This window comes from Poecile atricapillus, chromosome 29, assembly GCF_030490865.1.
Source record: "Poecile atricapillus isolate bPoeAtr1 chromosome 29, bPoeAtr1.hap1, whole genome shotgun sequence".
In the NCBI taxonomy this organism is placed as follows: domain Eukaryota; kingdom Metazoa; phylum Chordata; class Aves; order Passeriformes; family Paridae; genus Poecile; species Poecile atricapillus.
The window spans coordinates 2,254,652-2,313,773 of NC_081277.1; the positions used below are offsets into that span (position 1 = coordinate 2,254,652).

Sequence of the window (59,122 nt, forward strand, 5' to 3'; positions counted from 1 at the left end):
ACGGGCCCGGCGGGGACAGGGACACCGGCACAGCGGGGACAGGGACACCGACACGGGCCCGGCGGGGACAGGGACAGGGACACCGGCACGGCGGTGACAGCGGCACGGGCCCGGCGGGGACAGGAACAGGGACACCGACACGGCGGGGACAGGGACACCGACACGGGCCCGGCGGGGACAGGGACAGGAACACCGACACGGGCCCGGCGGGGACAGGGACAGGGACACCGGCACGGGCCCGGCGGGGACAGGGACAGGAACACCGGCACGGGCCCGGCGGGGACAGGGACACCGACACCGGCACGGCGGGGACAGGGACAGGGACACCGACACAGCGGGGACAGGGACACCGGCACGGGCCCGGCGGGGACAGGGACAGGGACACCGGCACAGCGGGGACAGGGACACCGGCACGGGCCCGGCGGTGACACCGGCACGGGCCCGGCGGTGACAGGGACAGGGACACCGGCACGGGCCCGGCGGGGACAGGGACACCGACACGGCGGTGACAGGGACAGGGACACCGGCACGGGCCCGGCGGGGACAGGGACACCGACACGGCGGGGACACCGGCACGGGCCCGGCGGTGACAGGGACAGGGACACCGACACGGGCCCGGCAGTGACAGGGACAGGGACACCGGCACAGCGGGGACAGAGACACCGGCACGGGCCCGGCGGGGACAGGGACACCGACACGGGCCCGGCGGGGACAGGAACAGGGACACCGGCACCAGCACAGCGGGGACAGGGACACCGGCACGGCGGGGACAGGGACAGGGACACCGGCACGGGCCCGACGGGGACAGGGACACGGGCACGGGCCCGACGGGGACAGGGACACCGGCACGGCGGGGACAGGGACACCGGCACGGGCCCGACGGGGACAGGGACACCGGCACGGCGGGGACAGGGACACGGGCACGGGCCCGGCGGGGACAGGGACACCGGCACGGCGGGGACAGGGACACGGGCACGGGCCCGGCGGGGACAGGGACACCGGCACGGCGGGGACAGGGACACCGGCACGGGCCCGGCGGGGACGGTGACACCGACACGGGCCTGGCGGGGACAGGGACAGGGACACCGGCATGGGCCTGGCGGGGACAGGGACACCGACACGGGCCCGGCGGGGACAGGGACACCGACACGGGCCCGGCGGGGACAGGGACACCGGCACGGGCACGGCGGGGACAGGGACACCGGCACGGGCACGGGCCCGGCGGGGACAGGGACACCGACACGGGCCCGGCGGGGACAGGGACACCGGCACGGGCCCGGCGGGGACAGGGACACCGGCACGGCCCCAGCGCTGGCACTGACATGGCCCCGGCCACGCTGCGCTGCCAAAAACTTTATTTGGGGACAAGCCACGGAGTCCCTGTGGCCCTTCCCCGAACAGCAAGGAGGGGCTGCAGCCCCCCAGTTTTCCATAGGTTTGCTCCTGGCTGGGTTGTCTCCCTTAGGGGTGTCCCCACCTGTCCCTGTGGTCTGGGGTCTCCTGTCCCCCCACCCTGGGCACCCCCAAGCTCTGGGGCACAGGCTCTTTGTACCGATCCTGGGAAAAGAGGGATGGATGCTCGCTACGGGAAGCATCACCCTTGTCCCTGTGCATCAAAAATGGGATTTGAGTGATTTTACCCTCCCCTGAGGGGGCCTCTGGGCTCCTAAGGCACAAAATGAGGGGGAGGAGTGGGGGTCTCACCCTCTGGGCTCTGGGGATGCCAAGGGAGGTGGGAACCTGGGAAAATCCAGCACACTACATCCCACTCCCCATCTTCATCTGAGCGGGATCGCTCCCTTTTCTGCTCCTCCACACCCCAAAATTTAAGGCAAAACTCATTCATAGAGCGACAAAGACAATCCAGACCCGGGCAGGAGTGCAGAGCCGTGGGGCGATGGAAACAGCTCCAGCCCTACAAATCCATCCCTGGGATGGGAGCTGGGGTGAAGGGGGGGATCCCCATCCCCTCCCCATCCCCTCCCTGGCCTCAGTCGTCAGCCACGATGGAGAGCGCCCGGAGCTCGCTGAGCTTGGCGTCGTTCTCCCTCTCCCGCTGCTCATCGCTCAGCCCGGGCCGGTCGATCTGCGCCGTCAGGTCCCCAAAAATCTTGTGCATCTCCGTGTAGTAGACAACCTGTTGGATAAAGGGGGATGGGGGGAGGAAGGGGAATGGGGGTCTCCTCCCCAGCCCACCCCCCTGCGGGTGCCCTCAGCCCCTCGCCGCAGCGTTGGTGTCTAAAATAGCTCTCTCCCACGTGGCGATGCCACCCCCTCGGATTATTACAACTCAACACATTTTAATAACACGCTGCCCTTCTCCGCTCGCTTCCCATCTGGGAGCCGCTCGTGCGGGGCTGCCACCGGCACCCGCCACCCTCCCGCAGCCGCCTTGTCCCCTCGTTTGTCACCGGTGCCACCGGCACGGGCCGCGCCGCTCGGGGCTCGCTGGGCTCGGCCCGGGGCTCGGTGGGCTCGGTGAGGGGGCACGCCTGGCAGCGCCGTGCCCCGTGCGAAGCACGGCGAGGAGGGAGAGGAGGAGGGGTGTGTTAATAACGTGCTAATTAGCACCGCCAATTATCTCCGGCAGCGAGCAGCGCTTGCCGGCGCGGGAGCCCGTGGGTCAGCGCAGGCAGATGGCAGCGGCGTGGCTGCTCGGGCTCCAGCGGGGAGAGGGGGGGGCTCCCAGCCCTGCCGGGGAGACCCCCAGGGCTGTGGGACCCCCTCCCCACCCCCCGGTATGGCGGGACCCCCAGTGGTGCCTGTGGGACCCCCGGGTACCGCAGGACTTTCAGCCCTGCCTGCCAAACCCCGGTGCTGCCTGTGGGACCCCTGGGACCCCCAGCCCTGCCTGGGGCGCTCCTGGTGCTGCGGGACCCCCGGTGCTGCCTGGGAGACCCCTGAAACCGCAGAACCTCCGGGTATCTCACAACCCCTTGCACTGTAGGACCCCCGGGTGCCAACAGGACCCCCAGAGCTGCCTGCGGGACCCCTGGCACTGCAGGACCCCTGGTGCTGTGCCAGGTGTGGGATCCTGTCCTGGACATCCCCCCGCGTCCACCAGGGCAGGATTGGGGAGCGCTGCCCCCCGGGGTGGGCAATGCCAGTGCTGTCCCCATTTCCCAGAGGGGCCCCAGCATCTCCAGCAGTAGCGGTGCAGAGACACACACGGTCTCCATGGAGACCAGCTCCCCTAATCCTGCTCAAAACGATGCCGATTTTGGGCAGGCCCGAGGGGGTATCGTGGGGCTACACATTCCAGCACCGGCTGCCTGAACCCCCCTTTCCCAGGCCTGTCCATCCCAGAGCTCCGGGGGCTGCTCCGTGGCCAGGGCTCCCCACGCAGCGGTGCCGGCTGAGTCACAGCAATGCTCATTTACACAGTGACTAATGAACCCCACACGGGGCTGAGCTGGCAGGGGCCCCCCAAAATCCCTGCACGGCCCCCAAACCACAGCTGGGGCACCCCAAACATCCTCTGAAACCCCCTGCAAGCAAGAGATGACAGAAACACCCCAAATCCCTCGGCAGGGCTGTGGGTGAGCAGGGATCTGGGGGGCAGGGATGCCAAGTGGGCTGCCAGAGCCCTGGAGCAGCCCCCCGTGTCCCTTGTCCCCAAACTGGAGTCAGCTGGGCTCTGCTCAGTCACATATGGCCAAGTGGCACTGCCAATTCCAGTACGGAAAAAGCGCCGGTGCCTTGAAATGAATCCCATTGGGGTGGCAGATGCTGCCCCCAGGATTGTCCCCCAAGATCCAAGGACATTTGTCCCTTCAGGATTGGTCCCAGGATTATACCTCCAGGATTGCTCCCCAGGATTTGGGGACAACTGCCTCCCTGGATTGGCTCCAGAACTGGCCACCACCAGGGTCCAGAAATCCCTGAAGATTCCTCCATGACAAGGATTACACCCTAGGATTGTCCCTCCAGGATTGTGCCCAGGATTGTCCCCTGGGATTGTCCCCAGGATTGTCCCCCAGCATCCACACGGGATTGAATGGGCAGAGCAAGTGAACTCCTTGGTGCTGCTCCCCCTCTGCCCACATCCCGCAGCCACCGATCCCTTCCCGAGGGACACCCGGTGTCCCCAGGGCCTGGTGGGTGTCCCCAGGGCTGGTGGGTGTCCCCAGGGCCTGGTGGGTGTCCCCAGGGCTGGTGGGTGTCCCCAGGGTCTGGTGGGTGTCCCCAGGGCTGGTGGGTGTCCCCAGGGCCGGTGGGTGTCCCTGGGGATGCTCCTCTCTGCCACAGGCCCCATGCAGAACCAGTTGGCACCATCCGGGTGCTGCTGCGCCTCGCCAGCCCAGTCTCCCGTGCTTCACCCAAAAAAATCCCACTGCCATCAATTCCCCCATGATTTCTCCTGCTGAACCAGAAGTGAAAACCCTGCCAGGGAGGGGATGCACCCCAACCTGGTGACAGTGACAGCAGGGGACCCCTGGCTCTGCAGCCAGCTCGCCCTGCCCTACCTGCTCCCACCAGCCCAGTACTTTTCCAGCTATGGATACCATATGCTCCGTCCCCATCCCATCAAATCCCAGCTCCAGCTCGCCTTTGAGCCTGAGCCAATGGCCCCGAGTCCACCTGTCTTGAACTAATTCTGTTTGGGGACGCCGTGTTCTGTGGATTTTCTATAGATCCCGGCCACAATGCCCAGCTGGGCAGCGGCCGCTTGTTTGGGGCAGCCCTACCCAAAACAAACCTGGGGGCACTGCCAGGGCCAGGCTCCCCCAGCCCACAGAACCATCCCTGACTGCCTTTCCCCCATTCCATTACAGTCCAAAGGAATCTCGTGTTTTCTAGCTGGAAAATAAAGCACAAAGCGGGAAGGAAGTGCTGTTTGCGCCTCACACCAGCGACAGCTCCAAAATCTCCCCCTTTCATCTCCATGTGGCCACTTCAAAGCCCCCAGCCAGGGAAACATTTGCCTCCCTTGGCTTGGCCCGGGCCCGTGGGTGGAGAGAAGAATTTGGTGTTGAATGTTACAGCCCTGTGAGCTCGGGACATGTCCCGGCGTCAGGAGACACCCGGCCCCGGGAGCACAGCCAGGCTGTGCCATGGGAACTCGCCCGCCCGGGGAGGAGGCTTGGGAGGGTCTCCTTGGGTCAAAGCCATGGAGGTGCTTGGGAGCAGGGTCCTTCCCCTTCCCCAAGAGGCAGCTGGTCCCTTCCCAGCTCGCTGTGGCACTGGACGGTGTCACTGTCACACAATTTGTCTTGCTGGCTTCCTCCAGGGACAAAAACATAAGGAAAATGACATGGTTTTGTCTTTGGATGGTGGGTTTGACCCAGGGAGAAACAACCCCAAAGTCACAGCACCCTGCACGATCCCAGTCCCACCCCATCCAGCCCTTTCCTTGTGGGATGCACCTCCAGCCTCATCCCACCCCTGAAGAGGAACCTGAAGAAAAGGCTGAAAATAGCAATTCCATCGAGGAACACGACCCCCCTGGGCTGCTCCATCAGCTCAGGGAGGCACAGAGGGACGGAAAGCTGGGCATTATTCCCATGCCAACTCTCACCTGGGATTTCTCCCTGGGATGGGGATGCTCCCGGCTGCCCTTCCCAGCCAGGTGCCTGCAGGTGAGCAGCTGCTGAGCTGACTCAGGGCTCGGGCTGCTATTCCTGGCTCACCACTGACTCATCACCTTGGGCAAATCGCATTCCTTTTCCATTTTATTTCAGCCACTTCAGTGGGAAAAGAGCTCCCGAGCCAGGGGGGCACACGCAGCCTGAGCCCAGCCTCAGCACAAACATTCCAAGCTCTCCTCCCAGCATCCCTCCCCGGGGGTGGAAGGATGCAGCCAGTGCTGGGAAAGAAGAGGGATGCAGCTCCCATGGAGGCTGGCAGGGAGGGAGGGATGTGAGGAGCTGCATCCATCTGGGACCAGCTTTAGTCCAGCCTACGGGAGATGCATCAGCTTTGTTATGACGCTGCCTTTTTGGGTGTTAAAAACGGGATTTCACTCGGTTTTCCCAACAAATTCCTCACCTGAAGAGAGGCAGGGCAGATAGACGGGAAAGAAAGCAGAGGATTCCCAAGGAAGAAGAGGGATGTGGATGGAGAGTGTCAGAAACAGCCCCAGAAGTGACACCCTGCTGCTCCCCGCTCGCATCTCCAGGCGCTCCGAGCGCACCTATCCCAACGTCCTCCTCGCCCCAAATTCCATGGGAATCGGGACACAAACGGAGTGAGGAGAAGCCAGAGAGGCAAAGCTGCTCTCTGAGGAGACTCCTGGATCAAAAACCCCGCAGAGGGCAGAGAACATTCAGGTTTCAAGCTCTCACCCACGGAGGGGGTCCGCAGGGGGAAAGGGCCAGCGAGACTCTGCGGTGGCTCCGGGAATTCTGGTTATTCCGGGCTGGAACAGGGAGCCCCGTGCCTGATCGCTAAGGGAACAGCAGGAACAGCATCCCCAGCACCCACCCTGCGGCGCAGGGAGCATCGGCACCATCTGGTAGGTGAATCAGCCTTCAGACAACTCGCTGGCAGCTCTGCAGAGAGGCCCCCCCAAGTCGGAGGTGAGATGGAACACGTGCTCCCGGCACCTCCCGGCAGCCCCCCCGCAGCGCACCTGGGGCCCTGCGGCGCCTCCTGGCCCCAAAACGCCGCAGGAAAACGCCCACGGCGCGGGCAGCGCCCGGATCTGCCCTCCTGCCCGTGCTGGACCGCCCCGGGAGCCGCGGCATGGGGTGCCAGAGGTTCTCAAAGCTTGGGGAGATCCCAACCCTGCCCCTCTGCAGCCTAAGGGAAAGGGCAAAGGGAGAAGGGAGGAGGAGGAGGAGCAGCAGTACGTTCCTGAAGGAAGCTGGAGGATGGAAGTGAAAGCTGTTGGTGATTCAGGGCACCTCTTCCTGCAAATCATTGGTGTGGAGATGCCCCAGGAGCCACCTTCAGATGAGCCCAAACTCCTCAAACCCAATCAAGCCCCGAGCTCAGGACTCCAAATCAAGATGGCATTCCAAGGTGGATAATAAAGCACATGGAACTGTGGGACAGGACACGACACCGGTACCAGGAAGGGACAATGTCTCACCTGTGCCCGGACCAGTGACTCGAAGCTGGGTTTGAAGTAATCGATGCGGCTGCTGTAGAATTTGGGCATCTCCTCCAGGAGCTGCTTGTTCTTGGCTTCAAAGTCCTCCTTCACCGGGCGCAGCTCCTCGCGGGCCTGCGGAGGGACACGGGCTGGGGGTCACACTCCTGGGACAGGGATCCTCCCGGCATGGAGGCCACCACAGGACAATGGGGAGCTTTGCTTGATTGTGGGGACAAGCAGTGACCATGGTCAGACCCATGGGATCACCCAATGGAACCTGGTGGGATCCAAGTGACCAGCCAATGGAACCTGGTGGGACTCAAGTGACCATCCAATGGGACCTGGTGGGATCTAAGTGACCATCCATGGGACCTGGTGGGATCTAAGTGACCATTCAGTGGGACCTGGTGGGATCTAAGTGACCATCCAATGGGACCTGGTGGGATCTAAGTGACCATTCAGTGGGACCTTGTGAGACTCAAGTGACCAGTCAATGGATCATGATGGGGCCATCCAATGGACCCTGGTAGGATCCAAGTGACCATCCAAAGGAATCTTGTGGTATCTAACTGACCATTCAATGGACCCTGGTAGGATCTAAGTGACCATCCAATGGGATCTGGTGGGATCTAAGTGACCATCCAACAGATCCTGGTAGGATCCAAGTGACCATCCAATGGGACCTGGTGGGATCTAAGTGACCATCCAATGGGACCTGGTGGGACTCAAGTGACCATCCAACAGATCCAGGTGGGGCCCAAGTGACCAGTTAGTGGATCCTGAGGGGACTATCCAGCGGATCCTGGTAGGAATCATGCTCTGACCCTGGAAAGCCACAGGACACCCAGAGAAGTTGTGTCCTCTCTCCTTCAGAAAATCACGGACAAAACCCAGTCCCAGAGCTTGGTCAGGCTGGAGAACACCCCTGGCCACATCCATGTCCCCTCACCCTGCAATTCCCAGGAGCGTCACTCCAGGACCTTGCCCCCACCATCAACGTGACCTTCAGCTCAGTGCATCCAACCGGCTCCTTTAAACAGAGCGTGGGGAGAACGGGAAATGTCTCCGGGATGGTGTGGAAAAGGGCAGGAGGGGGTGGGCTGTGAAATATTAGACCGGTTCAAGTCTGCCACTTAATCCCGGTGCCATTCCGACGGGAGGGGGGTGCGGGAGAGCCTGGCCCGGCTGCGGCGCCGGCCCTGGGGACAGGGACAGCGTGCCAGGGGGATGGCATAGAAAAGCCTGGAGTCATCCCAGCAAAGGAGCAAATCCATCATTTGCCATGAAATCGGGTGCGTTGAAACTCCCGCGATCGAGTTCATGGCGGGGAGGAATGCCAGGATGGAGTTCACAGGGAAAAATCCCAGGATGGAGATCATGGGGGGAGGAATGCCAGGATGGAGTTCACAGGGAAAAATCCCAGGATGGAGATCATGGGGGGAGGAATCCTGGGATGGAGTTCATGGTGGGGAAGAATGCCAGGATGGAGTTCACAGGAAAAAATCCCAGGATGGAGTCCATGGGGAAGCTCCCAGGATGGAGTTCACAGGGAAAATTCCTGAGATGGAACTCATGGGGGAAACTGCTGGGATGGAACTCACAGGGAAAACTCCCAGGATGGACTTCACAGGGGGCAGAAGAGCAGAAAACTTGGAGCAAACAACAGATGTAAATTTGCAGCTCAAGAATTAAAAATACCTGGAAGAGATGGGGCCTTTTCCCATCAAATCCAGACCCTCTGGATGCCCCACATTCAGGATTGCTCAAGGCTCCCTCCCACAGGTGTTTAAACTCAGTGTTTGGTTAAGAGGTTTTTTTTTTTTGGGGTGGGGAGAATTAGATCAAAAGTTCATTAAGGGAAAAAATAAATGAAATAACTAAACCCTGCTTAATCACCAGGACAAAAGAATTCCCATTTTTCCAGCCCCAGCTTTAGTCGCTGAGGCTAAGCAAAATAAGCTGCTTACAGTTAAACCAGAGGTGTCTTTTGTTCAGGCTGTTCTTTAACACAAAACTTCATTTTTTGGGGTGGAAATTCATCAGAAAAACACATTTTCTTTGACTCTGAGAATCAATTGTTCCTGGGAAGATCAAGCCACGTGCTGCCGGAGCGACAGATTTTGGGGGAAAAATGCTGGGGAAGATTTGATTAAAAAAAAAAAAAAAAAGCAAAAAACAAAACCAACAAACTCATCACGATTTCGCTAAAATTCGGGAGAGAGCAAAAAGAATCTGGCAAAACTTCCTGTTAACCAATTACTGCAATTTTCCAAGACAAATTTTTTTGGGAACAGGTGGCAAACATAAAGCTGGGAAATGCTCTGATCTGTTCCCTTCCCCATCCAGCTGCTCGCTCAGACGCGGAGGTCGGGGGGAACCCCCCTGTGCCTCGACCTCAGCGCTGGCTCCGAGTTCCCCCAGAGCTCCCAGGGCTCTGATTCCATTTTCTCTTGGAAAACATTCCATTTTCTCTTGGAAAAGCGGCTCCTTCCCTTCACTGAGCACTCCAAACCAGCGCTGTGCTGTCAAAAATGTGATTTTTACACGGATAAAAGACATCCTCCCAAAATGTTCTATTCATGGCACGGATGCCAGATAGGAGGGAAAAGCTTTTCCCGAGTTTTTCCTGGGAATGCTGCCGGGACTGTGGCTCTGGGAACATCTCAATACCTGGTGCAGCTTGGCCAAGACGGGGCCAGTTCTTTCCTTTTCCTCGTATTTTTCCACCTTGGATTGCAGGCGTTTGTAGTCCTGGAGCGTCTGCTCCCGGCGCTTCACGGCCATGTTCAGGCTCGGGAAGACGCTGCTGAACCTGGAAAAAAGATGGGAAAAGCTTGGGATGGGATATTTTAGGTGGATGAAGCATCCAAAGCAATTGTGGAGCACCCTGCTCCAGCAGAAAGTTCCCTGCTGTGACACCGAGTGAGATTTTTTCCAAGCCAAACTGTCCCAGAATTCTGAATATTCTTAATTAATGTGTCGCCTCCCTAATTCCTGGTTGAAAAAGGAAAGAAGAGGTAGAGAAGTTGAAATAAAAGTCCAGGAAAAATAAATAATGAGTGAAAAAAAAAATAAAATTAATTGTGGCATAATTTTTTTTTGCATCTTTTTTTCCCTTTTTGGATATTATTTTTTGCTTTTTTTTGTTAGTATTTGCTTTTTTTGGTTAATTTTTGGCTCTTTTGGGTCAGTTTTTTGCACTTTTTTTTGGTTAATTTTTGGCCTTTTATTGCTTAATTTTTGGCTCTTTTTTTGGTTGATTTTTTTGCATTTTCTCCTTATTTTTTTGTCTTTTTTTCGACAAATTTTTGCTCTTTTTGAGTTGCAAACCCAGCTGAAGAGGAGCCCTGAGCCCTCCCCAGAAGGATTCACAGCATCCAACAATTTATCCAGGCGATGGGAAAGATTCCTATTATTAAAATGTGTTACAAATTGAGGAAACATGAACATCTGATGGAGAATATTTTTGAATGTGACAGAAAAGGGAAAAGCAGGAACTGGAACGTTGCTCCTGTCTCTTAATTCCAGGAAATCAAATTATCCCAGGGGATACCAGAGCTGTGGGTTGGGATCATATAGGTGATGCTCCCTCTGGAGATGGTAATTCAATATTCATAAATTCCAGGGTGATCTTAGGGGGTTGAAGCCAGGGATTGGGTGGTAGAAAATTTGTCTGAGCAGCCTGGCGATGGATTTTACTTCCATGAGGGAACAAACAGCTTTCCCACCTCTTAAAATGGAAAAAAATATAAATATAAATCAAACAGGGGGGGCCATTAGCAAAAAGAAAAGACACAAATGTCACTTGACAAGTGTCATTTGCTTCAGATGTGACCTAAATCCACGGTTCAAGCGGAACCACGGGTGTTCCCAGCCACTCCAGCCCTATTAAAATCCCATTTTCCGCTTGCTCCGGAGGGTGCTGATGGGCTGGACTGGTGGGTGCTGAGGAAAACTTTCATTCCTGAGCCTCAATTTGCAAAGGGAAAAGTGGGAATATTTGTATCCAAGCATTTGTGTGGAGCATCCCTGGGTGAGAGGCTGATCTGGGGATGTGATCCTTCAATCCTGCCAGGTCCTACACATCCCCCAAGGCTGGCACAGAACAAATCCATATAAATATAAATACAAATATATATCCCATGATATTCTCTCTCTGTTGCAACAGACTGGGGATGAGGAACAACCTGGGAAAGTCATCAGGGAGCTGCCCCAGCTGCCCGGAGAGGATCAGATGCTCTGCCCTGACATTGCTTTTTATGGACACCGTCCTACACGATCCCATTATATTTAAATGGGAGTCAGGTCCTGGATGCAGCAGGCTCACCAGCTCCTGGGCTGCTAAAATCTCTCCTGCCTCTTTGTAAAGTCCAAAAATCCACTGGGAGAAGGAGTTAGGGAAACAGGGATGGAAGGAAGGGGTGGGAAGGGATGGCCAGGCTGAGAGGGTTAATGGGATAATGGTTTGGGTTCACGGAATCAGGGAATGGTTTGGGTTGGAAAGGACCTTCAGGACATCTCCTACCGGCCCAGGAGGCTCCAAGCCCATTCCAGCCTGGTCTGCAGCACTTCCAGGGATGTTTTTATGCCAGGTCTCCTCACTATGGGATGCCCTTTCCCATTTTTCATTTCCATTCCCATTTTCCATTGTGGGCACACACACAATGCCAGCAGCTCGAGGTCGCAGCTCCTGCAGGAATTTCTCCCAATTATTAACAATGGGAAGGAGGATCCCATCAGTCCAGAAGCTTTCCTGGTTTATTTTACATTCTGTCCCTGTTGGGGGAGGTTTGGGAAGGACACAAAACCTCACACCTAAAACAGGGAATAAAGACTATAGGGATGAGCTGAGCTGCTCCTCCACGGTGTGAATCCAGGCATGGGAATGTCAGAAGAGATTCCAGGCTGAAGGCTGGGAAATAAAGACCATGGGGATGAGCTGAGCTGCTCCTCCACAGTGGGAATCCAGACATGGGAATGTCAGAAGAGATTCCAGGCTGAAGGCTGGGAAATCCTCCCTTCCCTGCTGTGCACCAAGCCCTGAGCATGGCCACCACATCCAGCAAATCTTGGAAAACCCTTCCTGAGACACCCTCAAACCACTGAGCCTCGTGCTGGCACCCAAACCCAGCTGTTAGTGGTGTTTTCCTGGCCTTTCCCTGACACTTTCCGGTGCTCCTGCCTGAACAGAGCCACGAGACTCCAGCGAAGTCACACGCAGCCACTTCCACCCCCAATCCTGCTCCGCAGGGAAGAGCCAACCCTTTCCCTCGGAAAAAGCAGAGAGGGAGGGCGCACAAGACGATCAGCGACGCAGTTTCCATTTACTTTGAAGTTAAATCTGGGCTTTAAAAAGGGAAAAAAGGGAAAAAAGGGAAAAAAAAAAGGGCTCAATTTTGATTTTTTCCCCCGCTTTTTTATTCCCGGTATCGACTCGCTGCAATTTCGCAGCCCGTAATGGAAGGACACTGTGCTCCGGCAGAGCTTTAAAAAATATCTACAGGGCTGGATCTGAAGAGGCTGGAACTGTGTAGGCACAGCAGCTCCAGTCTCACAAGGACTTTTAATGCATAGATTATACGCTGCATTTCCCAGAGCAGGGGGGCCCAGCTCTCCAGAGCCGCAGCCGTGCCTGGCTCGGAGTGTCCCGAGTTCCACCCTGGGCGCTGGGAATCATGGAATCCCACACTGGCCTGGGTGGGAAGGGACCTTAAATCACCCTGTTCCACCCCCTGCCATGGGCAGGACACCTTCCACTGTCCCAGGGTGCTCCAAGCCCCATCCAAGTTGGCCTTGGGCATTCCAGGGATGAGGAAGTGTTTCCCAGCTTCTGTGGGCAACCTGCGCTACCCCATCCTCACAGGGAAGAATTCTTTCCCAACATCTTGTTTAAATCTCCCCTTTATTAGTTCAAAACCAACCCCATCACTATTGGAGCTTCCCTCAGTGTGGCTGTCCTCCACCAGTGAAGGGCTGGGTCACTTGTGGCTTCTCTGGACACCACCAATGCCCCAAGGAGCTCTCCCTGTGCCAGCTGAGCTCTCCCTGTGCCCACCAAGTTCTCCCTGTGCTCACCAAGCTCTCCTTGGGTCAGCCAAGTTCTCCTTGGGTCAGCCAAGTTCTCCTTGGGTCAGCCAAGCTCTTCCTGTGCCCACCAAGTTCTCCCTGTGCCCACCAAGCTTTCCTTGGGCCAGCTGAGCTCTCCCTATACCCACTGAACTCTCCCTGTGGTACTCTCCCTGTGTACCCACTGAGCTCTCCCTGTCCCCACTGAGCTCTCCCTGTCCCCACTGAGTTCTCCCTGTCCCCACTGAGCTCCCCCTGTCCCCACTGAGCTCCCCCTGTGCCCACTGAACTCTTCCCACACCAGCCACACTCTCCCTGGTTTAATTTCCATGCAGGATCAGCTCAGCTCAAGCAGGGAAGGACCTTCCTTGGACTGCTCTGGATTGTGGCAAAGCTGCCTCTGGCTCCTGAAGGAATCAAGGAATCCTGAATTCCCCTGGGAGAAGGGATTTCAAGTCCTGCCCAGGTTTTTGTCCCTGTGTGGACAGAAACACAATCCCAAGGCGAGTGCCAGGGGTGCCAAACACCCGTGCAGGGGGAGAGGGAGAGCCGGGCTCCCGCTGGTGCCAAGTTATTCCGAGGAATTCCTGCCTCCACACGTGGCCCCAGTGTCTCCACAACCATCTCATGCACGTTATTGACAAAAGCTCCTGGTGCAATGCCTGGCACAAAGGCTCTGCAGAGCCTCTGCCAGGCACAGACACAGCCAAGCCCTCCAAGAACACCCCTGCAGGGATCAGAAGAATTTTCCAAAACCTTTGGTGAAGTACCACCAGCCCCTCCTGGCAGTGAAGGGACTGGGATCAACTGGGAGGGGAGCAGCAGCCCTTTGGAAATGGAAATTCCACATGGAATTTCAAAGAAGCAGGGACATGGGGAAAGAGCAGGGAAGCCTCACAAGCAAATCTGGGATGGTTCACTCATCCATTCCACGCACCTGGAGCAAGGGAATGATTCCTGTCCCTGTGAGATGCACAATGCTGGAGCAGATGTGGGTGTTTGGAACAAATCATGGAATCAGCAAGGTTGGAAAAGAGCCCTAACACTCAGTCCAACCACCAACCCAGCACCACTAAGCCACAAAACACCACATCCACACATTTGTTGAGCTCTTCCAGGGATGGTGACTCCTGGGCAGACTGTGCCAGGGTTTCACAACTCTTACCACGACAAAAATACTCCTAATATCCGATATTATCAATAATCCCAACACCATCCTCTTCCCCATGCTCCTCCACAGGGAATGAGGGGGTCTGACAGCCAAAACCACTCCAAAATCCCCCTCCCCACCCTCTGTAACCCAAGACTTCCTTTTTATAATGCAAACCCAAGAAAATCAAAGCCGACTCGAAAGAAAATTTGGTGGGAATGGTGGCAAAGTGAAGGTAAAACAGCACACGGCGTATTAGAGCCCCTGCCATGAAAGCAGCTTGAGGAATAAGCTGCTGTTGTTCCCTGTCACTTTTTAGGGAAGGCTGCTGAGAGGGGATTACAGCCCAGGCAGCTTAAGAGGAGCAGGTGAGGGGAGATACGCAGGGATAACGAAGAGAAAATACAAATGACTCTGCCCATGGCTGTGGGGGCAGAGGGGGAACCTGCCGGTGAACTCACAGGATGACAGGTTATCCTTGGAAAAACATCTAAATCACCCCGTTCCCTGCATTCCAAATTGTGTTCCCACCTCATCCCCACACCAGCCTCCTTTCAGCTCCCTGTAATTAAAGGATGGGGTTGGAGAGATGCTGCCACAGGAGATAAAAGTGACCCAGGATTCCCGGTGCTGCCAGATCCGTCTGTTACTCGGCCCAGATGACAACTTGGAAATTCCTTCCCATCTCTCTGCTGGGAAGCCCCCTAGGGATGGTGGGGATGCTGGAGGAGTGGGAACATTCTGTCACCTCTCTGCTTTCTCACTCTCTCCATCCCAAATCCTCGTCCCACTGCTGCCTCCAGCCCCCATTTTTAGTGGGAAAGGGAAAAATAATGGTAAAACCTTTAATCCTCCTTGTTTTCAAGCATCTTGAACACCCTCATTGGCAGCCTGTGAGCGGGACCTGGCTGGCACAGACGTGGCTCTTCCCTAGGACATTATTTTTGGGCTGATATCTTGGATAAGAAGCCAAAGGGAAGTGGACAAGATCTACAGCTGGTGATGGACAGGTAAATAGAAGGAATGACAGAACTGGGAAGCATCAGATGCCAAAGAAAGCGACGGTGGATGAGGTGAGGGGAGGCTTGGAGAGGCACCAGGATGGCTCAGGAGAGGCTGGAGCATGGAGAAGGATTCCTGCCATTCCTCAGCTTGTGCCCACACATCCGTGGGGGCCCATCCACCCACCAGGAAGGGGGAAATTAAACCCAGCCCTTCCTCCTGGAGGGAAAAGGTGCAGGAATGGAGAGGCTGGGACGAGGAAGTGGCGCGTGGGGGATTAGGTGGCCATGTGGCTGCTCCAAATCCTCATTAGGGGCTCATTAAGGACATGAAAGCTGCTTTTCCTTCTTCCGGTCCAGCACCCCTGGAGCTGCTCCTGGCCAGCTCTGGCTGCCTTTTCCTGCAGCTTGAGGGACCATGGGAATGGTGGGGTGGTGGGAGGCAGGTGGAGTGAGGGATCCCCCTCCCAGCTGTGCTGCCAGCAGTTCTGGACATTCTGGAAATTCTGATGGAATTTATCCCTCAGTGCCCTGAGCAGCTCCTGGACTGCACCTCTGGGATGTCCCACAGGCCTGACACCCAGCCCTGTGTGGTGGCACCTCGGTGGCAGCACCCTCTGTGTCACCCGTGCCAAAGCCAGGGTGACCAGGACATCCCCGTGGCCAGTTTTCCAATTCTGGGAGCAGGACAATGCCACAAATCAAAGGGATTGTACCATGCCAGGATGACCAGGACATTCCCATGGCCAAAAACTCTCCAGTTCTGGGAGAAGGACAATGCTGCAGTGGGGTGATCCTGTGCCAGGGTGACCATGACATTCCCATGGCCAAAACCTCTCCAATTTTGGGAACAGAATCATGCTCCAAGGGAATGGCACCAATTCAAGGTGACCATGACATTCCCATGGCCAAAACCTCTCCAATTTTGGGAACAGAATCATGCTCCAAGGGAATGGCACCAATTCAAGGTGACCATGACATTCCCATGGCCAAAACCTCTCCAATTTGGGGAACAGAATCATGCTCCAAGGGAATGGCACCAATTCAAGGTGACCATGACATTCCCATGGCCAAAACCTCTCCAATTTGGGGAACAGAATCATGCTCCAAGGGAATGGCACCAATTCAAGGTGACCATGACATTCCCTTGGCCAAAACCTCTCTGGATTTGTGAGCAGGACAATGCTCCAAGGGAATGGCACCAAGCCCAGGTGACCAGGCCACCCCCCTGCTCCGAGAGGGTCAGACAGAGTCAGTTAAACTGAGACCTGTGGTCCTGGAAATCGGCTCCCAACGTGAAAGGCCCTAAATCCCGTGGATTTCCAAACCACCTGGCTCCTTTAAGCCGCTTCCTTCCTTAAATACGGACACACAATATGGAGCACTAAGACTCCATCCCCAATCCCTGACCCTGCCTTGACTGGGAAGAACTGGGAGAGCAAAGTCCAAAGCAGCTGCTTTTGTCCCCTTTTGCCCCAAAGCCGCTGCTCTGGTGTGAGATTCCACAGGCAGCTCCCGAAGAGGAGCCCATCCCTCCTGCCCAGCTCCTCGCCCAACCCATCCCCTGAAAAATGCACTATTCTCACTGGAGCTTTGCTCTTTCCCTGAAAAGAAATGAGTCATTCCCAGCCAAAGGGTTCTTGGGGCTCAAAAAGCCAAATTGTGAATAACCCTATGAGCCCAGAAGCAGAAGGATTGAAACAATACAAGCCTCCACACCCCCAGCACTAAATCTACTACTGCTTTTTTTCAACATGGTTTAACAAATTCCCCAATATTTGCCCGGAAACTCCAATCCCTGGACAACTGAATGGAGATTTTACTGCCCATGTGCCTCTGATTACAATATATTACCACTAATGATAATTGTCTGGATTATACTTATCTGTTTCTTTGGCTAATAAACTATAAAAGACCACCAGTGAAGATGTAATAAAGTGCAGCTGTTGGAGCAAAAAAAAAAAAAAAAAAAAAAAAATTTAAAAGCCTTTTTTTTTTCTAGGTCAGAGCAAAGTTGGGAGAGGCTCGGGAGAGGAAGGAAAACCTAACTGGAAATAAGAAGGGCTCCTCAAGGCAGCTTTCATTAATCTGGAACTTTTCTGCCAGAACCAGCACTGGGGTTTATCTGCCAGCAGGACAAGGGGAGGGAGGTGCAAGCTCTGCATTTCTCTCCTGCATCTCATTAGCCTCAAAATGGACCCTTGGGCTCCTCAGAAATGTTCCTGGCCAGGGATGCACCTACAAAGGGAAGAAGGAGGGAAGGGAAGAAGCGTTTTTGTTCTTGGAGTGGGGATGAAGCTTCCTCGGCATGGAACATAAGCTGGTTAAAGGCACACAGGGTGAAGCTTTGCAGGTGCCAAAGGGCAGGAAAAGGGAAAAAAAACCCTCTCATCTTCTAGGCCAATGGAAATTCAAGAAGTTGGAGAGAATTGCTGAGGCTGGAAAGCAGCCAGGAGGTTGGAGTAAACACGCTGGTGTTGAACTGAGGATTGGGCAGATAACGGAGTGTCCCGAGTCAGGAAAACATGGAAAGGGTTGGGTGGGAAGGGATCTGAAGGATCATCCAGATCCACCCCCTTCCACACCTTCCTCTGTCCCAGGTTGCTCCAAACTTGCCTTGGACACTTCCAGAAATGGGGCATCCTCAGGGAAATCCATCCCAGCCCCTCCCCACCCTCCCAGCCAGGAATTCCTTCCCAGTATCCCATCCATCCCTGCCCTCTGGCACTGGGAGCCATTCCCTGTGTCCTGTCCCTCCATCCCTTGTCCCCAGTCCCTCTCCAGCCCTCCTGGAGCCCCTCTAGAGCTCTGAGTTCTCCCTGGAGCCTTTTCCTCTCTCCCTCCCCACTCTCCCAAATGTGGAGAGGTTTGGCCATGGGAATGTCCTGGCCTGGCCTGATCCATCCCTTTGGCTTGGAGCAGATTCCTGTTCCCAAAACTGGAGAGGTTTGGCCACGGCTCCAGCCCTTGAGGCATCTCCTGTGGGCACATGGAAATGGTTTTATTGCCCTGAATTCACCAGCCTAGGATTTCAAACTCAAGGCAGGTTTGCAGGGAAAGGGATTGTCTTTCATTTCACCAACTAACACAAGCTGAAGGGAAAAAAAAAAAACCAAAAAAACCAACCCAGAATATCTCAGAAACACAAGTTCTTCCAATTTTAACAGAATGCTGGAAGAAAAAGTTAATGTATCTTTCATGAGGACAATCTAGATAATAAGCAACACAATTCCACTGCAAAAGGCTGGGATTTTTTTTTTCCTTTTTTTCTTTCTTTCTTTCTTCTTATTTTTTTTTTTCCCTTAAATAAGCAGGAATTTCTGGTCGTGGATAGAGGACCAAGGTAAAACTTGAGTCACTAAACATCCCCCAGACAGGAACATGCTGTAACCTCAGGTGTTAAGTGATCCATGAGATTTTACTTTCAGATTTGGGCAGAAACAACAACTTCAGGGGAAAAAACCAAAAAAAACCCAAAACAACCTAAACCACGACAACCCCTCTGTGTGTCAAACCTTAACTGAAATTGTTATTCAGCAATTTGCAACACTTACTGTCATATTAAAGTGATTTCATTTTATTTTTGCTCGCTGGCTCTGTTCCTGTAACAAAACAGCAAATCTCTGGATTTAAGGGGATATTTGGGAGAGAACTGGAATTATCCTGAAAGGTTTGGGAAAAAGACCCTGGAAAAAGTGGAAATTTTGCAGGCCAGATGTGACAAAACTGTGGGATTTGGGTGTTTTCCCCCATTTCCAATTTCTCTGTCTATGAAGGCTCTGCAACCTCTACTCCTTCTTTGCATGGGAATATTATTTATAAACATGCAGGAACTTTTGCTTTCTCCCTTTCTATTTTGGAAAATTTCCAAATGAAAGAAACCTTTGCTCAACCAGCCAATTTCTGATCCCCCTAGATGATCTTCAGGTGGTTTTGTTCCTTTGCTGGAGCGAAGAGTTGGTAAAAACCAACACACAAACAGAGAGAAAGTTGAATTATTCATCCTTTGGGGTCACTTCCAACCCAGGATGCTCCATGATTTTATATCTCAGGAGTTCTTTAAGCTACAGGTGAAGGCAGTAGCAGATCCAAGTGGCCAAAAAGGTTGAAATTATTATTAATTAAGGTACCAAAACCAATGTGGCCACCAGTACCAGTGCAGGATTGTCCCTCTGTGGAACGGCTGATTTCCAGCCGCTCTCCAGGATCCACTAAAACTCAGGATGAGGACAAACCCCAGGAGATGATGGTTGGTACTCACTTTTTCAAAGGCTCTATGACTGTCTTTTGAATCTGATTCACCTGTGGAAAGCAAAAAAGGGAGGATTGCACGTCAGGATTGCTGGAAAATCCCATTTGCACAAGGATGGGTTTGTACAGAGCCCACCACAGGATGGGGAGGGATTCTGAGCACAACTACAATGTCATTTAACCAAAAGAGAGGGAATTTCTCCCATGGGAGCTGAAATCCCAGCCAGAAGACTGAGATAAGGGAAACTCATGTGGGAAAAGTCTTGGAGATGATGATAAAAAGGAAAAGAGGTGAGACACAAGGATTCTGGACAAGGCAGGGAGTGACAAGACGCAGGGAATGGCTTCCCACTGCCAGAGCACAGGGATAGATGGGATTTTGGGAAGAAATCCCTCCCTGTGAGGGTTGTGAGGGGCTAGGATGGAATTCCCTGAGAAGCTGTGGCTGCTCCATCCCTGGACATGTCCAAGGCCAGCCTGGAGCACCCTGGGACAGTGGGAGGTGCCCCTGCCGGTGGCAGGGGATAGAATCCCTCCCAACCCCAACCATTCCATAACTCCATGATCCTCCCAGCATTTTCCAGCCAAACCAAATTCACCTTCTCCTGGTTGAAGGAGTCCATCCTCTTCATGGCTGTGTCGAAGGCCGTGACCATCTCGAGGAACGAGGGCTCCTGCTCACACAGGGGGTTGGACAGCAGGTCCGAGGAGATCTTCACAGCAGACTTGGACATGGCTGATGGGAAAGAAACCAGAGAGGGTCACATGTCCCACCTCCAGGCACCTCCACAGGGGAAAAATCAGGGAGCTGAACCAGCCAGGAGGGGTTCAGCACAAACTTCCAGGGAGATACTTGCTGGTGGCTGAGAGAAAAGCAAGGAAAAGGCACCAATTCATTCATGTAAACACCCAGAGAAGTGTTTTTATGTAAGTTAATCTGAACCACTCCAATGTGAGGCTTGTGATGCTGCCAGAAATAATCCCAGACTAACAAAAGCACTGTTCTCTTAAAAAAAAACCCAGAGATGGGGGTTTTTATACATCTTCTCTCGACAGACTATTAAGTGTCACTCCCAGCCTCACTACAGCTCTTCCACGACGAGAAAAATCACAGTCCATTAAGTCTTTCAAATGGCTTTACAAAAAAAACATGTATTTGAAGTGGATTTAGTGGGAAAGGACCAGGCTGACAGGGCTGGGAGATGAGGTTTCTCTTTCCCTCCCCAAACACAAAGAGCAGGGACACAAGTTAAGCATTTTCCCCTCAATAAGCCTAAATTTTGTGCCTGTGGACAAAGAGCCGAGGGGACACGAAGTCCCTATAGGCCCTGGGAGTGCCACCAAGAAATCCAGAAGCTCCAGGTCATGCTCTGACTGAGCATTCCACTTGTTTTCCATCAGCCACATCCCTCTTTATCCAAACACTTGGTCTGCAAAGGGAAAATTCAATGACAGAAGTACTACACAAACGAGCAAGAAATTAGGGAAGGTACAGAATGGAAAAAAAGACTAATAAAAAGCAAAGCATAAATATAAACAGGGATAAAATAGATTAAAAAAAAAGCAGGGGTACTAAAAAAAAAAAAATTTTCTTTTTCCTCAGTGCTGGACGTTATTCCAGCACGAGATCACAAAGCCAGATGCTTGAGCTGTGCTATGGAGGAGCTTTGGAAAGACTCCCTCAGATATTAAAAGTTAAAATCATCTGAATAATGGAGCTTAAGATCATAAATCAAGGGGTTAAACATTCTGATTTAAAGGTTACACACAATTATAACGGCGAGAGCTCAGAAGCTGCAGAGCCGGGGAGCTCAATGCAGAACGAGCCTCTCACTCCGGAATAACAAAGCTACCGTATCCATCTATTATCCAAACATTAAGGCTTTAGGCATTTAAACCTTTAAACAGATGGGATATAATCCATATGTGTGTGACCACATCTGAGGAGGGATTTGTGCCAGAATGGGACGGAGTTAAGAATGGCAGAACTCCTTCGGCTGGAAAAGAAATGAAGTCTTCCTTCACAGGAAAGGATTGGAAGGGAACTGGAGGGAGGGAGGGAGTGGCAGGGTCATGCTGGGAGGTTGGGAACTGGGGGGGGGTTGGGCATGTCCAGGGGGAATTTGGGTCAGGAATTTCCTCTGCATCACTGACATCACCTGCAGAGAGCTGAAAAAAGTGGAGTCTGAGAGTCCCAGGGCAGGGAGGAGAAGGAGAAGGAGAAGGAGAAGGAGAAGGAGAAGGAGAAGGAGAAGGAGAAGGAGAAGGAGAAGGAGAAGGAGAAGGAGAAGGAGAAGGAGAAGGAGAAGGAGAAGGAGAAGGAGAAGGAGAAGGAGAAGGAGAAGGAGAAGGAGAAGGAGAAGGAGAAGGAGAAGGAGAAGGAGAAGGAGAAGGAGAAGGAGAAGGAGAAGGAGAAGGAGAAGGAGAAGGAGAAGGAGAAGGAGAAGGAGAAGGAGAAGGAGAAGGAGAAGGAGAAGGAGAAGGAGAAGGAGAAGGAGAAGGAGAAGGAGGAGAAGGAGGAGAAGGAGAAGGAGGAGAAGGAGGAGAAGGAGAAGGAGGAGAAGGAGGAGATTGCCTGTCCCTTAGGGTGGCCTTCAGGAGGGTCTGCACTGCTCTTTTGCTCATTAGAAACGTGAGATGTAGCTTCAATTAAAAGAATTTCAGATTTTTATAGTCCAGAACAGCCAGGGCCATGGGGATCCTGTGGGTTACCTGCACCTCATTCCAAAGGAGAGCTCCAGTTCAAGAACATCCTCCTGCTCCTTGAGCTCCTATTTTGTTTGGAAAGAGGGTGGGGAGTGATCTCCAGCCACGGGACAGGGAGTGCTGCTAACACCCCATTCCCTGTTTGCTGGCAGGGCACTGGAAGAGCCTTGCTGGGATATTTCTGTGCACAGGAATCACTCTCGTTCTGAGCTGAGCTTTTTGGGAAGAAGGTGGAGACTCGAGCCACCAGTCCCACTTTGCCAGGGAGTGTTTGCAGGCAGTGAAGAACCAACCCCCTGTGCCTGGAGGAATGAGACAGGAGGAAAAATTCTCATCAGATTTGGGGGCTGGATGTTGGGGATGGGCACTGCCAGGTGAGAAGACCCATCCTCAGGGACTGATCTGATCCACCTCCTTTTCCTTCAGCCCTCCCTCAGCAGTACCTCTCCCTCCACTCATCATTTCAAGCCTTTAAATGAGAAATCAGATCTTCCTGGCTCTGGCCGAGGCTCATTTGTGACTCTGCCATGTAACAGAACGGAAAAAGAAAGTCCTCCCACAGCTCCTCTGGGACTTGAAATGCTCCATATAAACAACGCCCACTGCAAGGGAGGGGAGGGGAATCCTTAACAAGGAAAAACTTACCAAGGATCCCTGACAATGACCAGAGTCCTCAGAAAGGGCAGTTTTCACCCTGGAAAAGAGTCCTGGGTGTCTGATGTTTTTCCCACTCCTCTCCTTGTGCTGGGAAGGGCGGGAGATCACAGCAAGAGCCCAGATCTGTGTTTGTGTCAGGCAATATCCACACACACACACACACAGGTGAGAGAGCCTGGATGGTGGAAAGCCCCGAATTTGCTTCCTTCCCACCGCCCTGCCCTGCTGTGACCCCAATCCCACGGGATGAGAGTGCTGGCCCAGTGCAGCCCACACCTGTTTGTGCTGGTGCCTCTGCCTTGGCTCCAGAGCTGTGGGGGCCAAGCAGGGACTGCTCCAAACCCACACGCTGGGAAAAACCATCTGGGTTTGGAACAGCTCTTTGCTGTGAGTTCCTGCCCTGCTCAGTAACCAGGATCCAACAAATCCAGCTCCCAGTTCCCCTGTGCTGGATCCCTCTCTGGGCACAGCAGATTTCGAGCAGAGGGATGTGAAGGGAGCTGGGACAAGGGACAGGACACCTGCAAGGGCAGATGTCACCCCAAGCGTGCAGGCAGAGCTGTTTATTGTTTCCTCCATCGCCCACTGCCACGAGGGGAAGCCAAAACAAGCAGCCACCGGGGGAATGAGCCGGGTTATTCCCGAAGGAGAGCTGCCAGGTCAGCATTTCCCACGGGAAACACGGACAGCTGTGTCCAGCTGTGCCCTGCAGACCCCCCAGACCCATCCCACCTCCCTGGAGCTCCAGAGAGGGAGGTGAAGGAGGTGAAAGGAGGACTGCAGGAGGTAAAATAGCACAATAGGCTCAGCTGGAGCTGCTCCTGCTGGATAATCTGAGACCTGGAATAACGACTCCTGGTTGTTTTTTTTTCAGTGGCAGAAACTGAGGCAAAGAAAAGAAAGGGACATGTCCAAGGCCATAGAGCTCAGGAGATGGGCTGAGCCTGCAGCACTCTCTGTGTTCCCTGGGCTGAGCTGCTGCTCGCAGCCCTCTCGCAGATGGCCTTGTAACTAAGCAAACTGAGTGGGACTGAGCTCTGGATTTGTTTTCCAGACTTGTCACACATTACTCATGTGATCTCGAGAAAAGTCACTTCATCTCTCTGTGGCCAAGTTCACAGTCTATGTATCCTCCAGTCACTTACCCAAATCTGCATCTGTGCTTTTCTTCATATCCTTCTGAAGTTTTTTGGTCTGATCTTCCAATCTGAAAGATGGGAGAAAGAAGGCAAAGTCGGAATCTTGGAAAGAAATAAATCCGAGTGTATCATACGTGCAACAAATCATTTACGGGCTGAATATGCTGGCTTCTGGTGGGAGTTAAAAATATCCAGGCAAGGCTTGATGAAGTTCAGTGCAGCTCAACCCTTTCGGGTTGTTTTCAGATGGTTTTTAACCTTTTCAAGTTGGTGATCTCTTATTCATAGTTCACATATTTCCTGAAAGTTCTCACACTTAGCACAAATGGTAAAGCCAAATGCTTCCAGATGATCCGTGTGAGCTCCTGTGACACGGGCAGGATGGCAAAGCCTCTCCTGGTCCTCTGAGGTGCTGGGCTCTTCGAGGACCTCACAGTTTTCTGGCAATTTTACACTTTCCTTTTAAAGCTGCCAGAAGCTGCAACCCCACTGCAAATACTTCTGAGGACACCTTTGAACACTCAGAGAAACCCTGAAGAATTGGAAATTACAGGACAGTGAGGGATTTGCTCACTGGGAAGAGCATCCCTGGCTAAAATCCCCTGGGAAGATGCAATGAGAGGAGGGAAGCACGCGGCCGGTCCTGTCCGACCAGTGTGGTTGATACTCACTGCTGCAGCTTCCCATATTCCCTTTCAAAGTCTCTCTCCACCTGTGGAAAGAAGAGATGGAAATCAGCTCCAGGGGACTGCAGGGCAGCCTGGAGTGTGCAGGGAAAGCTGTCCCTGGGAAACGCCAAGCTGAGCCCAGCACAAGCTGCAGCTCTCATGGGAGTTTATGCCTCAAAAGTAAAGGAAATCTTGGGGTTTTGGAGCTCCAGAGTCTCTTGGAGCCAGCACCAAACATGTCAGCTCGAGCCAAGGACGTGCTCCAGCACATGGACTGGGAGCTGATGGGATCAATGGGAGTGCTGTAAAAGCAGGGAGGTCACAGACTGACATGGCTCAGTGCTGGGGGATGAGCCCATGTTCTCTCCCAAAAACTGAGGGGAGCTGCTTCTCCTCCAGCCCTGTCAGGGACCCTGAGGTGAGTATGGCTGTTTCCTCCTTCCTAATCCTCAACAGGATGGTGAAATTCCCCCCAAACCACCAGTGAACCCTCCCATCTCTGCATTATTCTCCCCTCCATACACTCCTAACCCCTACAGCAGCTCCCTCCCATGAAACTCTTGGGCTGGAGCACAATCCCAGGGGACTGTGACACCTCCAAAAGGGAGGGGAACCCTGTGCTCTGAGCTCAGAGCTCCAGCCCAGCCTTCTCCCGATGCTACCTCAGTGCCTGCTCCCTCCTACTTGCTAGCTGGCAGCAAACCTCCAGTGATAGGAGATATTTTAAGGAACTTTCTTTCCATGCTGACTGTTTTAACACACTTAAAACATTCATTCCACACCTCGTCAACCAGAGAAGCAAATGGATTTCAATTGACCAGCCAAGAGTAAATCCGTGCGCGTTTGTTGTCATGGGATCAGCGCTGGGTTCAGTTGTGTTGTCAAGCTCCCGTGCTATTAAGGAAATGCAGAGTGCTGGGAGCAGCCAGGACTAGAAGGATCCAAAGGTTTGTTCCAATTCTTCCTGCTGGCCCTAGGATTTCAGTCCCAGCCTTGATGCGGCACCATGACGTTTAATGGGGACATTTGCTTTTCAAGCAGAACTGCTGTTAAAAGCTTGGGGGTTAAAGATGGAGCTCGGTTTTCTTAAAATCTCCTTTTTTAAACATCTTTTTGGGCTGCACTTGAACTCCACCAGCCCGATCGGAGGGCAGGCAGTGACCAGCTACATTCCAGCCCCATCCCAGTGCCCAGCTGTCCGCACCATCCGCTCCCACCATCCGGGGGATGCGAGCTGGGCTCTCTTTCCCCCACCCCTCTGCTCCAAAAAACCCTCCCCGGAGCTCCAGCTCCCTTTTCGTGCTGCTAAAATTGGGTGCTGGAGAGAACAGACACGGAGCAGTGTGGGGGCAGCTCACACGACTTGTGCCTGGCGTTCGGGGAGCCGCAGAAATCCGCGGCAGCTGGCGCCCTGCAGGTCAGGTAACCGGCACATAGTAAAACTCACCCTCCATCCCCGCGCCTGTTCCGGCTGCTAAAATATCCAGGGAGAGTATTGCACTCTATTTATAGGCCTTAGGTGTGAATTGTTTTGGTTGCAAACCACACAGGGTCGGGCACGACTCAAAAATATGCCCCCCTTTAAAGGCTGGGGGTGTCGTTCCCGTGTCGTTCCCTCTCCATGTTTAGGAGGATCTGCTCAGCAACCCATTCCTCCAAAAGCTGGAGGGTTTGGCTGTGGAATACCTGCAAATATTCAGGGTTTCTGTCCCTTTTTTGCTGTCAGATTTGCCTGTTTCTGTGCAATAAGTAAAAGGCATTGTTGCTTAATGGATACGGAGCAGCTTCAAGGGCCTGAAGGGGATCCAGGAGAGCTGGAGAGGGATTCAGACAAAGGATGGAAGGACAGGACACAGGGAATGGCTCCCACTGCCAGAGGGCAGGGGTGGATGGGATATTGGGAAGGAATTCCTGGCTGGGAGGGTGAGGAGGGGCTGGGATGGAATTCCCAGAGGAGCCCCTGGATCCCTGGCAGGACCCAAGGCCAGGCTGGAGCACCCTGGGACAGTGGGGGCTGTCCCTGCACATGGCAGGGGGTGGAACAAGGTAAGTTTAAAGCTCCCTTCCCACCCAAACCACTCTGAGATCTTAGAATTCATTCCACAAAGGCAAAACCTCCCCACCCTGTGACCCTCTGGGTGCTGTGAGCCCCCCAAACCTCCCAGGATCCCCAAAAAGTCCCATCCCAGAGTAGGATCCACACGGGATCGAGGTGACTCCACACAGAGACACTTCAGCTGCCCAGCCTGACTCACATCCCCAGCCCCATCTCAGAGACAGCTGCCCAAGGATTGCTCTTATTTTTCACACCCACAGACAGCAACTGGCTCCCAGTCCCCACAATCTGCGAGCTCATGGAGCCTCCCAGCCATGGCTGGAGCCCGGATATCCCACAGAAACAGCTCTGAGGAGCTCTGGAGAGGGAAAAGCTGCTCTCACGTGCTCCCACCCGGCAGAGTCACAGGCAAAGCCCTGCAAGGAGGACAAGATGGGAACATTTTGCAGAGCACACAGTAATTCCCACTCCCAGTAGCTATCCATGGTCACATGCAGCCGACAGAGGCTGTGGAGAGGATTATCACGTTAAGAGTAACGAGAACAAGAAGTACAGGCAAGAAAATTACAATATCCTGAAGGGAAGTTTCCATATTATTAAAATAATCCCACTGCTCCGCAGTCTCTTTCTGAAAACTCCAAATCAAATCGTGCTTTCTGCATTGAACCTTTTTTTTTTTTTTTTTCTTCCAGGCACAGGGGCTGGGTAATACAAAAATCGCTCGTCTCGGGGTTTTTATTTAAATCTACATCAAGAGCGACGAGCTCTCGAAAGCTTTGAAATAAAACCACGTTCTCTCTTTCACCCAGTTCTTTTTTTGTTGTTTGCAAACACTGGGCCTCCCACCTGTGATCAGATCCCTCCTGCTCGAAGGGCACCACTGTGGTTATGAGGCAATGGAGCAAGACTGGAGCCAACACTACAAAGAGATGGAAATAAGGGACTGTGAGGAACCTTCCTATCATCCTGGGGTTCATGTTTTTTCCTGAAGGAGGAAGATGAGCTGATTTCTGCATCTTCCAGTGGTCTCAGCCTCTAAGTGGATCTTGGGAAGAAGAGGGAAGTATGTGCTTCCTTCTCCTTCTTCTCCAAAAAAAAAAAAAGAAACCCATAGAATTAGGCCATGAATCGTGTTCTAAGATGGAATTTCTGCTGAGCTTTTGCCATCCCATCAAGAATTTCAAGGTAAGTCCCATGGGTTAATATTCTGAGCCAGAGCTGCAGCGTGCAGGTGGATCTGGGATGTCACAGGCTCCACCCAGCAAGACCTCCACATCCCCATCCTGCAAGAAAGCTTCTCAGAAAAGTGGCCAAGGGGAAAAGGAGGCACCTCCCAACTGCAGAGACCAGTTTGGCCAGAAAAGATTGAAAGAAGAGAGTGAAAATGAGCAAAATTATTTAACTGGCATCACTTGAATTCATGCCACCATTCCCACGACATTTACTCCATTGTTTTGGGATTTCCAGCTGGCTGGGGGAGCCCAATGGAAAGGTGCTGACGGCCACAGCTGCAGTGGAATCCTGCTGCTCACGGAGCTCCTCCGTCCGACATCCCTGGGGAAGGCAGAGCTGCTGGGATGAGTCAAGGAAGGGAGGTTTGGCAGCTCAGGTCTCCACTCCCTGCCAAGCTGACTCAGGCCAGCGAGGAGGAGGAGGAGGGCGAGTGGTCTGAGTCAGCCCAGGCCAGAGCAGGGCTGAGGGAAGCAAGGAGGGAGACGGGATAAAACCTCGCTCGCCCCATCCCGAGCGCCCCGCGGGGATGCAGGGCCGGCTCTGCTCCCCAGCTCCCTGCCTGCTCAGATCATCCCAGCCCTGGTGAAGGGCAGGGAACAACCTCGGGGGGACACAGGTGAACTTCAGCTGGAGCTGCAGGAGAGCAGGGGAGACGAGACAGCTCCGATGGCAGCGCAGCCTCTGCTGGAAGCGGAGCTGTCCCGAGGGAGGGAAGAACATCTCTGCCATAAGAGGCTTCGTGGCTGAGCAATAACCATGGAGAGATATAATTCTAACAGGTTTAACTCCTATCACTGGGCATTAGTTTAATTGGGCTGTGGGCCTGTGGCCCTGCTGACAGCAGGTCCTCTCCGAGCATTAGATCCTCCCACCCGGCTCCCAGAGCCCGGTGACAGCTGCTCTTTTCAGGGAAGAGGAGGGGAGAGATTATGCTGTCTGGAATTGGATTTGCCCAGGTTAAGGTGGAAACAAAGCACAGCCATGTCTGGGGAGGGGGAGATCACCTCAGTTCACCAGCTGATGTTTTCTACTGGGGTTTCCTTCTCCCTCAAGAGCTAAACTGTGGCTGACACCGTGCCCTTCTCCAAAGGATCACAAGCGAGTGGGCACAGGGAGTCATGACTAATTCCTCGGCAGCCCAGGCAAATTGCTTTTCAGGACTACTCCCGGCCTAGATCTGACACCAGCCCCAGCATCGAGACAACAAAAAAGCTTCTCTGCCTTGCCGAGCCTCTCAGCAAAGCCACCCCCCTCTCCTGACTCCAGTCCCAGGCCTCATGGAGAGCCAAAGAAGTTACATCCTAAAAAATGCTGCTGCTTTTTTTTTTTTAATCCTTCCCCCTCACCATCCTCTTTTGTGGTCCAGTCTCTGTGAGTGGGAGATCCTCTACCCACAACCACTTCCCTTCTGATGGGCTTGGGATGCAGCCCTGGAGATGCCACACCTTCCCACTTCCTGCAGCGGGCTCCGGAGCCCAACATCTGGAATATCCCGGCCCTTGGCTGCTGCTGCTGATCCCCAACGCCTGCACAGATGGAGCATCTCAGCCTGCAACTGGGAGGTAAATTTGGGGGCCTGCAGCTCAAAGCAGCCCCATCCCTTCCACACCACGGCATGGAATGCCTGATCCCGGGGGATATCCGTGGTTTCCTGCTGTTTGTTCTGCTTTGAAGAGCTGCGCTCTACACTTGGCGCAAAGTTCCAAGGTTTTGGGGCTTCCTGTTTTCTGCTTTCCCTCTATCTGGTGCCTGAAGATCAACACCACGACCATCATCATCACCATCATCATTATTATCATCATCATTATCATCATCCCAGGGCAAGTGGAAGCCTTTTAGAAATCAGTTTCCAACTTTGTTGACACAAAATCTTGTTCCTGGGGAGCTAAGGAAGGAAGGAAGGAAAAGGAAAAGGCCTGGAAAGGCTCTGGGTGCTGAATGAACCTCTGCCTGCCGGATATTCTGAGCTGTTCTATTTAATACACACACATGTATATATAAGCAAAGGCTGCCAACTGCTTCAGAACAGCACATTCCAGCAGCTCCGGGGAAGGGAAGATCTCAAAGGTGCCACCGCTCATCTGCAGGGAGCCTGAGCTCAGGGATAGCTGATTTTAGGGAAGAAAAACCTCTCCAACAGCAGACGCGGCAGGAGGGGAGTGAAACGGCAGGGAAATCTAATCTATTCAACTGGGATGTGAGAGTGGGTGGGGTGGAGATGCCCAGCAGAGCTGGCCAAGACACCCAGAGCTGCAGAGCAGTTCGTTCTTGCCCCAGCCTGGAAGGACGTCAGTGTTGGGAACACTGTGAAAGGCAAAATGTTGTGGAGCAAGGAATGTGAGGGCTCCTGACATGAGCTGGGAGAGGTGTGAAGAGCTGAGGCTGGGCTGCCTCACCTGAGGGATCACAGGCAGAAGCTCCTTCCTGGTGGATCGCCAGGCCCTGGAAAAGGGCAGCTGGAAACACGGAAAAACCACAGAGGAATTTTACCAGTCCTCGTCTTCATCGCCTGCCTGGCTGAAATTCTGTACTGACAGTTTGGAGCTGTTACAGAAAATTGCTGCTCCACGGCAGCAGACAACCACCAAATCCTTTAAAATAAAACATGACAATCAAGCCTTGAACGGAGTGGTGGGATTAGCCCTTTGCCTCCAGGGAAAATGTCATGTCCCAAGGAGAAACTGCCCCACAAACGCAGGTGCCCACGCATCCTGCGGAATTAGCTGAGTGTCCCGGAGAGGAAGGATCAGGGATGTCAGTCTGTGCAGGGGATTAGGTCACCAACACCGTTAGAGGGACCAGCTCTGCCCCACGCTGCCTCTCAGGGCACCCTTTTTAGAGCAGGTGTCCAGGTGAGTTTTCAGGGCCAGCTCCTGGGAGGTTCCACAGCTTTTTTTTTGTTTTTTTTGGCACGGGACAAATGCAAAGCCAAGCTGCTTAAGAAGGGAAAATACCACAGCCAGCTGCAAGCAGCAGCACTTGGGGTAGGAGCCTCAAATCCACGGGAATACAAAATGCTTTTTTAATTTGCTTTTAAAGCAAATGCTGTGCAGCACAAATTAATTCACGCCCGAGCACTAAGCATCTCAGCTTATAAGCCTTTCTTTGGAAACAGTTATATTCAGCGATCTGAACCACTCCTCCTCCTCCATCTGCTCCGAAAGGATGAACAAACAAGCCATTGCTGAAAGAAGGAAGGAAGGAAGGAAGGAAGGAAGCAAACCCGTTCAGCCATCTCCGAGGAAAACTGTGCCAGACCAAGAGAGCTCTTTTCCCCCACCCCACACACACGCGCGCACACACACACACCCCTCCCAAAAAAAAAAATAAATTAAAAATTATGATTTCAACAGATCCCAAACCAAAATATTCTCCCTGGATGGGGCTCCCCCTCGCTCCTCGCACGAGGAGCCGAGTGCTGGTCACACGCGGCAACAGGTTCTGCTGCTCCAGCTCCCTCCCACACGCTGCAAAATGGGACGAGTCAAAGTGCCGGCTTGACTCATCAGCCACATGATCCAAGGCTGGAGCTAAAAAGGGGGAACTGGTTTACTCACTGTCTTGGGTACAATCTGTTTCTTGGGCTGCCCGATCTTGAACGGGATCCTGGAAAAGAGAGAGGAGAAGGGAATGTGTGAGCGGCAACAATGCTGGGCCCGGTGCTGCGGGTGGGTTTGGGGGCAGCAGGGGTTGTCCCGGGGTTGCAGCCCCTCATTCCAGGCACAATGCAGCTCCTGGAGATGGAAAGGGTGGGAGAGATTGTGGGGAGGCTTCTCAGCATTCCACAACTTCCTCCCGAGGGGCAGCGCCAATCTCTGCTCTGTGACAGTGACAGGACCCAGGGACCGGCTGGAGCAAGCCCTGGGACAGCTCCCCAGGGAATGGGCACAGCCAGAGGCTGCCAGAGCTCCAGGAGCCTTTGGACAACACTCCCAGGGATTTTGGGGTGCCTGCACAGGGCCTGGAGCTGGACTGGATGGTCCTTGTGGGTCCCTTTGATTCTCCAAAGTGCCACCCCTGAGGTCAGCCCCACACATCCTCTCTCCACCCCAAATCAAGGCAAGGATGTTCCACGAGCAGCTGAAGAACCCACTCTGTTTAAAACCAAACCTGCTGGGAAGGATAAAATAAATAAAAAAAAAAACACCAAAGCCTGTAAATATTTGGAAAGAGGATATTAAAAAAAGTAACAACCCGGTGTCTGGAGCTGTGAGCTGCTTCAAAGGATTCCTCTGCTGCAACAGCTGGAGGAGCGGCTCACCTGCCAGCACAGCCTTCATTCTTAAAATCCCTAATTCCCAGGAAAATCTGGGTTACCTGAATGTGAAGAGTACTCTAAATAAATTACACAACATATGTAAGGGTGGCTGGGTCAGCTGAGAGCAGCCACGCAGGCAGCCTGAAAATAATTGGATTTCTTTCACCTATCAGTATAATGAAAATCCAGGAATTCCACTGCTGTTGTCAATGGATTTAATTAAGTTAAAGAGGTGCTGCTTGGTTAAAGCATCTCAGCTAAAATGTCCCAATGTTTTCTGGGTTGTGATGCTTTAAATAAATGGGAAAAATTGAGGTCATAATGACATTAAAGTGGTTTTTGCCAGAGATGTTTCACCTACAGCTCAGCTTCATCCCATTCCATCCCATCCCAAATCTGCACCAGGAGCTTCTGGGAAAGCATCTGAGTCCCCTTCTGAGAATTTGGACTGGACCAGCTCAAATTCTCCTGCTGCTACATGAAACTTGAGATAAAAACATGGATTTTGGGACTGTGTTGGCCGTTGGTCCTGCTGCCTCCCAGTCTGGCTTTTCCCACTGCTGGTTTTCCATTTGCTTCCCACCAGCTCCAATTCCAAGTCCCCAGCACTGCTGGACCCCCAGGAAATATTTTTATCTGTGTAACCTGCTGTAAAATCCAACTCTGTGCAACAGGAGAAAGAGTATGCAATGGAACAACGGGCAGGATGAAGCAAAAAACCTGGATTATCCAAACTCCAAACCTCGCTCTTCCCACTTTTCCCGTTGTTTTCAAACCAACACTGTAATTACCCACCGGGAATAATCCAGGGCTGTACCCCCTGTGACCCTCCCTGAACAGCTCTGGAGCCAACCTGAGTCACCAGGTTTAAATTTAAATTTTTTTTTAAGGAGAACTTCCTGTTTATGGTTCTCCGCCGGGACTGGTGTAATTTTGGGTTTAACCCTTTCCAGCTCCTGTGGCAGTGTGAATCACCATTCTTTTATAAACAAACACCACTCTGCTGTATAATTTCCCTGTCAATAACTGGGGGTGTGGTGCCTTACAGGAAGAAAACAAAAATATATGGATTTTTTTTTTCCTTTCTGTTTTCCTCCATGGGTCAAATATAAACCAAAAATGAGGCACCTCCCGCCTGCCATCCGCAGCCAGGTGCTGTCACTTGATGTTTTTGGAAGTGATGGCATCAGCTTGGTGGTGAAAGGATAAAAAAAAGTGAGGATTCTACTCAGGGGAGTGTTATCCCAGTTAAAACCAGTTTGCCACTCTCTGTCAGGGCGGGAACAAGCAGGGAGCTGGAGCCAGGCTGGTTCCTAGTGGGAAAGGATAATTAAAAAGGTGATTAAAGCATTACCTGTGCACAACCTGCCCCCCTGGGGGGGTACAGAGAGCATCCCAAACCGACATTGTCCACTGGAAAAATGGTTAAATCCAGGGAGTTCTGGCAACAAGAGGGATGTGGGGTAGGAAAAGCAATGAAAAGCTTTGGTTTGGTATCAGAGCTGGGAAGGGAAGGCAGAGGGAGCACAGGGGGGTCCTGTCCCATCCCATTCCCCATCCTCACCCCACAAGGGTTGCAAGCAACCCCAAAAATCCTTTTTTTTCACCCAGAAACAAAGGGAAGTCAGTGGAGCGCTGCAAATCCCCCGTGCAGCAGTAAATATCTCTATCAGCATCGTGATGCCACTTGGTAATTATGTCTGTCTCAGTAAAATCTCTAAAAAATAACCCTGTGCAAGTCAGGTCTGTTCCTCAATTATTGGGGTTTTTTTTTGTTCTATTTTACAATTTTACATAATTTTCCTGGTTTCTAAATCACTGCCTTTTAATATGATTCTCTGGGAGGGTAGGGGGGGGAGAAGATGGATGAGCAGGAAAGAAAGAAGAAAAAAAAAAGATGAAAGGTATGGATTTTATTGGAGCTTTTAAACCAAATGGATTCACCCCACGCCTCAAAACTGCTGCTGGCACCGAATTTTCGTCCCTTTGGGAGTTGTGCCCCTGCCTGCAAAATTGTGGGGGGACAAAGTGCAGCTACCACAGCACCATCACAACCATTTGCTTCAAAATTAAGAGGTTTTTTTTTTTCCTGATTATAAAATGCATGATGGGGATAACAGAAATAAACTCGGGGGGGGGGAAGTGGATCCGTATCCATCACTGCCATGAATTCCCAGCGTGGCCCAGATCTCACTGGTACCTTCAAAACTGAGCCAAATAAACACCAAAGAAAAACCAGAATCGGTGCTTTCTCTCTTTTTTTTTTTTTTTTCCTTTTTCTGATGTCTCGTTTCTGCTGAGCGAGAGAAAGCTGGGGTTGTGTTTGGGGTGTGAAATCCCTTGAAATCCCGTTCCTGAAGAGCCGAGCGCGCTGAGTCACAGCCGGAGCCGTTCCCACCCCGCGGGGCTGGGGGAGCATCCCGGCCCCTCGGATCCCCCTCCCCGCGAGGGCACCTGGAGTTTGGGAAAGCAGCAGGGTTCAGTGGGGAGAGAGGAGGGTGAAGCACTGCAGAGAGAGGGTGGGAAGAGCTTAAAGTAAGGAAAAAAGTGTGGGTGGAGAGAATCCTGCGAGCTCTACTCGGGGATGCTCAGGAACCCCAGGGAGGGGAAGGTGGGAGAAGCTGTGGCTGATTTTCTCTGAAGTTTCCCCAGCAATCTCATCTATTTACTTGGCTTTTCCATGTGCAAACGCAGGGCCACACACCACCAAAGCAGTTAATTCTCCTCTGGATGCACAGGAGAGTTGGAAACAAACCTCCCAGGCAGGGGGGGGATACAGCTCGATGAGGTCTGCAGGGAGCTGCTGCTTAAAACATGGAGCTCCCCCTCCCACTCCCCGCCAGTCCCCTGGAACGGAGGCACGCGGGAATTGCCAGCAGGAATCACTCAATCCTTGCTAAATTAGGGAAGAAATGTCCTTTCCTAGGGTGGACATCAAACCTTAGCATCACCCCTGGCTGTGGGGAGCTGGGATAGAGTTCAGAGCACACTCAGGGGATAAATTCCCTGTGGGATGAGATGCTTTTCCCCAGCTCATTCCAGCTGAACATGGCTTTGCTGCCCCTAATCAGGCCCCAGAAGACCCTTGGCAGAGAAACAAGGGATAAACACCAAACATTTTCACCCACAGCTGGTAAAATGCTGCCCCTGGGGATGCTGAGCTGCCAGGCAGGGATTGGGAAGGAAGGGAAGAAGGATGGACAGACAGATGGACAAGCAGGGACAGGGACAGCAGAGGCCAGGGCAGTTTGGATGTTAATTAATTTGGGAAAAGTCACACTGAACCTCTGAATTCAATATTCCTGCTCCAGGTGGGCACAAGTGGCATTTGCAGGGGACCCACAGGTCCCACTTTGGTATGAACTAGTGGCCAAAACTGGTTTTTACTGGTACCACTGCCAGACCACCGACTAAAGCCATGTTTTGTGGGAAGTGCCCGCTTCCCGTGGAAAGTTTCAGGGATTTTTTTTTTTCCTTTCTCTCTCTCTCTCTCTCTCTCTCTCTCTCATTGAAACCCCAAGCGCCAGCATAGCCTGGATCCCCGCCAGAGCTTCTCACTCTTTGAATTTCCACCAAAAATCTCAATTCCTTCACCGGAAAGAAACCTCTCTGTGCCTGCAGGCAGGAGGATGACACCCAGCCTCCCGCGCTGCCAGGGTGACCCCGACCCTCCAAGCCTGGTTTTCCCAAGGATTTTGGCATGTGGGATGATGAGGGATTCTACAAACCCACCCCTTTACACCTGATCCTCTGTGCAGACAAAAATCGGCCCAAAGCTACAGCAGAAATTGGGTCCCTCCCTGAGCCTTTCCCTTTGGAAGCTCCTGGGTTGGGAATGGATTCAGCTCAAGGTGTAGCTGCATCCAGAAAAGCTGCCTGGTGGTGGGATCAGCTGCTATTCCAGAGGGATCAAAGCGTTCCTGCAAACCCCAACAGGAAGGTCGGGAGCACTCGAGGAAGGATGTGAACTTTCCCTTTCCCACTCCGCTACGGAGTGAACTCAGTTGAGCTTCTCCTCCCTCTCCGCTTGGGTAAAGCTTCCCTGAGGGATGGAGGTGTCAGGGAAGGACTTTTCCATGACAGGGGAAAGCCAGGAAGTTCAAAGGAAGCTGAGAGGCCTTTGCTGAGCAGCATTTCCGAGCCTCATCCCAGCCTGCACAAGGACAGGGAATACTGCACGCCAAAATCTTGGAAACCTGGGCATCCCTTGGGCTCCCTAAAAACACCCAAAGGTGCAAAATCCCCGGCCAGGAGAGGATCCCAGGTGAGCCAGGCAGGAGGGCAGGCTCAGGTTAGGCACGAATCTCCCGGATGCCTCCTCGCTGTGCTCCCGGCGTGTCCATGGAAACCGCAGGCACCGTCCCACCCCGCTCCCCCCTCCCAGGAACTCATGGCAACCGCTCCAAACACAGCGCGGAGGCAAAAAAAAAGGATAAAAAAAAAAAAAAGGAAAAAAAAATTTATTCCAACGGATCACAAACAGCTTCTGTCGAGGGAGACTCTGCGCCAAATCCCCGTTTGGGTGCTCTCCTCGTGGAGATGAGAGAGGAGGTCATGGGGTGGGGATGGGAGGGATGTGGGGATGGGATCCCTCGGGAATGAACGCGCCCATCCCGCAGGTGAGCGCTCCCACCTGGATTTCAACCCCATCCCTGGAAATCTGGAGGCTTTAAGCCACGCAGGGATGTCAGGGTGAGCCGCTGCAGCGGGGGAGAAGGGAAAGAGAGGTGTAAAAAGAGGAAAAAAAAGAGGTGTAAACATCGATTTTCTGGATTTTAGGTCAGGCCAGGGAAAACAAGGCACCTTCCTGAAGTTTGGCAGCAAAGGGATGAGCTCCTGGGAGCGGGGCCCTCTGCATCCTGCACGGAGCCAGGCGCGGTGTCAGTGCTAAGCAAATCAAAAATAATGTCAGAATCCTCTCTCCCACCCATTCCAAGAGGAGCATGAAAAAAATAATGATATTTTACTCACCCATCAAAAGAAAATTACTCACGCCAGGCGCGTGGGCGAGCAGAATTTTGCAGGGCTGTTTTAGGCCCTGACTATGCTACAAAAATATCCATTTTAAGCACGGTTGTGAAACACGGTTGTGGCTCAACCGGAGCACTGGGTTGGAGCTACCTGGACAAAACAGGTGGAAAAATGAACAATTATGGAATAACCACTCGGAGGCCTGTGATGGTGGCAGGGGAGGTGCTGCTCCACCCCGGGAGATGCTCAGCTGGCGCTCCAGTTTCACCATGATAAAAACTTTGGGATGTGCAAAGCAGCTGGCGCAGGAGCTCCAGGTGACAGGGAGGTGTTCAGGAGCCTCACTCACCGCTCTGGTATCCACTTGCTTCATCCCAGTTAATTTTATCCCGTGCTCATCTCCCGATCCCAGTATCACTGAAACCTGCAGGGATGGGGGAGCGTTGCCATCGGCCACGTCGGGCTCCAAAAAACATCAATATTGATTCAGAGGGGAGAAAACAGCGCCTGGGGCTGGGTTTGCAGCCACCTGCCCAGCCCAGCCATGGCTCCAAACCATGGAAAATACCGGGAATAAACAACACCGGGAATAACCAAAACACCGGGAATAACAAAAACACCGGGAATAACCAACAACCTGTGCAAATCCATAAGAAGGAAAACACTGGGAATAAACAACACCAGGAATAACCAAAACACCGGGAATAACCAACAACCTGTGCAAATCCATAACACAGAAAACACTGGGAATAACCAACAACCTGTGCAAATCCGTAACATGGAAAATATCGGGAATAACCAACAACCTGCGCAAATCCATAACAGGGAAAACACTGGGAATAACCAAAACACCAGGAATAACCAACAACCTGTGAAAATCCGTAACATGGAAAATACCAGGAATAACCAACACCAGGAATAACCAAAACACTGGGAATAACCAACAACCTGTGCAAATCCATAACATGGAAAACACCGGGAATAACCAACAACCTGTGCAAATCCATAAGAAAGAAAACACTGGGAATAACCAAAACACTGGGAATAACCAAAACACCGGGAATAACCAACAACCTGTGCAAATCCATAACATGGAAAATACCGGGAATAACCAACAACCTGTGCAAATCCATAACAGGGAAAACACTGGGAATAACCAACACCAGGAATAACCAAAACACTGGGAATAACCAACAACCTGTGCAAATCCATAACATGGAAAACACCGGGAATAACCAACAACCTGTGCAAATCCATAAGAAAGAAAACACTGGGAATAAACAACACCAGGAATAACCAACAACCTGTGCAAATCCATAACATGGAAAACACCGGGAATAACCAACAACCTGTGCAAATCCATAACATGGAAAACACCCGGAATAATCAACAACCTCTGCAAATCCGTAACACGGAAAATACCGGGAATAACCAACCCCACTTTGAGGCTGTGCAAACCCACCCAGTCTCCAATCCTCTGGGAGAGACAGGTGGCTCCTCCTCACCTCCACCCTCAAATATTCCAGAAATCACTCCCAGCCACTCTGACGGAGTCGAACATTGCACAACCACCCGTTCCCACTCTGCCTTCCCATGGATGCCAGCTCCAGAGCCCACTTGGAGAGCTCCGTGCCAAAAGCCAATATGGTCCCCCAGCCCTGCCCTGAGTACCACGAGCTTCGCACTCCCCGTCAACATTTGCTTCCCTTATTTTCTCCTCCCAGTAAATCCCAGCTGTTGCAGCGGTGCTGGGAGGCAGTGCTCCGAAATGGAGCTGGCACGCTGCTGAAAATCCCCTTTTCCCTGTGGGAATTCTCCTGGTGGGGGGGGTGTGGGAAACTGGAGCAGGGGATTTTTGGGAATCTGGTTATGAGGTTTGGTTTGATGCGGCTCCAGGAACTTTAAAAAACACTTTATAAAGTCAAAAATTAGGCACTTGGAGTGCTAAGGGGATGATACAGTGAAATCCAGCACTCCACTCCCTTTATTTTTAGAAGAAATGATGGTCAAGGGAATCACTGGATTGTACATGAGGAAGAGGAGGATGAGAATGCTCCAAGAGATCCCAATCCAAAGCCTAAAGGAAGCCAGGGAGCTCGGCTGAAAACATCCCAGCTGTCCATGCAAGGCTGTGTCCCAAAATGAGCCTATTCCTGCTTCAAATAAAGCTCAGCCTAGAAAGGCAGAGCTGCCTCAGTGCCTGGCTGTGGGAATTGGGAATTTGGGAGTTTAATCCAGGCTCTGTCACCAGCAGGAGCCCACTGGAACAGTTTTCCTGTGTCTGTACAAGGGTCATCGTTGTGTTCCTGGGAGTGATCCCTGTGTCCCTGGGAGAATTCCCAGCCCTCATGCAGCACAAAGAGCTCACAAGGAGAGAGGGATGGCCCAGGATTAACCCCACACAACTCAACAAATCATCAGCCCTTAAATCTCTGGGGATTTCCCTTACAAAAAAAATTAAGGATGTGAGTGCCCAGGAGCCAAAATGGTGGCAGTTTGTGCCACTTCCCAGCTCTGCAAGACAAAGCTGAGGACTAAGCTCCATCCTCTTCCTCAGCTGCAGCAGCCAAGCGCTGGAAAAAGAGGGATCAATCCAGGACTAGCAGTGCCCAATGCCAGAGAGACGCACATGAAAGCTGAGCGAAATCCCTGCTTCCTGTTAGAAATACATACCATAATATTAGCTTTTTGCAAATATTATAATGAATGCTATATGTATAAGGTTAGAAAATTTTGTTGTATTAATATAGTTTCCTTTATTTCTGTTATTGATGGAACTTAGAAATAGTGGTATAATGCATACATATGTTAGGCTATAACATGATATTAAAGTACAAACTACTTTTGTTTGTATAACCCAGAGACTAAAACAGATAGTCGGAGACCCCCCTGCATCCTAAGATTATCTTGTCCAGATGAAGACAAGCCGTCCTCCAAGCCCTCCAAAGGAAAAATTTATGGCACCCGTTATTGGAGGACATAAAACCTAGTGGCGCTAAGAAGATTGATCTATTGGGAAGGGGGCAAGGAAAAACTAAATAGAGGAACATCAAAAACCCTAAGAAGAATGTCTGAATATGTATGAGAACTTATGGATATGTAGTAGGGTTCTGTTTTTAAGGGACAATCCTTTGTTAGTAAGGTGAATGCAGAGACACCTGGCTGTATCTGTATACTTTATTTTTATCTCCTAATTGTCTTCCTATTAAACTTTTAAATGCTATAAAAAATACATGAACCTCGTTTTTCACACTTCCCAAAACAGCCAGGACTGGAACAAATCTCTGCTGCTCTGGAACGATGGCAGAGCAGCAGCAGCGGGGCCGGACGTGCCTCACTGTGACATTTCAGCAGCGGGGCACGACCCCGACGTGTGTCAGCGCCACTGCGGACGTCACAGCGGGCCCTGACCCCCGGCCCCCGTGAATGGCCCGATTCATCCCGGGAGGGCAGCTCCGGGAAGGAGCGGCCGGGAGGGTGCACGGTCCAGAGCCGGACTGAGGGCGATTGTGCGGCTGCCACGGCGCTGGAACCCCGCGGGCTCCGAGCCCCTCGTGCGTCAGCGCGGCCGCCGCGCCCCAGAGGGTGACGCGGCCAGAGAAGAAAGAGGAGACTCAGAATTCCCTGGAGTCCCCAGTTCCCCCCCGCTCGCCGGGCAAGGACCTCAGATTCCTCCCCAGAAAGAGGCAAAAACACCCGATCTCCCAGAGAAAGGTCTCCCAGAAAAAGTCATTTGTGGTGACAAGTGACAGTCCCCGGGCCCGGATGGACACTGGGAAGTGCAAGTGGAAGTGTGGATACCCTGCACCCAAATTATTCCTCATCCAACACGTGAAGGGATTATTTATTCCTTACATTTTGAGTCTGAAGCTCTTCCTGGACTACAGAGTCCCTTCCAGAGTCCCTTCCCTCAGATTCCCTGGGAAAAAAGGGGCTCCAAGTCCTCGTTAGCCAGTACTGTCCGTAATTGTTGCTGTTCTGAGATGAGCAAAGCAAAACCAGAGTGATTCCAGTGGACAAATGTGTATTTTTAGCCCAAATGCCCAATTTTAATCAGTACCTGTGTGTGCCTGATTATGTTCTTGCAGTACATTTCCAAACCACAACTTCCACAGCTCCCAACCCAAAAAATTTTCCATTGTCACTATGGAACTCAACCTTCCAGGCAAGGAAAAGCCTTTTTATGTCTTGATCCACCCCATCCTTTACCTCTCACAACAGCACTGGATCTTCAGGACTACCCAGGATGAGAAATCACACACAGCAATCCAGATTAATTTCTAATATTATTAATTTCTAACACAATTCAATTAAATAAGCACCAAAGGAACCAGTGTGTCCAAACTGAGCCCTCACCAGTTTGTTTCAAACACAAGGGAATTCTTTCCTCTTTTTGAAATGAAAAAGCTTTACTTTTATGGAGTTGAAGGCGGTTTTACAGCATTTCAGAGCCAATGGGGACCCTCCATGTACCTGCAGCAGCACCTGGGCAGGGGGCAGAGAGGAGGGGGAGGGTGGGAAGGGGTCAGGGGGTGCTGTGGGGGGCACAGGTGAGGAGTGTGAGGGGTGCACACCTGTGTGGGTGACTACAGAGACAGCAGGGACAAACCTGGCCAGGACTGGGACAAACCCGGCCAGGACTGGGACAAACCAGGCCAGGACTGGGACAAACCCGGACAGGAATGGGACAAACCTGGCCAGGAATGGGACAAACCCGGCCAGGAATGGGACAAACCTGGCCAGGAATGGGACAAACCCGGCCAGGACTGGGACAAACCCGGACAGGAATGGGACAAACCCGGCCAGGACTGGGACAAACCCGGCCAGGACTGGGACAAACCCGGCCAGGACTGGGACAAACCCGGCCAGGACTGGGACAAACCCGGCCAGGACTGGGACAAACCCAGCCAGGAATGGGACAAACCCGGCCAGGACTGGGACAAACCCGGCCAGCAATGGGACAAACCCGGCCAGGACTGGGACAAACCAGGCCAGGAATGGGACAGCACTGGGAACCCCACCAGGACCAGTCCCAGGGTCTCTACCAGGCCAAGCCGTGCCAGCACCAGGGTCCTCTCCAGGCCAGCTCCAGACCCAGCACCGAGACCATCCCTGGCCAGCACTGGGGACCCCACCGGGGACAGCACCAGGACAGACCTGGCCAGCCCTGGCTCCACTCCAGAGCCAGCACCGGGACAAGCCTGACCAGCACCGGCTCCGCCCCAGGGCAGCACCGGGGGCCCTCCAGGCCCAGCACCGGGAGCCACTCGGGGCCAGCACCGGGACAAGCCAGGCCAGCACTGTAAACCCCAGCGGGGCCGCACTCAGGGCCTGCACCGGGACAAGCCCCGGCAGCACCGGCTCCGCTCCAGGGCCTCCACCGGGGCTCCCACCGGGCCAAGGCCGCTCAGCACCGGGGCCCGCTCCGGGGCCATCCCCGGCTCCTCCTCAACCGCAGTGTCCAAGCCGAGGAGCCGGGACCGGGCGGGCCGGTGCCAGCGGCTCCGGTTCCCCCGCCTCCCTCCGCTCCCGGTGCCGGTTCCTCCGGCCTGTCCCGGTGCTCCCGGTGCCCCGGGGATCCCCCCGCACTCACCAGCTCATCTTCCCCCTCCGCCCCGCGCCGCTCCCGGAAGTGCCGCCGCTTTTGGCCCCGCCCCTTCCGGGACCGCTCACACCCCCCTGGGGCCGCGCGCCGCAGTGACGCCACGCGGGGGGCGTGACGTCACAGGGCGGGAGGAGCGTGACGTCACGGGCAAGGCGCGCGGGGAGAAGAGCCTGAAATTCGTCCGATTTCCGTGAAAATCTGGAAATGGGGAGGGAGGGAGTGGAGTTAAACCGCTGGGAGCTGTGGAGAGTCCCCGGGGTGGGCAAGGAGAAGGAATTGCCTGGATCACCCCTGGGATGGGCGAAGAGAAGGAATTGCCTGGGTCATCCCAAAAGTGGGTGAGGGCAGGAGCATGGAGTGCCCAGGAGCACCCCCGAGCAGGTGACACAGGGAGGGGATGCTCAGGAGCATCCCTGGGGTGGGCAAGGAGAAGGAATTGCCTGGGAACATCCTGAGCTGGATGAGGGCACGGAGAGGGGATGCCCAGCGTTAGTCCCTGGGGTGGGCGCGGGCACAAGGAAGGGATTCCCGGGAGCATCCCGGGATGGGCGTGGGCAGGGGTTCCCCAGGGATACTCTGGAGTGGGCCAGAGCAGCGGGAGGAGCAGGACTGCCCCAGTCAAGGAAATCCAAGGCATATGCGTCACCTTTGGAAGAGCAGGAACACGCAATTTTGGGGAGAAACCCCCCAAATCCACCTTGAGGAGTCTGGACGGGGGTGAGAGGGACAGCGAAGTAATTTTGGTGACCAAAACCCCACCTTGTCCTCAGCACTGACCTATCAGCCACCACCATCCATGACCCCAGGATGCAGCAGAGTCCCCCCCCAAGATTTGGGTGCCCTTGGAGCCGCTGTTATCAGCCCAGGATGACATCCTGGGGGTGGGAACGGGCTTGGTGCCACCGGGCTGGTGCCACCAGCCACATGCCAGCGCACGGGGCGGAGGCTCGGGCCGGGCGCCAGGGGTGGCTTTATCAATTAGCAGGTGGAGGTAAACAGCGCGGTAATTACAGCCAGGGAGGATGATGCTAAACTGGGAAGGTGTTACCGACACCGCTGAGGACAGGGATTAGCCCAAAAGGAGCAGGGGAGGCAGATCCGGGGCGGGGGGCACCACTGGGGAGGATTGCAATCCCCACCAGTTGTCCCATATTGTGCTGGGATGGGTGGAAAGGGGAGGTTGCAAGGTGGCCTGAGGGAAAGGGATCGATTTTGGGGTGCTGGTGGGTGTCAGAGCAAACCCCAAGGTGAGGCAGCCAGGAGGGTCCCTCACATCCCCATCCAGGTGCGGGCAGGGTGAGGAGGAAGAGGAAGGCTGGGACCAGGAAGGTTTAGCCGGCTGCTGCTGCTGCTCCTGGCCCTGGCCCCACCGTGTTGCCCCACACTGTCACCTCGGGGTGCAGGGGGTGGGACAAAACAGAGCGGGGACGAGCCTGGATCTGCCATCCTGATGGCCACAGGACTCAGGGAGCGTCTTCCTTGGAGGCTCTGCTGTTTGTCCCCCTGTCCCGGGCACGTGCCGGGAGGATGAGTCCGGCCCCTTCCTCCAGAACGCTCATCCAGGGGTGGGGATGGATTGGCACAGTCCCACAGGGTGGGAGATGAGGGTCAGGCCACCCAGAACCATCCAGGCCTTCTGTGGACGATGTCTCCTGCCAGGCAGTGCCAGAAGCTGAGCCAGAGGTGAGAAGATCAGGGAGGGATCCCACCAACATCTGTACTCCAGCTGCAAACCAGGAGCTTCTGGCTGTGGATCCTCATCGCTCCCGAGCCCAAGGACGGGGTCTCAGCTCTTGATGCTCCTCCTGAGCAGGAAGTCCCATCCCGTGGAGAGCTCTTGGATCCAACCACATCCTGCAAAACCCCGAAGACCCTCAGCAGGGAGGAGCGAGGTGTTGGTGGCCTCCTCAGGACCCCGGTGCTCCCGTTGAGGAGGGAAAAGCAGCAAGTTCTGTGGAGCTGGTACGTGACTGGAAGCCCTTCCCTCCTCCCCAGAACACAGATAGCCCAGAACGGGCATGGAAAGTGCCGTGTTTCCGTAGCAACCAACATTTTTCGTGCAAGGTGCTGCACGCACTCCCCGCGCTTTGCCACCCAAGGGTGCTCCTCACCTTCCTGCTCCGCGCCAGGGGGGTCCTGCCCAGCGCAGTGCCCGGGCCCGGCTGGCAGAGCGGGTCCCCAGGGCCTGGTGGGCTCCTCCCCTCCTCCTCCTCCTCGCCCGCAGAAGGAGCCCAAAGCTTTGGTGCAACCTTGGGTGGCTCCTTGCTGGGGCAGCTCCTCTGCTGTCCACATTCCCAGGATCTCCAGTGTTTTCCAGCACAAGCCACCAGTTGAGATGGGTACCTCCAGCACCGCCAGAGCACCCTCAGGTGATACTGGGGGCCGTAGTGGCTCTCTGTGCGTGGTGGCTCCGGTCCCTGCCCACCTGAGCCACACACGGGGTCACTGTGGGGGCTTCCAAACCATCCTGCAGCCCCTCATGGCTGCAGGACCTCCGGAGCACAGAGGGAAGGACAATCTCAGCTCATCCCAATCCAGCCTCGCACGGCCACCAAGCACTCAACCACCGGGAATCCACGCAGACACCGGGGCCCAGCCGGCGCCGCGCCCGTGGGCTCCAAAGCCAAGTCCTCAACAGCACTGGCCATCCCTGGCTGAGCCAGCTGTGCCCTGAGTCACCGTCAGCCCCTGGATTTTCCCCAAATTAAAGCCTTCCCAACAAACCTCCTGGAATGGGCAGAGCTGCCCTGGAATGGCCGGAGCAGCAGCTTCTCCAGGCCCGGCAGCAGATCCAAATCAAAAATCAGGAAATCTGACAATATTGCCAAGGCTTTCACAGCCCGGGAACACCAGGAAAGACCACGGTGCCAACGGCGGCCACCGGCACTGCCAGCAAGGCCTCAGGAAAGAGGACTTTGGTGGGATACTCAACCGGTCACGCTCCACCCCAGCAGAGCTGGACCCGCGCGGACCGAGGGGCCCCCAGAGCCCTGCTCTGGGATCCTCCAGCACAATCCCAGCTGCGGGAGCCTCAGTCCTCCATCCCCATCCCTGGGGAAGGATCCAACCACCGCACGCCACCGCTCCAAACATCCACGCGCCTCCAAAACTCCTTCTCCCACTCATTCCTCGTGCCCGTGTGAGCGCCAGCGCAGAAACCCAGCGGGTTATTTTTATCCTGAGCGATCCAGGCTGGGAAAAAAAAATCCCCCACGGGCACTGCCCCCGAGGCGATTTGGCGGGCGAAGGGCGCGGGGGCATTACCGGCTGAAGCAGCACGATCCTCTTTGGTGGCCCAAAGTTATCCCGGCGGCCGCGGAAACCGCCGGCAAAATGGTGACGGGGTCAAGGCGGCAGCGGCACGAGCAGGGAAAAACGGGATGAGAGGTCAAGGGCAAAGCGAGGAGGTGGCGGATTTTTGGGGAGAGGGTGGGTGGCCCACCCCCCGTCCCGGTTGGGTTCTCCCTATCCCAGGAAATGGGGGACGTGAGAACGGAGCCGGTCGCCTTCAGGGTCACCCAGCTGGGTCTTGCTGTGCCGTCCTGTGGATAGAACTGAAGGAGAGGGAGGGGGGGACTGAGAAAAAAAAGTGGGTTATTTTTTTTTTTTTTTTAAAAATCATATAAAAAAATAATATTTAAGGAAATACAGCACTAGGAAAAAAAAAAAATTCTGTACAGACAGGTTTCAAAGTCGCCCATAGACACAGCACCCACTTCCCTGCACATTTCAACCCTTTTTACACTCCCCTTACACATAAAACCTTTTTTTCTTTTACTTTCCAAACCAATATAGATAATTTTAAGCAAATAAAGATATTTACTACAGATTTTGATTGTCAGCAAACACAATATATTTACTGCATTAGCATTTGCTCACAGTGCAAATGGTACAACAATACATCAGTTCAATATTTCTGATTTTTTCCCTTAAAAATGCTGTATGCATTAACTATCATATTTGCATTACAACATGACAAATGAGCAAATGAAATGTGTGTGAAAATTATCACCTTTTCACAATATCAAGCATAATTTTTTTTTTTAACCTTAGTATAAGGTACTATAAATCCAAGAAATAAAAACATCCACAAAATATATTACATCTGGTATGATTTTTTTTTTTTTCTCTAAGTACTCAACTTTATACAAAAGTCTTTCAAAAAATATCATTCCCTTAGGTTTGTGTGGTTAAACCTGATTGTGGTTTGTTTTTTTTTTTTGTTTTTTTTTTTTTGTTCCTTTCAGTTCACATAAATTAGACTGCATTCTTCCTCTTCTCTTTATTTTTGTACGTTTTTAATGTGTTTTTTTTGTGGTTTTTTTTTCACATGCAGACATCAAACCTGGATAGCACGACCTTTTGGCAACAAAGATTTTTTTTTCTTTTTAAGTCATTATTATTTTTGCTTAGTTTAGCTTAAATGTCTGAGCACAGTTTTATTAAAACAAAAGAAGAAAAAAATCAGAGCAGTCATGCAATGACATGCACATACCAGAAGGAGAAAGAAAAAAAAAAAAAATAAAATAAAATAGAGGACTAATTGATTTTTCTCCTCCATAGTTGGGTGGTTGTTTTAAAGTGACCAAATAAAATAAAATAAAAATATCTCACATTATAAAAAGTATTCAGCAAAATACTGGGGTGCTTTTTTTTTTCCTGTATTTCTGTAAGGAATTTCCCTTCTGCTGAAACCAAACAAACAAAAAATAATAAAAAGGAAAAGAAAACAAAAATAAGAAAACAAACCCAAAAGCTGCTGCCGGGACATCGCTCCCCGCCGCCCCTGGAGTTGGGGGGACCCGCAGAGCCGCCCCCCACCCCACCAGCCCGGCTTGGGGAGCTGAGCCCTCTTACCTCCAACACGGGGAGCCAGTGCTTGGGGACACGGGGGGACACGGGGCCGGGGGGGACAACGGGGGCTCCAGGCCTGGCGAGGAGAGGAGCCAGATCAGCTCCATCCATCCATCCATCCATCCATCCATCCATCCATCCATCCATCCATCCATCCATCCATCCTCCATCCATCCATCCATCCATCCTCCATCCATCCATCCTCCATCCATCCATCCATCCATCCATCCATCCATCCATCCATCATCCATCCATCCATCCATCCATCCCTGACGGATCCTGGAGAGCCCAGCCCCAGAGGAGCCGGGCAGGACTGGACTGGGGTGGGTGTGTGGGGGGCCCGATCCTGGAGCACCCAGCCCCGGCAGGGCGGGCGGGTCGGACCGAGCCCTGGGATCCAGGTCAGCCGGGATTATTCCCGGGATCCGCTGCCCGGGCAGCCCGGAGCCAGGCCGGGCGGGTGCGGGCGGGATGGACCCGGGAGGTGCCGTGTGAGGGCCGTGGGGTGCGGGAGAGTCGGAGCCGGGAGAGCCGGGATGGGGCAATCCAGCCGGGATCCGGGAGGTGCTACTAATCCAGGTGCGGGAGCAGGGATCCGGGAACAGGGTGCGGACAGCAGGGGATCCGGGAGAGCCGGGCAAGGAGGGTGCGGGCAGCCCGGCCCCGGGTGCTGCGGGTGTGGGCAGCCGGGATCCGGGAGTTGCAGGAGCAGGCAGCCGGGATCCAGGCAGTGCGGGCGGCCCGGCCCCGGGCAGTGCAGGTGGAAGCAGCCGGGATGTGGAAGGTGCGGGAGCAGGCAGCCGGGATCCAGGTGGTGCGGGCAATCCCAGCGCGGGTAGCGCCAGTCCGGGCAATCCGGGTGCGGGCAGCGCGGGTCCCGTCGATCCAAGTGCAGGCAGGATCCAGGTGCGGGCAGCCTGGACCCGGTCAATCCGAGTGCGGGCAGAGCGGACCCGTCGCAGCACAACCCCGGTATCCTGAACACCGTGGGGTTCCCCCCGGAGCGGTGCCGAGAGCAAGGGGAGGAGAAGGGGTGCCACCGCGCCGCCCCCCACAGTCCCTCAAGCGCACGTGGTGACGGCGGGGGCGAGGGCGACGGGGGGCGAGGTGGTGGCGGTGGCGGCGGGGGGCGCGGCAGGGGGCTGCCCACCCGAGCCCTTCTCGGCTTTCTTCTCCTTCTGCTTGAGGTGGATCTTGGCGTGCCGCTTGCGCTCGTCGGAGCGGGCGAACTTGCGGCCGCAGAACTCGCAGGCGAAGGGCTTCTCACCGGTGTGGGTGCGGATGTGGGTGGTGAGGTGGTCGCTGCGGCTGAAGCTCCGCATGCAGATGCGGCACTGGAAGGGCTTGTGGCCCGTGTGGATGCGGAGGTGGCGGGTGAGCTCGTCGGAGCGGGAGAAGCGGCGGTCGCAACCCTCGGCCGGGCAGGCGTGGGGCCGCTCGTGGAGCGGCGTCTTGCTGGGCCGGTTGGGATACTTGCGGGGTCGGATGGGCTTGAGGGTGAGGGGCGGCTGGGGCAGCCCGCCGAAACCCGGGTGGATCTGCTTGTCCTTGAAGGCCTTGATGGTCTCCAGCGGGGTTATGGGGGGCGGGTTGACGCGGATGGGGTCCAAGCTCTGGAAGGGTTTGTGCTCCGTGATGGTGCCCATGTCGTTGGGGTGGTGGTAGAGGTTATAGTCTGGGATCATGGGGAAGAGGTTGCTGTCCAAGGCGGGCTTGGCCGCCTGGTAATCCTGGGGGGAGTAGGTGAGGCCAGGGTTGCTCTGGGGGTCGTGGAAGGAGACGGGCTCTGGGTAGAGGTCACTGCAGGAGGAGTAGGGCGGCAGCGCGGGGTACATCTGGTCCACCTCGCCCTGCGGCGGCCCCATGCTGCCCGCCGAGCTCTGCGTGCTGGTGAGCGCGCCCGAGGACGGCGGCACCCCCAGGATGCCGGCGCTCATCAGGCTGATGATGTTGTCCTGGCACCAGTTGGAGGGCGAGTCGAAAGCGAATTTCCCCAGGTAGGTGACAGTCTTGTTGCCCGGGGCGGGTTGAAAAGTGCCTGAGTAGGAGGACAATTCCTGACCGGCCTTTTCGTTCGCTAAGCCAATGTCCATAACATTATCTGCAAGGTGCGAGAGAAGCGGGGCAGGTTGAGCCGGGAGGGCCCGGGGGGGAGCACCGGGGATGCACCGGGGGATGCTCCGGGGAGCGGAGATGCACCGGTTCCCCCTCGGCCCGCTCGTCCCCTTCCCCTCTCTGCTTCCACCCCGCATATGCGGCGCTGCCTGCCGGGGGTCCCGACGATGCGGGGCCGCCCGCGCCGCCCCCGCGAGGAGCTGCCTGGGGTGGGTGGGGGGGACACCCCACCGCCGCGCCGCCGGAGGAAGGAGGTACCTGCGGCTACAGGTAGGCTTCCTCCCCGTCCAGCCCCGGCAGCGCTGGGCACTCCGCGGAGCCGGGGCTGCGGCCGCCGACGCCGTTACCAACTCGCCGCCTTCCCTGCGCCGAGCCCCGGCGAGGAGAAACACGGGGATGGGAAGGGGGGGGGGGGGGGGGGGGAGCGTTTAGCCTGGCGGGGCTCCGCGTGGGAGCGGGGACACGCGGGGAGCACCCGCCCCCGCCGCCCTCGGCGCTCACCTGTGCCCCCCAGATCCTCCCTCTCTCCTGTCCTCCCCCCGTTTCCCCCAACCCTGCGCTCCGGGAAAGTCGGCGCCGCGTCCCGGGGAGCCCACGCTGCCGCCGCCGCCGCTGCGGGGTGTGGGGGGGCGGCTGCCACGGCCACGCGCGTCCGCGGCGCCTCCGCACCCGCGCGGATCCCGGCGCGGGCGGACGGCCCCTGCGCGGCACGGGGGTGCCCGGCCTTCCCCTCGTCCCTTCGGCCCCTCCGGCTTTTCCACCCGGGTTCTCCTCCCCACGGAGCCCGGCCGCCGTCCCCGTACCTGCGGCGGCGGCTCGGCGGCGGCAGCGCTCGGCGGAGCCCTGCAGCGATCGCGCGGAGACACGGCGAGGAAAGGGGTGGGTGGGTGCGGGGGGGGGGACGCTCCCCAGCCCCAGCTCTTCCCTTCCCTCCGAGGCTCCATGACACCCTACCCACAGCATCCTCCTCCTCGCCCCACCGGCTCCCCCCCCCCCGCTCCTGCCTTTTCCCCATTTTCCTTCCCCCCCCCCCCCCCCCCCTTTACCTGCAGCCATCTGGTTGTAGTGAGCCACCGAGTCGCTGGTGCTGGAGAAGATATTCAAAGAGTTGGGGATCTCCTCTGGGTACAGATTGTCAGGCAATTGGTTCATCAAAGTGTTCATGGTCCCCGGCAGCTTCTCCAGTAGTTTGCCTGTCATAGCACTGGAGGAAAAGGCTGGTTCAACGTGGCTCCGAGCTCAGCTCCCGAGGAAACAACATCCGAGTAGCAAATCCGTGCGAGGGAAATCATGCAAGAAGAAAAGTTGGGGCGGGGGCGGCGGGGGGGAGGAGGAGGAGGCGGGGGGGGCTGGGGGTGGCCGCGGAGGAGGGGGCGCGGGGGGGGCGCGGTCCTCCGTGGGTCCCTTGGTGGTGTTTCCTCGAGGGGGAGGGGGCGATCTGGCTGGCAGATGTGGTTGTAGAAGCTGGGGGGGTGGTGGTGGGGGGGGAGGATTTAACCCCTCCTCTCTCTCTGTCTCTCTCGCCGGCTCCCAGCCCCGGCCCCGCTCCCCCCGCGCTCGGCCCCGCTCCGCTCGCCGGTTCCTTCGCTGCCGCCCGACTGCTCCGCCGGGGACTCCGCGGGGCCTTTATGCGGGAGCGCTCCGTGACGTAGCTGCCCATATATGGACAGACAAAGCCGAGCCGAGGCCGAGACGTCACAATGGAAGCTCCGCACAATGGAACGTTGGAGAGAGCAGGAAGCGGGGCCGGCGCGCGCGGGGACGGGGGACATGGGACCGGGAGAGGGGGACCGGAGACCCTGCACAGGCCCAGGGGGACCGGGCACCGGATACCGGGCTAGGGGTACCGGGAACGGGGCATCATGCACCGGGCAAGGGGGACAGGGCGCCAGACGCCGGGCAAAGGGGACCGGTCACCAGGCATGCTGCACCGGGGAAGGGGTACCCGGTACCGGGCATCTTGTACTGGGGAATGGGGACCGGAACCTGGGCATCCCGCACTGGATAAGGGGTACCGGGCTTCCTGCACCAAGCAGCGGGTATCCTGCACCGGTACCAGGCACGCTGCGCCGGAAAAGGGGCACCGGGCATCCTGCCCCGAGCACCGGGCACCGGACAATGGGCACCGGGAGCCCCGCGCAGGGCACCGGGCATCCTGCACTTGTCACCGAGCGCAGGGGACCGGCCGTGCATCAGCCATCCTGCACTGGGCATTGGGCGCAGGGCACCCTGCACAGGGCACCGGGCACAGTGACCGGACCGGGGGTCTCCCCCTCTGCGCTGCACTCCCCGAGCCAAGCGTTGCCGGCCCCCTGCGGAGGGCAGGCTCCAGCCCTTCCAGCCCGGATCATTCCTCCCGGGAAGCAGCGGGGGCGCGGGGACAGTCCGCCCCCGCCGTGCCTGACCCTGCGGCCGCCCCCGGGGCTGCTCAGAGCCAGGCTGATACCGGGAGGTTTTTTCCTCCAGTGGAGACCGGGACCGGCCACAAACCCCATCCCGCAGCCGGGGCTGGCGCAGGAACGGGATGGGAGCTGTGCGGGGAAAGCCACAGCGCCAGGCAGTGGAGTTTGGTAGGAAGGAGAGGGTCAGGGTGGGGGGGCTTAAGAAGCCTCCAGCCCTTCGGTGTGGTGGCAACGGTGACAGAGGGAATGGCACTTCCCCGAGCCACCCCCTCCCCATGTCCCGACTGCCGTGGAGAACAGCGCTTGGAATACTTTAAAAACAGGTAACACTTGTTGGTCGCCTGTGATTTTAACCTCACCTCCCCCCTTTAAAAGTTTGGCACTTCCAAGGCGTCAGTAATTAGGTGGTTTCGTGCTAAGTGTGCCAACTGATGCTATCTTTAAAACCCTCCGAGTTATATAGCAAATGTATGGAAAAATGCTGTGTTGCAATAGCTCCACTTACCCAATTCCTGCAGGGCCGGCTTTGCCATGGGAGTGAAATCCGGGCTACGGGAGGGCTGCGGCGGGAGGGGACCGGGCACTGACTGCGGGGACGGGGGGCACGGGCACACCGGGGGCTCTGGAGGTGCAGCCAGGCCCGGGCTGCGCGGTGCCGGCAGCCGCTCGGGGCGGGGGACGGGGTGGGCGGGGGGTGCTGCGGTGCGCAGGGCGGGGGGAGAGTTCCTGGGGCTGGGGGGCAGCGAGCCCCGACTCGGACTGTTTGTGACCGCGGGGGGAGGAGGGGCCCCCGTGTTCCATCAACTTCAGGGTCACCATTCACTTCAGGGCCCCCCATATTCACTTCAGGGCCCCCCACATCCACTTCAGGGCCCCCCACATCCAGGGCCTCTCATTCACTGCAGCCCCCAGCCACTGCAGTGGTGCCCCTCCATCGACAGACCCCCATTGCATTAAAAGTCCCCCCTACCTTGTGCAGAGCCCCCCATCCTGTGCAGAGCCCCCACATCTTGCACAGAACCCCCCAACCTCTGCAGAACCCCCCAAACTGTGCAGAACCCCCCAAACTGTGCAGAACCCCCCAAACTGTGCAGAACCCCCCACCTTTCTTAGAAGCACCCCCACCCTGCACAGAGCCCCCCATCCCTTGCACCATTATCACCCCCATCGTTTGCAGGGCACTCTCCTTGTTTTGCACCCCCTCTTTCCGTCTCTCACCCCACCTTGCACCCCTCCCGCCGCCCCCCAAGCCACAGCCCCCCCCCCTCAGCGCATCCCCCGCCCGCCCCGCCCGTGGCCCGGCGCGGCCCGGGGGGAGCGCGGCGGCGGCGGCGGCGGCGGCGGCGGGGGGAACGGGGGGGGAGAGCGGGGCGGCGGCGGGCGGGCGGCCGAGGGGAAGCGCCATACAAGGCCTGGATCCGGCCCCGCCTCCGCTCCCTTCTTTGGCCGCCGGTTCCGGCGCCCCCGGCGCTGCCGAGGTGCGGGGCGGGCGCGGGGCGCGGAGGGGGATCCACAGCCCTCGCCCCCCCCGGGGCAACACCGCCCCGACCCGCGGGGGTGAGGAGGGGGTCCCGCTGGCACCCCCGGCCCCCAGGCGTGCCCCGCGTCCTTCCCCGTCACCGCATTCCCACGGTGGGATCGCTCCCGCAGCCGCAGCGCCGGGGATGCTGCGGGGCCCCCGCTGCGTGTCCGGCTCCCGCGGCCCCGCAGGTCACAGCGGGGACCTCCCCAAAATTGAACCGCCCTTCTTCAACCCTTAATTGTGTCCGGTAAGAACAACACTACCCAGCTCCTCCCGATTTATAGCGGCGGGGTGAGGGTTTGCTCAGCACCCACGGGCGAGGGTCCCGTGGGGAATTCCTGCTCCGGAGCAGGCAGCTCCTCACCCTGCACTGGAAAACTCCGCATCCCCACAGTGCCAGCCCCACGCTCGGCTCACACCCACCCGGCTCTGCCCCCCGAGGGTGACAGTGACACAGGAGTGTGAGCGCTCACCTGCCCCCCCTTCTCCCGGCAGCTGCTTCCCGCTGGGAATGCAGCTATTTCCTGTCCCATCGGGGCGGCTGGAGCTGTGGGTGCACCTCAAACCCCCCTGGTGGGGTTTAGGCTGGGTTTAAAGCTCCTGAGTCATGAGGACCTGCCGCTAAACCCGGCTGGTGAGAGCGGGACAGCTCAGGCACTGACAGCGGTTTGACTGGGAACGGCCTTAAGCCAAAATAAACCGAGGCAGACTTAGACTGGCACGGAAACGGCCGCACGGGGGTTGGACTGGCTTAGTTACAGCTTAGCTTAATGGGTCGGAGCATCCCGAGCAGAATTCTTTACCCAACGAGAGGGGGAAAAATAGAGAGATTCTCACCTAGGATGGCTCCTAGCTGGTTTTAAATTACAGCCCAGGCTGGATGGAGCCTGCAGCCGAGAGGTTTCACTTTTTTTTTCGGCATCCCACACACCTGCCTCATGTGAACCCATCCTGATCCGGGTGTTTCAGTAACCTGGATCATCATTGTATCGTCGGTATTCCATGCACATGGATTTTCCTTCCTGCCCAGCTCAGGTGAGACCTCACCTGCAGGGCTGGGCCCAGGTCTGGGGAGCACAGGAAGGACGTGGAGCTGCTGGAACAGCTGCAGAGGAGGTCATGGAGCTGCTCCAAGGACTGGAGCCCCTCTGCTCTGCAGCCAGGCTGGGAGATCTGGGGGTGCTCACCTGGAGAAGGGAAAGCTCCAGGGAGGGCTCAGAGCCCCTTGCAGGGCCTGAAGGGGCTCCAGGGGAGCTGGAGAGGGACTGGGGACAAGGGATGGAGGGACAGGACACAGGGAATGGCTCCCACTGCCAGAGGGCAGGGCTGGATGGGATATTGGGAAGGAATTCCTGGCTAGGAGGGTGGGGAGGGGCTGGGCTGGAATTCCCAGAGAAGCTGTGGCTGCCCCTGGATCCTTGGAAGTGTCCAAGGCCAAGGTGGACAGGGCATGGAGCAGCTTGGGACAGTGGGAGGTGTCCCTGCCCATGGCAGGGGGTGGCACTGAATGAGCTTTAAGGTTCCCCCCCCAAACCATTCCAGAATCCCATTAAATGCTGCCATCCCTCCCCAAATCCCACACCAGCATTGCCCCATGCCCCCTCACCTCACCGCAGCCTGTGCAGGGGTTGTGACAAACGGTGACATTATTTAACCCCGTCCCACCCTGTGACACCCACCCAGGTGCTGGCAGCGTCCTCTCAGCAGAGAAGGGAGAGCCCCCAGCTCCCACTGCCCCCACCCCGATCATCCCTCTGAGGATGCTGAGGGCAGCCACACCCCAAAAGTCCCCTGGTCCCCGTGAGGCCGGGACCGTGTCCCCCTGGCTGCTGTCACCTGACGGGTGACTTCTTCCCGGTCCTCTCGGTCTTGTGACCAGCCGGGCCCTGCTTCGTGTGCCGGGAGCTCTGCAGGTGCTGCGGGCACGCTGCGCATCCTCGGGGGACCCTCGGGCTTCGAAAAAGGGGAACTCGTCAGAGTTTTCACCTAATTAACGACAGCTTAATTGTACTTACAAGGAGGGGAGCACGAGCCCAGTTTTCGTGCCCTGTGGCGAGGGTGCCACTCGTTCCCTAAAATTCACTTGGGCTGAGCTGAGCCCTGGAGGCCGGGGGGGACACCACGAGCTGCTCATCACCGTCCTGCCAAGTGTCTCAGCAGCTCTGGAAAGCTCCATACGGAGCACGGCTCCGTGTTTCAGGCTCTGAGCTCCACAGAGGGAGAGAGGGATGATCTGCAATGATGGCGATGATCACCATCATTGTCACCTCATCCTGGATTACAAAGGACGCTCAGGCACGGAGCCTGAGGCGCACACCAGAGCACGGAGCCTTTCCTCCGCAGCCCTTGGATTCTCTGCGGATGCAGATCTGGGGCTGGTAAGGTCACAGAGCCGTAAACAGAGTGTGGCTGGTGGGGACCTGAAAGGTCACAGGCCTCCTACCCCCGGGGGACGGCTGTGCCAGGGCCATGTGTGTAGGCGGCTGCCTGGATGGTCGACAACACAAACTTTTCTCGAGCAGCTTGGAGAGAGAAAAAATCCACCCCGAGCCACCCAAAGCACGGGGTGGGCGTCGCGGGGGGATCTAATCGAGCCTCGTGGTTACTCGGGGCTGTGAGTTTTGTTTTGTTTGCAAGTACTGAGCTGGTGAGGCACTTCAGGGGTGTCAGTTCCCTCTGGCAAACAACAGCTGCCCAGATGTGCTGCAGCAGCAGCAGTTTATTCTCAGAGCATCTCACGGCCTGGCATGAAGGATGCTCAGCATTGGCAGGGATGGGATTCAGGGCAATCTGTAATTTATGGGGGAGAAGAGACTTTCTTTGTTGCTGTTGGGCATGGGAAATCCTCATTTCAGACCAAACTCTGGCTGAGGGAACTTCAGCCAGGAGAAACTGCTGGGCAGCCTTCCTGATCCCAGAACAACACCCTCCCGGCCTGTGTCCTTCCCAACGCCGTCTTCTGCCTCACCTTGGTTTTCCTGATTTGCCTGTGGAAACTCCACACCCTCCTCCTCCCGAAATATTTGGAAACACTCACACTGAAATATGCATGGAAAAGGAGATGGGCATTTCCCTCATGGAAAAGGAGCCTGGCATCTCCCTCCTCCTGCAGGGGAGGAAGGGACCCACAGGCAGAGCTTGCTGCCCTGGGGTGTCCCTGGGTAGATCCCAAAAAAGGGATCCCCATAAGCCAAACCCCAGGGTGGCTGGTGGGCGGAACTCTGGGAGCTCTGTGGGTGGTTGTGGGAAGCCCTTTTCTGCCTCAGTTTCCCCCGTGGCAAGGCAGGGATCAGCCCTGCCTCACCCTGTGCGGCAGCAGGATGAAAAGCTTGGGATGGGGAGGAAAAGCCCTTTGGAGAGGAGCTCCAAACACCTTGCTGATCCTGGGAAATGGATTCTGGGTGGCTGGGCTTGGTTCCTGAAGGGAACAGCTCTGGGAGATGGCTGGAGGCCAGGGATGCACCTGCAGGAGCCTTCAGGAGGCCCTCCCCAAAGAGCATCCCACAACTCCCGCTGCTCCCAGGGGCTGCTGACTCCAACCCCACGACTCCCACTGCTCCCAGGGGCTGCTGACTCCAACCCCACGACTCCCACTGCTCCCAGGGGCTGCTGACTCCAACCCCACAACTCCCGCTGCTCCCAGGGGCTGCTGACTCCAACCCCACAACTCCCACTGCTCCCAGGGGCTGGTGGGTGACCCCAGGTTGTGCCAGCTGACTGCTCTGGGGGAGCTGGGACCCCTCTGGGTCATCTCAGTCCGAGACAGGTCTGGTTTTTCCAAGCCTTTCCTGTTATTATCCAGCTGGGGAACAATAGCAGCGGCAGCTGGCGCAGTGTGACCTGCAGATAAGGAGACAGCTGATTAGCAGGGAAACTACAGAGTAGGCCCAGAGTGAAAGTGGTCCCAAGGGAGCAGCAGGGGTGGGAAGGATGAGATTCCAGCCAGGGATCAGGCGCTGCAAAGCCAAGGATGATTTTATGGGACCGGCAGCAACCTCAGCATGGCGGGAGCCCTGGAGTGACCCCACTTTTGCAGAGGTTTGTGGAGAGGGACCACAAAGGCACTTTTTAATGTGAAACCAAGAAACAGAAGAGGAACCGGACGCTGGGATCGCAGCTCCCGGAGCTGTGCCGTGACACAACTCGAGTGATTCCCTGACGGAGAGGAGCAGAAGACGTCAGAACCCCCCAAATCTGCTGCATCCAACAGAAAAAGGGCTCGGTGTTGTGTCAGCACAGAGGGGTGAACCCAGCACGGTGTGAGGGGTGGGATGTCATCCCAGACGAGAATTCCAAAGGCTGCGTGCCTGGGAAAAAGCGCTGCTCCCGAGGGCTGCGCTGCAGCAGTGCAGGAGAAACTGGGGAGAGGCCAAAGGCGAGGGATCTGTGAGCCATTGAAACCAGCCCGGGGGGAATTCGCCATTTCCTAGCAATGAGGAAATGTGAGGTTGGCTGAGGACCCGCGGGGCTGCGGGCAGGGAATGGGAGGTGAGAGCTGCCGACAAGTGAAGACAGGCCGGGCCGGGGCCGCGGGGCGAGTCCGTCCGTCCTGGCCAGGGAGCAGCAAGGGCGGCTGGCAGAGCCACCCGGCTCTTTCCACCACACCTTGGGATGCAAAGCCCGGCAGGCATCCGCCTCATCCCGAGCCAGCTGGGATAAACTGGGCAGTGCCAGGGGCACGGCAGCTCCTGGGCAGGAGCGAAGCTGCTGGGCTGGGACCACCGTATCAAAAATGCTTTGGGTTTTTGTTTTGTTTTGTTTTTTGGGTTTTGTTTTTTTTTGTTCTGACGAGGAGCGTTTTGGGGCAAACCACATCTGAAGGTGCTCGTGGCTCCCGGAGGAGTGGGAGAGGCTGGGAGCTTCCCACTGCCACAGACAAACCCAGCTCAAAGAGACTCAGGGAGCAGCTGGAAGAGGAAACAAAACCTGGGCTGAGTTTCTCCCCAACGAGCATCCCTTGAATGCTCATCCCATGCCTGGCAGCATCTCTGGGCACAGCTGAGCTGCTGCTTTCCCTCAGGAATAGCTGGAATTTGCATCCCAGGATGCTGCCAGAGCCTGGCTGAACGGTCCAGCCCCAGCAAGCAGGATGGGGGTCCAGGACCCCAAAACCAAACCTGCTCTAACAGGGCCCTGGCTCCCCAGACAGTCCCACTAAGCTCCTCTGATGTTATACAGCATTTTGAAGGCCAAATAATTAATTATTGCTAATTAATGAAACCATCACTGCAGGACCAGCCTGCGTGCCCCTCGCTGTCCCCCGGTCCCCTCTGGGTGCTGGCACGGACACCGAGGTGGGGACACGTCCCTGTCCTTGCCTCGCCTGCCTTCCCTATTACTTCAGGAGCCCTAAATTCCTGCCGTGGTGCAGGTGCCTCTCCCAGGGCCCGCCCGGCTGCCGGCTCCTGGAGCAGCAAATCCCAGCTCCCAGT

General features: G+C 55.4%; 2 protein-coding genes and 1 long non-coding RNA gene across 4 annotated transcripts; all 3 read right to left on the reverse strand.

Annotated features, from left to right (window-relative positions):
* Positions 1–1,337: 1,337 nt before the first annotated feature.
* Positions 1,338–42,859, reverse strand: BIN3 (bridging integrator 3). Its single transcript, XM_058859151.1, has 9 exons — positions 42,786–42,859; positions 31,521–31,569; positions 24,678–24,718; positions 24,013–24,074; positions 20,104–20,240; positions 19,515–19,555; positions 9,707–9,848; positions 7,034–7,168; positions 1,338–2,137 (listed from the first exon to the last, which is right to left on the reverse strand). Exons 1-9 carry the CDS (start codon positions 42,791–42,793, stop codon positions 1,991–1,993), a joined length of 762 nt encoding a protein of 253 aa, XP_058715134.1. The 5' UTR covers positions 42,794–42,859; the 3' UTR covers positions 1,338–1,990.
* LOC131589555 (uncharacterized) lies at positions 36,705–37,805 on the reverse strand. The gene is made up of 3 exons (XR_009279776.1): positions 37,542–37,805; positions 37,193–37,342; positions 36,705–37,108 (listed from the first exon to the last, which is right to left on the reverse strand). It is a non-coding gene; the product is annotated as an uncharacterized LOC131589555 (long non-coding RNA).
* A 5,842-nt stretch (positions 42,860–48,701) lies between the features above and the next one.
* On the reverse strand, positions 48,702–51,063 carry EGR3 (early growth response 3). Of its 2 annotated transcripts, none has more exons than XM_058859136.1 (2): positions 50,813–51,063; positions 48,702–49,752 (listed from the first exon to the last, which is right to left on the reverse strand). In XM_058859136.1, exons 1-2 carry the CDS (start codon positions 50,964–50,966, stop codon positions 48,713–48,715), a joined length of 1,194 nt encoding a protein of 397 aa, XP_058715119.1. In that variant the 5' UTR covers positions 50,967–51,063; the 3' UTR covers positions 48,702–48,712. The 2 variants fall into 2 exon arrangements, with proteins under 2 accessions (XP_058715119.1, XP_058715120.1); XM_058859137.1 differs by lacking the exon at positions 50,813–51,063 and adding an exon at positions 50,025–50,117.
* Between the last annotated feature and the right edge of the window lie 8,059 nt (positions 51,064–59,122).

Coding starts and splice junctions, on each gene's coding strand:
- BIN3 (XM_058859151.1), bottom strand. Junction 20,241..24,012: donor AAGCACAGATGCAGATTTGG/GTAAGTGACTGG, acceptor CTTTCCCATCAG/CCATGTCCAAGTCTGCTGTG. Junction 9,849..19,514: donor GTCATAGAGCCTTTGAAAAA/GTGAGTACCAAC, acceptor TCTTTTTTCCAG/GTTCAGCAGCGTCTTCCCGA.
- EGR3 (XM_058859136.1), bottom strand. CDS start 50,966: ATGACAGGCAAACTACTGGAGAAGCTGCCGGGGACCATGAACACTTTG. Junction 49,753..50,812: donor CTACAACCAGATGGCTGCAG/GTAAAGGGGGGG, acceptor CGCACCTTGCAG/ATAATGTTATGGACATTGGC.